General features: G+C 42.6%; 1 protein-coding gene across 1 annotated transcript; it reads left to right on the top strand.

The window, feature by feature from the left end:
- Positions 1-37,981: 37,981 nt before the first annotated feature.
- On the top strand, positions 37,982-59,179 carry OPRK1 (opioid receptor kappa 1). Its single transcript, XM_061122809.1, has 3 exons — positions 37,982-38,238; positions 52,055-52,407; positions 58,647-59,179. The coding sequence occupies exons 1-3, from the start codon at positions 37,982-37,984 to the stop codon at positions 59,177-59,179; spliced, it is 1,143 nt and encodes a 380-aa protein (XP_060978792.1).
- Positions 59,180-72,089: the final 12,910 nt, after the last annotated feature.

Genomic DNA, 72,089 nt, shown 5'->3' with positions numbered 1-72,089 from the left:
TAAGGGATTTGATTTAGGTCATACCTGAATGGTCTAGTGGTTTTCCCTACTTTCTTTAAGTCTTAATTTGGCAATAAGGAGTTCATGATCTGAGCCATAGTCAGCTCCCAGTCTTGTTTTTGCTGACTGTATAGAGCTTTTCTCCATCTTCAACTGCAAAGAATATAATCAATCTGATTTTGGTATTGACCATCTGGTGATGTCCACGTGTAGAGTCTTCTCTTGTGTTGTTGGAAGAGAGTGTTTGCTATGACCGGTGCATTCTCTAGGCAAAATTCTGTGAGTCTTTGCCCTGCTTCATTTTGAACTCCAAGGCCAAATTTACCTGTTACTGTATCTCTTGACTTCCTATTTTTGCATTCCAGTCCCCTATAATGAAAAGGACATCTTTTTGGGGTTGTTAGTTATAGAAGATCCTGTAGGTCTTCATAGAACCATTCAACCTCAGCTTCTTCAGCATTACTGGTAGGGGCATAGACTTGGATTACTGTGATATTGAATGGTTTGCCTTGGAAACAAACAGAGATCATTTTGTTGTTTTTGAGATTGCATCCAAGTACTGCATTTTGGACTCTTGTTGACCGAGCACACACTCAAGTCAAACGAAAACACGGACGTAAGCCAGTATCTAAATCAATGAACAGGAAAGGATCAGTGAGCAGGAAAAACAGGATCTGTGTTCTTTAAATGCTGGCAACATCATGGCGCATGTAACACCCCCGTCTGTTCTTTCTTGTTGTTCCTCAGAGTTCTGTGGCCCCTTCCCTGCCCTCAGGGCCTCCTGTCATGTGTTTTCCAAGGCACCCCCTACTCCTAAGGCACTGTGTTCCCTAATCAGCTGCATCCTCACCCCACCCTCCTGCTTTTCTTCTTCCATCATGAGTTATGGGACTTGGTCCAGCCATACCCTGCCTCTCATTTGCAAAGTGATTCCTGCATCAGAATTCCTCAATGACTTTAAACAAACCACGATTGATAGTGCAGAACTTGTATCAAGGTAGCTGCTTTCTCAGGTAGAATTTCCCCTCTACCATGGAGACAGGGGTCTGGATCAGGGCCCATAGAAGGGGAACTACAAAAGAACACCATTTAGATGAACGTCTTTCCTCCAAAAGAAGACACCATCTGAAAATCTGAGGTGCAAGGGGAAAAAAAAGCACAATTTTGTGGCTGTAAAAACCCATGATACGCAGTTTTGATCTTCGTGTATGTGAGAGGTGTTTACTTCACAGCTGTACACCTGATGATCTAAAATAAGCTCGGGCCTTCACTTTAAGTGGGAAATAACTTATAATTGAAGTCTATCTTCCAAAGGGAAAAACCACTTAAACTGTCATAACTGATAAATATATGTATGCATATATATATATAACCTCCCAACTAATGGATAACATATCAGCTATTTAACTGTCTTTTATGGTGACTGCTTTGCATTTTATAGCCACTTATTTTTTGGCTGTGCTGCGCACCTTGCTGGATCTTAGCTCCCCAACCAGGGATAGAATCTGGACTCCCGCTACCCCTCACCCCACAGTGGAAACTCAGAGTCCTAACCACTGGACTGCCAGGGGAGGCCCGCCATTTTGTTCTGAATGAACTTAATGGGACATCATCCTAAGAAAGCATCACATAATTTAAAAAGCGGAACCTAAAAATGTCCTGTGTTGATAGGGTTTAATGCGAGTTATGATTACTATGGTTTTATGCTTATTAGTCTTGTTTTGATGTCGGAGGGTGACTGAGAGTCTTATTCAGGTTTTGTTTTTTTAACTTTTAGAATATTAGCTTTCAACTATTATTGAATTGTTATTAAAATAATTTATCATAAACACCAAAGTAAGTGAAAAGAGGCTCTAGAAGTCATTGAAAAATAAGCCCATTTCCTGGTCTGCCCCGAGCAATTACCCTGACTGGCCCACTAGGCTATATTCTCACGCCTTTTCACTTCTCACAGCCTGAGCCCACTCTCAGGCGACCTGTTAAACCACACACACGTGTCTCCGAGCTTGCAAAGTGGTGGCTCAGCTGACAGTCCTGGAGACCCCCCACTCCCCGCAGAAGCACTCAGATGTGGCTTCCAGGGGGGTGACCAGAAAGAAAAAAGATGCGATTTCCTACACATCTGCTTACCTTCCATGAAGCCCAGTATTTGTCGTGAAGATTTTTGAGAATTGTTGATGTCGAGTTGCAATGTCCAGATGATCCTGGGTTGGGTTCCTGCTCTGGGCAGTGGCCTCATTACCCCACATCAGGGTGATGCCTTGAACACATTCCTTCATCAGCTTCACAGTTAGCTATAATGCTCTTGACTATTTTCTTCCCAGTCTCACAACCTTGACTATTGAAACCCAGAGGGCGGGCAGGCAAGATACTTGAAGACCAGGGAGAAGCAAGCTTCCTCCCACCACAAGCGAATTGCAGTAAATGATAGAAGATTTGAACAGTGACCCTTTAGCTTACTGTGCCTACTGATACAGATAAATGACTTAATTTCCAGAAGACGAAATAGGAAATGCAGAAATGCATTTGAATACATGGAATAAGTTATGGATTGATTATTTAAATGAAAATCTTTTTGATACCAGCCGTGGTTTTATTGCATGATTCATACATTGAAGTTCTTTATGTTTTGTCAGATTTGGATGTTGTCTAATGAAATAGGAAGTGTTTGTTGTTTAACTTTGCTTCTTAAACTGGCTTCAAAAACTCCAGTTCCCAAGGACAGAAGCATGTGCCAGTTTCTCTTTGGTGTTTTAATTTTCTAGTTATAAGCCAGAGCTGCCAGATGTTTTCCTCCTGTGAATATAAATAATATAGGCTTAACTAGATTTCCATCTTCTTTTATGTAATTGGATGATTGCAGTCTTGACAATCGGGGTGGGGGGGAATGTGAAGTCTTATTTAATGTTAATGTCAGTTTCCTTGCCCATCATCTCCTATTCCTCCTCCCTTTTCTCCTTCTTCTTCTTGATTATGGTCAATGTTCTAGGTGTTCGTACTTTTTATCTTATGATACTGCAGCAGTAGCGTCCCCAATTTCATTTCTGATTTTGGTTATTTGGCATCTTCTCTCTTTTTGCCTTTATCACTCTAGCTAATGGTTTGCCAATTTTGTTGATTTTTTTTTTCAAACACCCAACTTTAGGTTTCACTGATTCTTTGTGTTCTATTCTTTATTTTATTGATCTCTAATCTTATCATTCCCCTTTTCTTCTGTTAGCTTTATGTGTAGTTTGTTCTACTTTTCTTAGTTTCTTGAGGTATAAAGTTAGGTCACAGAGTTGAAATATTTCTTTCTTTTTTAATATATGCATTGCAACTAGAAATTCTCCCCCACATCATTGCCTTGTTGCATCTGATAAATTTTATTGTGTTTTCATTTTCATTAGTCTCTCAAGTATTTTTAATTTTTTTTGGTGATGTCTTCTTTGACCCATTGACTGTTTAATAGTATACATTTAACTTCCACATATTTATGCATATTCCTATTTTCCTTCTGCTATTGACTTATAGATTTATTCCATTTGGTTAGAAAAATGCTTTAAATGCTTTTAATCTTTTAAACGTATTAACACTTGCTTTGTGACCTCACATATCCTGGAGAAGATTCCCTGTGCACTTGAGAAGAATATGTGTTCTGTCGTTGCTGAGTGATGGCGTGGTCTATGTATTTGTTTGGTCTACTTGGTTTAGAGTGTTGCTCAAGTTCTCTATTTTCTTATTGATCTTCTGTTCAGATGGTATATCCATTATGGAAAGTGACATTTTGATATCTCCAAACACAACTGTAGAACTGTTTATTTCTCCCTTCAATTCTATCAACACTTGCTTCATACTGGGACTCTGGTGAGTAAAAGACTCTATATGAATATGGATATGACAGGATGGGAGGGGAAGTACACTCTCCTGGGTAAAATGTGAAGTCTTATAACCTTTGTTTGAAGGGCATAAAAACTTACTAATCGACATGTACCCACTCCATCAAATTCCCTTTTAATGACTATATGCCATCAAATAAAGACATTGGTATATAAGTATTGGTATATCATTGTTGTTTATAGTAGCAAAAATTGGAAAGAAATGATCCCATCAGTAGGAGATAGGTTGCATAAAACCAATATCTTTGATTTATGGTCTCTGAAAATAATAAATTCAAGGTGTGTCATCTGACTTGGACAAGTAGAAGATACAGCTGATGTGAGCAATGCAATCACATAAAAATACGAATAAACAGTCTTTTCATTTTTATGAGAGATAGAACACAGCCTTTATGTATCTGATATGTATGTCTGAATATAATTATATAAACAAAGAGAACATTTAAAAATATATTTTCTGGGCTGCACTACACAGCAGGTGGGATCTTATTAAATAGTCCCCTGACCAGGGATTGAACCCATGCTCCCTGTATTGGAAGTGCAGAGTCTTAACCACTTAGCCAGGGAAGTGAAACAGAACATTTTGAAAGTGTGTGTTCCAGGTTAGTAGGAGTTATACGGGAATGACAGTGATACAGTGGAGAAGGAAAGAAATGGTGGGGGGGGGGGGAGAAAAAACGGGGGACACCAGTCAAAGTGATAAGACCCCGTTTATGCATGCATGTAGATTATTTCTTCCCACACTCCTCACTTTACCCAGCTCCGGGCTTCTCTGCCATTTTTTCAGCACACCAGCTATGCTCTGACCCCAGGCCATTTGCACTTGCCATTCATATTGTTTGGAATGCTCTTCATCTAGAACTCTGCACATCTCATTCTCATGCACTTCACAGCTCTGCTTCACTGCCCTCTCATGGAGGCCTTCCTCTGCTATCCTCCATAAAACGCAGCTGACCCTCACCCGGCACTCAGTCTGCTTGAACTTACCACCACCTGATGGGTGACATGCTTATGCAGTTTAGTCACTGTCTCTTTTCATAAGAACATCAGTTCTGTGGGGTAGGAACTTTATTTTATGATCTCCTATAGTTCTGGGAGTGAAAATAGTGATTGGTCCATTTTAGTTACTTAATATACATTTGCTCAGTTAATGTCTAAACATATGTATGAGTGAGTGACCTACGCATATATGTATCTGCAAGAGAGCCCTCCTGTCAGTGCTTACCTGGAAAGTTGGCTTCTGAATCTCTCAAGGGGGAGGAACTTTCCTCCCATGGCTGGAAGATGTTTTGACACTGATTGCACGTGGGTGTTGGGTTTGGAGTCCCCTTTTCTGCTCTGACTCACCCTGTGACACTGCAGGCGATCCTCTCCATTGTGGCCTTTATCTGCAGTTGATTGATGAACTTCGTTGTAAATCGTTGCCAAAATCATTGGCGAAAGTGCTTTGTCTTAGTGAGGTGACTTTCCTCCAGACTTCGAGCCATCTGGCTCATCAGTGCTGCTCACTGGGTCCTGAAATCTCTGGGTGTAGTTTGGCGTCCGCCACGTGTATTCTGTGAACCAAGCACTGGAAGCTTGTCTGTTAGAAATTAGTGGATCTTTTCTTTGCCTCGAGCCTGTGTTTATATGGTGATCAGTGGAAAAGATCTTCCTTCCCAAGACTCATGGCCTCTGAGCAAGTCCTGGCTTTTTGGTTTGAGCCCTTGTACCTCTGTCTGTGTGGTCCTGTGCACACGTGGGTGTTTCCCACGGTGCTTCTAGATGCTTTTGACCTAGATTTGTCTGCTTCTGTCATTGATATAAACAGCTTGGAAATGAACAGCCACAGTGAGGTCTGTGGTCCCTTAAAACCCAGCTATTTGGATTAAACAGGAAGTGAGACTCTGTAATCAAGCATCTCATGACTCCATCAGATTGGAAATTTGTGTTTAAAACATGCTGTGATCTGTGTCTCCATTCCTGCCCTGCAAATAGGTTCATCAGTACCATTTTTTTTCCAGATTCCATATATGTGTGTTAATATACAATATTTGTTTTTCTCTTTCTGACTTACTTCACTCTGTATAACAGGCTCTAGGTCATCCACCTTACTAGAACTGACTCAAATGAGTTCCTTTTACTGGCTGAGTAATATTCCATTGTGTATATGTACCACATCTTCTTTATCCATTCACCTGCATAACATTGTAAAGCAACTATCCTCCAGATAAAAAAACATGCTATGATGAATAGAACTGTTGGAAGTATTGGGGACACAGAGTGGAGCGTGAAGGAGAAATGTCAGCACCATTATGGGAACACTGCCTTTCACGGAGGTGAAAGACTCCTTCCTACAGGGAGGGACTGCTCAACCCATTTTGAAAAAATTGAAATATAATTGACAAGTAATGGGAAGTTTGAACCTTTTGACTACCTCCATCCAGTTTGCCCACCCCCCCCCCCCCCGCCCGCCCCCACTTCTGGCAGCCACCGCCCTGTTCTCTGTATCTATGAATCTGGTTTTTTCAGGTTCCACATATAAGTGAGATTCTGAAGTATTTGTCTTTCTCTGCCAGACTTAGTTCACTTAGCATGATGCCTATCCCTGTTTTCTTAAAGGTCTATCCCTGTTTTCTTAAACGGCCGGATTTCCTTTTTTTTCTTTACAGCTAAATAATATTCCAGTGTGTATACAGATCACATATATTTATCCATTCATTCACTGTGAGACACAGGTTGTTTCCATGTCTTGGTTATTGTGAATCATACTGCAATGAACATAGATGGAGGTGCAGATATCATTTGAAGGCAGTGATTTGATTTCCTTCAGATAAATGCCTAGAAGGGGAATCATTTGATTTTATGGTCTTTATTTTTAGTTTTTTTGAGGAACCTCCCTACTGTTTTCCATAGTGCCTGACCAATTTACTTTCCCATCAACAGGGTAGGAAGGGTCCCTCTTCTCCACATCCTTGCCAGCACTGGTTATCTCTTTTCTTTTGAGTCCTGGCTGTTCAGACAGGTGTGAGGTGATGTCTCATTGTCAACACATCTTTAAAACCTGAGACACTGCAGCTTTGGTGGTGTCCATGACTGAAGGGCAAAGCCTTCTGGGTCCTCCTCAGAGCAGAGTCATACTTCAAGAGCAACTTTTAGGAATAAAGAGCTACATTTTAAACCTTTATTGAATTTGTTACAATATTGCTTCTATTTTTTGTGTTCTGGTTTTTTGGCCATGAGGCATGTAGGATCTTAACCACCCACCAGGGGTTGAACCCGCACCCTCTGCATTAGAAGGCAAAGTCTTAACCACTGAAACGCCAGGAAAGTCCTGAACATTTTTTAGAAGACTTGAGCTCTCAGAGTCCTAAATTGCAGTTTTAAAGCGTATATTTTAATTTCAAGACACCTCATATCTATTTTATTGTTAAAGCTTCGTACTGAAGAATGCTGGTGATCAGTCCATACGTGTAGATACCAATTCAACTTCAGGATCTTTGCTTAATCAACAATAGAGAGCAAAAAGGATGCATTTCATTAAATCTTTAGAAAGGAAAAGGAGTGATGACCAGGTCAACAGTACTGATTTCTGTTTTAGTTATTTCTGTCAACAGCATTTATTCATAATGGTTGATGCGCTAATTGATGTACCTGTCAGGCCAAGTATTAGTCTGCAAAATCCAGTTCCAAAATTTCCTAGAAATTCTAGGGTGCATCTCAAAAGCTCTATTTCTTTCCAATCAGTAAAGTGATGGGTCATCTGCAGCTGAAATGCTATCTCAATGTCCATTACAGAAAGCTCTTGACATTATTTTCAAGTGTAAAATTGCATCCTGTGTTGACCATGAAATTGAAATGCTCTCCTTCTGAAGGCCAAGCATGATAATTGAAAGGAATGATTGCAGGTACTAACAGGGCTCTTTTCTAAAGGGAAGATGATTAAACTTTTTAAAATGTGTGCAACTGAATTAAATGGAAGATGGAAAGTAAGATAGACCAAGGTTGCCTAGAGTGGCTGTTGCTGCCTGGCCGACTAGCATTGCTCATAGGAAATATGGTGTTCTCAGCTGATGTCAAGGACTTTGACCCCCGGATCAATTAGTTTCAAAATTTTCAGTGGTCACAAGTTGTAATTTGGCCCAGGTTAGCTGTCTGGAAAATGCATGCCGCCTAATTATAAAAAGCTTCATAGAAAGAGTATATTAATATAAATTCTTTTTTGTCCCTGGAACCACAATGCCTGGTGGGACTTATGTTGTGTGTGCACACAGAGGCCAATGTGCACACATACAATGCAGTCATACACACACACACCAAATGCCCACATTAAAGAAGAACAATTAATAGAACATTGAAGCTCTTATTTACTTTCCCATTGCTAATGTTATTTATTTTTTAATAAATGTGAGAACACAATAACATACATTATTTTTTAAAGATTTTTTTTTGATGTGGACCATTTTTAAAAAGTCTTTATTGACTTTATTGCAATGCTGCTTCTACTTTAGACCACGAAGCATGTGGGTTTTAGTTTTCTAACCAGGGATGGAACCCATACCTCCTGCACTGGAAGGTGAATTCTTAACCCTTGGACCACCAGGGAGGTCCCCATACACATCATTTCACAAAAGTGTGGGCTGGCATGAAATTTCTGATGTAAAATATCTTGAATACTGAAGCACATCTGTGGACATTCAAGCACATTCTCATTTATACCCAGTCACTAATGGCTATGAACAAGCAAGTTGCCTCTTTAAAAATTGTTTGAAATGGAGCTTTTACCCACAATTCATTCTATTTTTCCCCATGCTGTGGACATTAACTCCCGTTGATTATTAAGGGGTGGTAGGGGGAGGAACTGTTTCCATACAGGGGACAACAGAAGAGCTAAGTTACATCCATATTCTTTTTGTTTTTCTTTTTTATTTATTTTTATTAGTTGGAGGCTAATTACTTTACAATATTGTAGTGGGTTTTGCCATACATTGACATGAATCAGCCATGGATTTACATGTGTTCCCCATCCCGATCCCCCCTCCCACCTCCCTCCCCATCAGATCCCTCTGGGTCTTCCCAGTGCACCAGCCCTGAGCACTTGTCTCATGCATCCAACCTGGTCTGGTGATCTGTATCACCCTTGATAGTATACTTGTTTCAATGCTATTCTCTCAGAACATCCCACCCTCGCCTTCTCCCACAGAGTTTAAAAGTCTGTTCTGTACATCTGTGTCTCTTTTTCTGTTTTGCATATAGGGTTATCATTACCATCTTTTTAAATTCCATATATATGTGTTAGTATACTGTATTGGTCTTTATCTTTCTGGCTTACTTCACTCTGTATAATGGGCTCCAGTTTCATCCATCTCATTAGAACTGACTCAAATGAATTCTTTTTAAAAGCTGAGTAATAGTCCATAGTGTACATGTACCACAGCTTTCTTATCCATTCGTCTGCTGATGGGCATCTAGGTTGCTTCCATATCCTGGCTATTATAAACAGTGCTGCAATGAACATTGGGGTGCATGTGTCTCTTTCAGATCTGGTTTCCTTGGTGTGTATGCCCAGAAGTGGGATTGCTGGGTCATATGGCAGTTCTAATTCCAGTTTTTTAAGGAATCTCCATACTGTTCTCCATAGCGGCTGTACTAGTTTGCATTCCCACCAACAGTGTAAGAGGGTTCCCTTTTCTCCACACCCTCTCCAGCATTTATTGCTTGTAGGCTTTTGGATAGCAGCCATCCTGACTGGCGTGTAATGGTACCTCATTGTGGTTTTGATTTGCATTTCTCTAATAATGACTGATGTGGAGCATCTTTTCATGTGTTTGTTAGCCATCTGTATGTTTTCTTTGGAGAAATGTCTGTTTAGTTCTTTGGCCCATTTTTTGATTGGGTCATTTATTTTTCTGGGATTGAGCTGCAGGAGTTGCTTGTATATTTTGAGATTAATCCTTTGTCTATTGCTTCATTTGCTATTATTTTCTCCCAATCTGAGGGCTGTCTTTTCACCTTGCTTATAGTTTCCTTTGTTGTGCAAAAGCTTTTAAGTTTCATTAGGTCCCATTTGTTTTTTTTTTGCTTTTATTTCCAATATTCTGGGAGGTGGGTCATAGAGGATCCTGCTGTGATTTATGTCGGAGAGTGTTTTGCCTATGTTCTCCTCTAGGAGAACATAGTTCTGGTCTTACATTTAGATCTTTAATCCATTTTGAGTTTATTTTTGTGTATGGTGTTAGAAAGTGTTCTAGTTTCATTCTTTTACATTTCTGGTCTTACATTTAGATCTTTAATCCATTTTGAGTTTATTTTTGTGTATGGTGTCAGAAAGTGTTCTAGTTTCATTCTTTTACAAGTGGTTGACCAGTTTTCCCAGCACCACTTGCTAAAGAGCTTGTCTTTTTTCCGTTGTATATCCTTGCCTCCTTTGTCGAAGATAAGGTGTCCATAGGTTCGTGGATTTATCTCTGGGCTTTCAACTCTGTTCAATTGATCTATATTTCTGTCTTTGTGCCAGTACCAAACTGTCTTGATGACTGTGGCTTTGAAGTAGAGTATGAAGTCAGGCAGGTTGATTCCTCCAGTTCCATTCTTCTTTCTCGAGATTGTTTTGGCTATTCGAGGATTTTTGCATTTCCATACAAATTGTGAAATTATTTGTTCTAGTTCTGTGAAAAATACCATTGGTAGCTTGATAGGGATTGCATTGAATCTTTAGGTTGCTTTGGCTAGTATAGCCATTTTGACAATATTGATTCTTCCAATCCATGAACATGGTATATTTCTCCATCTGTTTGTGTCCTCTTTGATTTCTTTCATCAGTGTTTTATAGTTTTCTATGTATAGGTCTTTTGTTTCTTTAGGTAGATATACTCCTAAGTATTTTATTCTTTTTGTTGCAATGGTGAATGGTATTGTTTCCTTAATTTCTCTTTCTGTTTTCTCATTGTTAGTGTATAGGAATGCAAGGGATTTCTGTATGTTAATTTTATATCCTACAACATTACTGTACTCATTGATTAGCTGTAGTAATTTTCTGGTAGAGTCTTTAGGGTTTTCTGGGTAGAGGATCATGTCGTCTGCAAACAGTGAGAGTTTTACTTCTTCTTTTCCTATCTGGATTCCTTTTATTTCTTTTTCTGCTCTGATTGCTGTGGCCAAAACTCCCCAAACTATGTTGAATAGTAGTGGTGAGAGTGGACACCCATGTCTTGTTCCTGACTTTAAGGGAAATGCTTTCAATTTTTCACCATTGAGGATGAGGTTTGCTGTGGGTTTTTCATATATAGCTTTTATTATGTTGAGGTATGTTCCTTCTATTCCTGCTTTCTGGAGAGTTTTTATCATAAATGGATGTTGAATTTTGTCAAAGGCTTTTTCTGCATCTATTGAGATAATCATACGGTTTTTATCTTTCAATTTGTTAATGTGGTGTATTACATAGATTGATTTGTGGATATTAAAGAATCCTTGCATTTCTGGGATAAAGCCCACTTGGTCATGATGTATGATCTTTTTAATATGTTGTTGGATTCTGTTTGCCAGAATTTTGTTAAGGATTTTTGCATCTATGTTCATCAGTGATATTGGCCTGTGGTTTTCTCTTTTTTGTGGTATCCTCGTCTGGTTTTGGTATTAGGGTGATGGTGGCCTCATAGAATGAGTTTGGAAGTTTGCCTTCTGCAATTTTCTGGAAAAGTTTGAGTAAGATGGGTGTTAGCTCTTCTCTAAATTTTTGGTAGAATTCAGCTGTGAAGCCATCTGGTCCTGGGCTTTTGTTTGCTGGAAGATTTCTGATTACAGTTTCGATTTCCGTGCTTGTGATGGGTCTGTTAAGATCTTCTATTTCTTCCTGGTTCAGTTTTGAAAAGTTATAATTTTCTAAGAATTTGTCCATTTCTTCCAAGTTGTCCATTTTATTGGCATAGATCTGCTGGTAGTAGTCTCTTATGATACTTCGTATTTCAGAGTCGTCTGTTGTGATCTCTCCATTTTCATTTCTAAATTTGTTGATTTGGTTCTTCTCCCTTTGTTTCTTGATGAGTCTGGCTAACGGTTTGTCAATTTTATTTATCTTTTCAAAAAACCAGCTTTTAGCTTTGTTGATTTTTGCTATGGTCTCTTTTGTTTCTTTTGCATTTATTTCTGCCCTAATTTTTAAGATTTCTTTCCTTCTACTAACCCTGGGATTCTTCATTTCTTCCTTCTCTAATTGCTTTAGGTGTAGAGTTAGGTTATTTATTTGATTTTTTTCTTGTTTCTTGAGGTAAGCCTGTATTGCTATGAACCTTCCCCTTAGCACTGCTTTTACAGTGTCCCATAGGTTTGGGGTTGTTGTGTTTTCATTTTCATTCATTTCTATGCATATTTTTATTTCTTTTTTGATTTCTTCTATGATTTGTTGGTTATTCAGAAGCGTGTTATTTGGCCTCCATATGTTGGAATTTTTAATAGTATTTTTTTTCCTGTAATTGAGATCTTTTGCATTGTGGTCAGAAAAGATGACTGGAATGATTTCAATTTTTTTGAATTTCCCAAGGCTAGATTTATGGCCTAGGATGTGATCTGTTCTGGAGAAGGTTCCGTGTGCACTTGAGAAAAAGGTGAAATTGATTGTTTTGGGGTGAAATGTCCTATAGATATCAATTAGGTCTAGCTGGACCATTGTGTCATTTAAAGTTTGTGTTTCCTTGTTAATTTTCTGTTTAGTTGATCTGTCCATAGGTGAGAGTGGGGTATTAAAGTCTCCCACTATTATTGTGTTATTGTTAATTTCCCCCTTCATTCTTGTTAGCATTTGCCTTACATATTGCGGTGCTCCTATGTTGGGTGCATATATGTTTATAATTGTTATATCTTCTTCTTGGATTGATCCTTTGATCATTATGTAGTGTCCTTCTTTGTCTCTTTTCACAGCCTTTATTTTGAAGTCTATTTTATCTGATATAAGTATTGTGGCTCCTGCTTTCTTTTTGTCTCTGTTTGCGTGAAATATTTTTTTCCAGCCCTTCACTTTCAGTCTGTATGTGTCCTTTGCTTTGAGGGGGGTCTCTTGTAGACAGCATATATAGGGGTCTTGCTTTTATATCCATTCAGCCAGTTTTTGTCTTTTGGTTGGGACATTCAACCCATTTATATTTAAGGTAATTATTGATAAGAATGGTCCCATTGCCATTTGGTTTGTTGTTTTGGGTTCACGTTCATACAACCTTTCTGTGTTTCCTATCTAGAGAAGATCCTTTAGCATTTGTTGAAGAGCTGGTTTGGTGGTGCTGAATTCTCTCAGCTTTTGCTTATCTGTGAAGCTTTTGAATTCTCCTTCATATCTGAATGAGATCCTTGCTGGGTACAGTAATCTGGGTTGTAGGTTATTCACTTTCATTACTTTAAATATGTCCTGCCATTCTCTTCTGGCCTGAAGGGTTTCTATTGAAAGATCAGCTGTTATCCTTATGGGAATCTCATTGTGTGTTATTTGTTGTTTTTCCCTTGCTGCTCTTAATATTTGTTCTTTGTGTTTGATCTTTGTTAATTTGACTAGTATGTGTCTTGGGGTGTTTCACCTTGGGTTTATCCTGTTTGGGACTCTCTGGGTTTCTTGGACTTGGGTGGCTATTTCCTTCCCCATTTTAGGGAAGTTTTCAGCTATTATCTCCTCAAGTATCTTCTCATGGCCTTTCTTTTTGTCTTCTTCTTCTGGGACTCCTATGATTCGAATGTTGGGGCATTTCACATTGTCCCAGAGGTCCCTGAGGTTGTCCTCATTTCTTTCGATTCTTTTTTCTTTTTTCCTCTCAGCTTCACTTATTTCCACCATTTTATCTTCTACCTCACTTATCCTATCTTCTGCCTCCGTTATTCTACTGTTGGTTCCCTCCAGAGTGTTTTTGATCTCATTTATTGCTTTATTCATTTTTTTTTTTTGCTGTATTCATTTTTAATTGACTCTTTTTTACTTCTTCCAGGTCCTTGTTAAACATTTCTTGCATCTTCTTAATCTTTGTCTCCAGGCTATTTATCTGTAACTCCATTTTGTTTTCAAGATTTTGGATCATTTTTATCATCATTATTCTAAATTCTTTTTCAGATAGATTCCCTATCTCCTCCTCTTTTGTTTGGCTTGGGGGCATTTTTCATGTTCCTTTACTTGCTGGGTATTTCTCTGCCTTTTCATCTTATTTAGATTGCTGGGTTTGAGGTGGCCTTTCTGTATTCTGGTAGTCTGTGGTTCCTTTTTATTGTGGAGGTTTCTCCCAGTGGGTGGGGCTGGATGCTTGGCTTGTTGAGGTTTGCTGGATAGAGAAGCTTATGTCAGTGTTCTGGTGGGTGGAGCTGGATATTTTTTCTCTCTGGAGTGCAATGGACTGTCCAGTAGTGAGTTTTGAGATGGGTCTATGGGTTTGGTGTGACTTTGGGCAGCCTGTATATTGACGCTCAGGGCTATGTTCCTTCGTTGCTGGAGAATTTGCATTGTATGTCTTGCTCTGGAACTTATTGGCTCTTGGGTGGTGGTTGGTTTCAGTGTAGGTATGGAGGCTTTTGGATTATCTCTTATTAATTAATGTTCCCTGTAGTCAGGAGTTCTCTGGTGTGCTCAGGTTTTGAGCTTAAGCCTCTTGCCTCTGGATTTCAGTCTTATTCTTTCAGTAGCCTCAAGACTTCTCCCTCTATACAGCACTGATAATAAAACTTCTAGGTTAATGGTGAAAGGATTCTCCACTGTGAGGGACACCCAGAGAGGTTCACAGAGTTACATGAAGAAGAGGAGAGGGAGGAAGGAGATAGAGATGAGCAGGAGGAGAAAAAGGGGGATTCAAGAGAGGAGAGACAAATGTAGGTTGTACTCTGTTCCCTAAGTGTTCTCCACAGCCCAGAACACCCACAGAGATTCACAGAATTGGATTGAGAAGAGAAGGGTGAGGGAGGAAATAGAGGTGATCTGGGGGAGAAAAAGGAGAGTCAAAAGGGGGAGAGAGTGATCAAACCAGTAATCACACTCCTGAGTAAAAATGGGTACTGAAGGTTGGATTCTTAAATGTCCACAATTGATATCAAATACCGAAAAACAAAGATTAAAAATCTAGAGTAGAGGTTAGACTCTTAAAAATACAATATTAAAAAATCACAAAAACACAAAAAATTTAAGGAATATATATGAAGTTCACTTTAAAAATAGGGTCTTTTTTTTTTTTTTGGCCAGGTTATAGTGGGTTATAAAAATGAAAATTAAGGTGTAATAGAGGAGTAATAGAGGACTTTAAAAAAAAAGAAAGAGAAAAAAAATTTTTAATTAAAAATGATAATAATAATAGTAAAAATATATCTAGGAATTTCTCTGGAGCTGTTGCGGGCAGTGTGGGTTCGGTTCAGTTTCAGATAGCTCCTTGTTCAAGCTTACACTTCTCAATATCTATAGGCCCCTTCCAGTGTAGTTGGTGTTAACTACAGGGATTTTAATCTGTTGCACCTGTCACTTCTAAAGCGATTCCCTTTGTTTATTTGGCTTCTGTTTGCAGGTCTCTTCAGTGTCTAATTTCCGCCCTGACACAGGTGGGCAGAGGTGGTCTCTCGTTTAGGTTCGCTTGTTCAGTCGTGCTGTGGGGAGGGAGGGGCGCTGCAGACAAATATCACTGGCATGTGTGGGGAGCACTCGCGGTGTTCCAGCCACACTGGGTTTGCCCCGGCTCGCGGCGTATGTGCTTTCCCCGTCTACACTGTTGAGGCTCCAGGTTGCTCTTCAGGGAGCGGGCCCTGAGTTGCGTGCACTTCCCAGGCCTAAACCGCTCAGATTCAGGTTTTCGAGTATTCCACAAAGGCGCAGACTCGGTTGTGCCTGCGTTTTGTGCCTTCCCCGGCCCGAGCAGCTCAGGCAGCCAGGACCTTGACGGGCACACTCTCCCCGGTGCGGTGCGCCTTCTCCCCTCCGCAGTCCCAGCCTCAGTTTCCGTGCGCGCTGGTCGGGTGCACCTTGTGTCCCTTCTATGAAGCTGGACTCCAGCTGCGACCCTCCCGGGGGATGTCGACCATCCAGAATCTCAGGAAGTCTTTGGTTAGAAACTGGAAGCCTGTTTGCCGATTGGTAGGGGGTGCTGTCTCTGGGGCTGAGTTTGCCCCTTCCCCCTCCCCCCTGACTCCTGCCTCTGGCGGGGGATGGGCCGGTCTGCCACCGGGTAGCTCTTCTCTGGTATTCGCTCAGTCCTTTGTTCTGGGAATGGGTGGGTAGTGCCTAAATTTAGGGCTTTTCCCAAGTTGATTCTCTCTCTCTCTCTTGCTATCCCACAGTTTAAGTTGCTATCTCACGTTAGCTCCCTCCAATTGCCCTCAGGGCACTCAGGCCCAGTCCTTACCCTAAGCAATGCTGCCCGCTCCTCTCCGTTCTGCCCCCACTTGCTGGTGGTGGATGCGAGCGTCTGAGGTACTTTTCTGCTGGGAGTTGTTTTTAGGCATGTATTCTGTGGGTTTTATTTTTTTTTCCCTCCCAGTTAGGTTGCCTTCTGAGATTCGAAAACTTCCCCCAGACCCACCAGTGAGAGGGTTTCCTGGTGTTTAGAAACTTCCTCTATTACGACTCCCTTCCCGGACGGATCTCCGTCCCTAGCTCTATTGTCTCTCTTTTAATCTTTTATATTTTGTCCTACCTCCTTTCGAAGACAATGGGCTGCTTTTCTGGGTGTCTGATGTCCTCTGCTAGTGATCAGATGTTGTTTTGTGGAGTTTGCTCAGCATTCAAGTGCTCTTTCAATGAATTTGTGGGGGAGAAAGTGGTCTCCCCATCCTATTCCTCGGCCATCTTAGTCCCCCCCCCACCCATATTCTTGAAAAAGAGTCTTGTGAGTGACCCGCTGTTCGTCCGGGGCTGTGTCCTTGTGCCCCTGATTTATCTGAAGCACAATCATGCTGGAAATGACATGGTTCTCACTAGTGGTGAGAATGGTCTCATTTATTATTCAATCCTTTGGTAACATTTCCATTATTTTCGATATAGGTATACTTCAGAGGTATAAGGGTATAAAAGTGTCATCATTCTTGTAATCAGAGAATCTATTCTGAGTAACAAACAGCAATTGTTCTAACACGTGAGGTGAAAAATGACCAACATGTTAAGAAAAGAATAGATGGTGCATGGTCATTCAGAAAAGGGCATGATTAATAGTAACAGTTACAACCAAGGTCAGTTCAGTTCAGCCACTCAGTTGTGCCCAGCTCTTTGTGACTCCATGGACTGCACCATGCCTGGCTTCCCTGTCCATCACCAACTCCCAGAGCTTGCTAAAACTAATGTCCATCAAGTCGGTGATGCTATCCAACCATCTCATCCTCTGTTGTCCCCTTCTCCTCCTGCCTTCAATCTTTCCCAGCATCAGGGTCTTTTCCAATGAGTCAGTTCTTTGCATCAGGTGGCCAAAGGATTGGAGTTTCAGCTTCAGCATCAGTCCTTCCAAAGAATATTCAGGACTGATTTCCTTTAGGATGGACTTTGGATCTCCTTGCAGTCCAAGGGACTCTCAAGAGTCTTCTCCAAGACCACAGTTCAAAAGCATCAATTTTTGGCACTTACCTTTCTTTATAGTCCAACTCTCACATCCATACATGACTACTGGAAAAACCATAGTTTTGACTAGATGGATCTTTGTTGGCAAAGTAATGTCTCTGCTTTTTGATATGCTGTCTAGGTTGGTCATAGCTTCTCTTCCAAGAGGAAAGCGTCTTTTAATTTCTTGGCTGCAGTCACCATCTGCAGTGATTTTGGAGCCCCCCAAAATAAAGTCTGTCACTGTTTCCATTGTTTCCCCATCTAAAGTCAGGAGATGGCAGGGTGAAAACAACAAAACCTAGCCTTTCATTCTCCTTTTTCCAACCATTTAGAAGAAATTGGCTTCAGATCAGACATTTTAGAACACAGAGCTTGATGAATTGAAAAAAATCCTGGCTTGCACTTAAGAATTTCTAATATATTTGCCGCTTGGATTCGCTTTTTGACACAAGGTCAGGCGTTTAATTTGTATTGTACCTCATTTTTAACCTGGAAAATGAGCATAATTATGTTTTCTTCCTTTCAGTGATAGAGATGGTCTGAGGTTAAATGAGTAGCAGCATTTTCTTTTTATAACATTGGTGCAGGAGAGGAAGAACATAATTTGCATCCAGTCTGGGGGCTGATTAAGCCGTACCTTATCTCTACTGCTTGCACTTAATATGGAGAGGCCGAGTTTGATCTGCATTAGAAGCCTGTCTTGGTGAGGCTCTTCAGAAGGAAGATAGGTAGGGCCTGTGTGGAAGATGCCCTCTCTTGATTCCTTTCTGTGGGGAGGAAAGCAGAGAAAAATTATGTCACCGACATGCTCCGAACTGAAGTTGGTTTTATTTCCTGTCTTATATTTGGACAGTCTTATAAATTGTAAACTGCTTCTTTTTGTTAATTTTACATGAAAGGCCAAGAGGTTATATAATGACCTAGCAATAAGATGGTCATTATAATTTGTGTGAAAGTCCAATCATGTTTGCTTGTTTTTATTTTACTGATTTACTGATTTTTGGCTGCACTGGGTCTTTGCTGCTGAGTGCAGGCTTTCTCTAGCTGTGGTGAGCAGAGCTCCTCTCTGGTCGCGGTGTGCACAGGCTTCTCACTGCAGTACTTTCTCTTATTGCAGAGCGCAGGCTCTAGGGCACCTGGGCTCAGTGGTTGCAGCATGTGGTCTCTGCAGTTTTGTTGCAAGGGCTCAGGTGTGCTAAGTCCCTTCAGTCGTGTTCGACTCCTTGCAATCTTATAGACTGTAGCCCGCCAGGCTCCTCTGCATGGAATTCTGCAGGCAAGAATAACGAAGTGGATTGCCGTGCCCTCTTCCAGGGTATCTTTCTGATGCACGGATCGAATCCGAGTCTCCTGCACTGGCAGGTGGGTTCTTTACTACTAGCATCACTTGGGGAAGTACAACGGACTCAGCTGCCCTGCGGCATCTAAGTGGGATTCCTGGACCAGGGATCTTTCCAGACCAGGGGTCAAATCTGTGTGCCCTGCATTGGGAGGCAGATTCCTACCCACTGGACCACCAGGGAAGCCTACTCTTTTAGCAAATGCTGCCATCATCTCTTTTTGAGGCGCTTCCTGTACCAATTAAACTTGGTTGTGTTTATGTCTTAAACAGAAGTTCATTCACTAAGTGATGTGACCTCGTCCAAGAGAACTTGGAAAAGGCACTTGTAGTTTTATCTTCTCTGGGGACTTTCTTGAAATACCAATCAATTATGAAACCTTCAAAGTTGTTTAGTAATATGGCCATTGAATGGAAAGCTAGAACAGGAGCTATCAGCAATCCATCTGTGAATAACTAACACAGTGTTGTCAGCTTGGTACACACTTCATCATTGTTACAAAATCCACAGCTATGTGGATGTTCACAGAATTGGTTTAATCCCTTGACCACAGATGGAGGTTTTTGGTTTCAAAATCCTTTCCTGCTTCACCAGGAAGTAAATAAAATCTCCAAGGATATTTTATTTCCTAATGGAGAAGAGAGTTTAATTCTGATAAAATAGAATGTTTAATTTTTTTCCCAGGCACTTTGTTGATCTCAAAAACCATATAAAATGGGTGTAAAAACCATATAATTATGCATTTCAAATGACTATTCTTTGTACTTTTTAAACATTCTTGTCCTGTAATCTCTTTCCTGTTGAAAACATTTCTATCTAGTCACTCGTTATCATATTTGTGTAATTATATCACAGCCTGATATGTCTTCTGGGGATTTTTAATACCATCCTGATTTTTTAAATTTCATGACTCATTTTGATAAGACTTAAGGCATAATTATGTTATCTTTTATTTCCGTAAATGCTGTCTCACACCCCCAAATGCAGAGTCCTAATTGCACCGTGGTTACCTTCAACCATCAACAAGTCCTTTTAGATTTGTCTCGTTTCCTGAGCTCCCATCATGGCTCAGTCACTGTGATAAATAACCCTCACACAAGTTCTGTGATATTACCTCATTTTGACGGTAATATTACCTCCTTTTGATGGGTGGAGAAACAAAGGTGCAAGGAATTTCTGTGTTTTCTGTAATTAGATGAAAGTGTGTTGGTCACTCTTTCGTGTCTGACTGTAGCCTGCCAGGCTCCTCTGTCCATGGGATTCTCCAGGCAAGTATACTGGAGTGGGTTGCCATTCCCTTCTCCTAGGGGTCTTCCCAGCGCAGGGATCAAACTCAGGTCTCTTGCACTGCAGGCAGATTCTTTACTGTCTGAGCCACAGAGTAAGCAAGTAAGACTTAGACAAATTAAAGTGGACTTAAATAACTAGACTTAAATAAAATGTTTACCAATAAAAAAATCAAGCAACTGAGTTAAAAAATGGGAAAAAATGTGAATACTTTTCCAAAGAAGATATACAAATTGCCAATTAGCACATAAAAAGATGTTCAATCTCATTAATTACTAGGGAAATAAGACTTGAAACCACAAGGTATTATTTCACACTCACTTTGATGGTTGGAATCAGCCACTAAGATGATTATAATGAAAACATGTTGGTGAAGATGTAGAGAAATTGAAATTATTACATGTTGTTGGTGGGAATGTCAAAAGGTACAGCTTATTGTGGAAAAGAGCTTGACAATTCCTCAAAAGTTAAATATAGTATTACCATACAATCCATAACCTCCACTTCTAGGTATATACCCAAGAGATTTCAAAACATATGTCCACACTGAAACTTTGTACATGAATGCTGATAGCAGCATTACTCATAACAGCCAAAATGTGGAAACAGTCCAAAATCAACTGATGGATGGACAAGCAAAATGTGTATGTATAAGCAATGGAATATTGCTCTTATTATAACATTGAATAACATTATTCCACAATAAAAAGAAATAAAGTACTAATGTAACCTACAACATGGATAGACTTTGATAACTAAGTGAAAGAAGTAAGTCACTAAAGACCAACCTTTGTATAATTTCACTTACATGAAATCTCCAGGGAAAAATTCACAGAGATAGGACGTTAGTGGTTACAGGGGACGGAGGTGTTAGAGAGGAAATAAGGAAAGACTTTTGAGGGTGATAAAAATGTTCTAAAATTGATTGTGGTGATGGCTGTGCAGTTCTGTGAATAAACTAAAAGCCACTGAATTGTACACTTTAAAAGGATGAGTTAGCTGGTACACGAATCATATTTTAATGGAAACATTTAAAGATGATTAAGAGTCCTTAAACCATGTCATCTGAGAAACAATTGAAGCATTTGGAGCACATTTAGTTTAGGATTGTTGTTGTTTATCTTGAAGAGGAAAAGTTAAAATTTTACATAACCTCCTGCTCCTTCTGCCTCTGTAACTCAGCTTGCTCCTTGCAAAGTCTGGATTACGTAGGTCATATGTCTCAAAAAGTGGGGACTCACAATACTAGGAACTGGAGCTTATCTCACTCACCCTTGTCTTGCTCTTTGCAATTGCCAAGGCCCCGCAAACCTGCTTAATCATGCCTGTCCATGTATAAGAACTCTGTAACCCCTTTGTTCAGGGCTCAGAGCTTGGAGTGTTAACTCCTCTGGGCCTGCTGGTGTAATAAACCTGAGTACTCCAACTCTCTGAGTGTGATGCTTGGTTTCTCAAGTACTGGTTTCTACAACAATCGTTAAGTCATGTCTGACTCTTTGTGACCCCGTGGACTGCAGCCCCCCCAGGCTCCTCTCTCCATGGAATTCTCCAGGCAAGGATACTGGAGTGGGTTGCCATTTCCTTCTCCAGGAGATCTCCTGACTGAGGGATCGAACCTGTATCTCCTGCAATGGCAGGTGGCTTCTTTATCACTGAGCCACCAGGGAAGCCCATTAGCTTAGGATGGCAAAGATTAAATATCCCCATTATTTGAGGGCTGTGTTGTTACTCAGTTTCACCCCATAAGTTTCACAATATTGCAGCTCTTTTGCAGTTGTTGCGTGACCAGATAATAGCTTTTCCAAAGAAGCTGAATTCCAAGTAGAAGAAGTTGTCGCTTTTAGGAACTCTGGGGTACCAGGTGGTCCTAGGTTGCTGGCTGTTGTTCTGCCTGCTGAAATGTTACCTGGAACTACCCAGTATAAAAGTAGCAGTGGGATTAGTTGATCCTTGAAGACTTGGTTGGTATTCTCCGAAACTGTCTGAATCACATGCTTTCTTTGTATTATTGCTGTTTTGCAGATTTTTAATCTCTCAGTTGGGTTCTCTCAATTATCACTTGCATGAGTCAATTCTGCCTCTTCTTGTAAAAACAATGTTTCCCATAGTCCAGAAAATGCTACAGAAAACACAAGAATCATTCTGTTCAGTTCGGTTCAGTTCAGTCGCTCTGTCGTGTCCAACTCTTTGCGACCCCATGAATCGCAGCACACCAGGCCTCCCTGTCCATCACCAAATCCAGGAGTTTACTCAAACTCATGTCCATTGAGTCGGTGATGCCATCCAGCCATCTCATCCTCTGTCATCCCATTTTCCTCCTGCCCCCAATCTTTCCCAGCATCAGGGTCTTTTCCAATGAGTCAACTCTTCACATGAGGTGGCCGAAGTATTGGAGTTTCAGCTTCAGGATCAGTCCTTCCAATGAACAGCCAGGACTGATCACCTTTAGGATGGACTGGTTGGATCTCCTTGCAGTCCAAGGGACTCTCAAGAGTCTTCTCCAACACCACAGTTTAAAAGCGTCAATTTTTTGGCGTTCAGCTTTCTTCACAATCCAACTCTCACATCCATACATGACCACTGAAAAAACCATAGCCTTGACTAGTTGGCAAAAGTTATTACTGGTTCACTATCAAGAATAATCTGATCCAGTAGCCACCTTCCTGAATGTTTTTTCCTGTTGTTCTCTAGTCCTTTGACTAAATTCCTTTTCTGGACCCCAAGTACACAGTAAAAGACATTCTAGTAAAAGGAGTTCCAACCCCTTGCTCCTATTTTTCAAGGTTGCTTACTTCCTTCTTGCCAGCCCTCCAATTGACATAAAACTCTTACATGCATGTTAATTTATGACTGATTTCTAAGTGCTTGCATTGCATTGTTCTTTAATCTCTGTGGCTCTACTGTGTGCTGCTGGGGTCTTCACCTCACCCCTGACCTCCCTTTGTCTGGACAAGGGTTTTGTGTCCTAGAATCAGGTGTCTTCCCTAACTGATCTGATTTCAGGTCTGAAATTGGGATTTGTACTCACATTCCCATGTTTGCCTCTCTAGAATCACTCATTTTAGCTTCGTATCCAGTTCTAGACTCTGATCGGCACTGCACATTTGTGTCATCCTGCATTTCCTAAGACTGGCATACTCATGCTAGTATAACATGTTGAAATATCAACTAAGAATCTATCTTATTTTGGAATCTATAGTCACAGACTTTAAACCTCTGTCCATTAATTACAGTCTTTTGTGTAAACCTTCTGGTTTCCAACCAGTTAAGGGTCTCCATGCTTGTAGACAGCACACGATTAGCTTCTCCCACACAGTGAGGTTTTGGTACCTGCAAAACAGCTCAAAGACATTGTTCTATGCCTCCCTCAAGGGGAACCCAGGACCTGCCCCAGGGCTGCACTACTGTTTCTCGGCAGCTCCATCCTTGTCTCTACATCCCCTCCCTGCATCTGCTGGAACCTGCCCTGTGGAACTCAGAGAAGGTTCAGGGGGGCTGAGGAACCCTCAAGTAACCCTGAGAGAACTGCTCCAAGGAGGCCAGAGGGGATCCAGGATATGTAGCAGTTTTTTTAAAAAAGGGCAGGTAGTCCGAAGTCAAAAGATTGTTGTTGTTCAGTTGCTCAGTCGAGTCCGACTCTTTGGGACCCCATAGACTTCAGCATGCCAGGCTTCCCTGTCTTTCCCTTCCCTTCCTTTCCCTACTACCTCCTGGAGTTTGCTCAAACTCATGTCTGTTGAGTCGGTGATGCCATCCGACCATCTCATCCTCTGTTGTCCCATTCTCTTCCTGCCTTCAATCTTTCCGAGCATCAGGGTCTTTTCCAATGGGTCCATTCTTCACATCACATGGCCAAAGTATTGGAGCTTCAGCTTCAGCACCGGTCCTTCCAGTGAAAATTCAGGATTGATTTTCTTTAGGATTGACTGGTTTGATCTCTTTGCAGTCCAAGGGACTCTTCAAGAGTCTCCAACACCACAGTTCAAAAACATCAATTCTTTGGTTCTCAGCCTTCTTTATTTTTTTTCTATATGATATGATTTATTGGAGACCAAAGCCTTCCCTCTTCCCAGGACCTAAGCTGTTTCTCTGACAATATTATCATGCTACCTCATTGCACGTATTGTACCTTCCAGTTCAAGTGTTACATCCAGGGGGTTCTTTTTTATATGCAAATTGTCACTTGGTATGTGTGAGGGGTTGTGGAAAAATTCTTTTTTTTTTCCCATTTATTTTTATTAGTTGGGGGCTAATTACTTTACAATATTTTAGTGGTTTTTGTCATACATTGACATGAATCAGCCATGGATTTACATGTATTCCCCATCCCGATCCCCCCTCCCACCTCCCTCTCTACCCGATTCCTCTGGGTCTTCCCAGTGCACCAGGCCCAGGTGCTCAGCCTTCTTTATGGTCCAACTCTCACATCCATTACTTTGTCAACAAAGGTCTGTCTAGTCAAAGCTATGGTTTTTCCAGTAGTCTTGCGTGGATGTGGGAGTTGGACTATAAAGAAAACTGAAGCCTGAAAAATTGATGCTTTTGAACTGTGGTCTTGGAGAAGACTCTTGAGAGTCCCTTGGACTGCAAGGAGATCCAATCAGTCTGTCCTTAAGGAAATCAGTCCTGAATATTTATTGGAAAGACTGATGTTGAAGCTGAAACTCCAATACTTTGGCCACCTGATGAAAAGAGCTGACTCATTGGAAAAGACCCTGATGCTGGGAAAGATTGAAGGTGAGAGGAGAAGGGGACGACAGAGGATGAGATGGTTGGATGGCATCATCAAGTCAATGGACATGAGTAAGCTCTGGGAGTTGGTGATGGACAGCGAAGCCTGGCGTGCTGCAGTTCATGGGGTTACAAGGAGTCGGACACGACTGAGTGACTGAACTGAACTCACATCCATACGTGTCTACTCAAAAGATTATTGTTAATTAAATAAAACCAGATATCTCAAGTTAAGGAATTTAGTGCGTTTATATGTATGGGAAGATGCAATAGTCTACGTTCATTGAAATGATTCCTCTCCTAAGCACCTCAGCTATCTGGGGGTCAGTATCCTGTGTTTTTCACCTCCTTGGGGCTCACCCTGGGGTGTGGCTGCAGTCTGATGGCTGCTAGAGGGCAAATAATCCTTCCTTCCTGAATTGCCTCAGGGCTCAGGGGCTCACCTTCCAAGGTGGCTGCAATAGCCCAAGGTGGCTGCAATCTCTGATGACATGATGGTGACATCTTTTGTTTACTGACATGCCAGGAAATATTCCATTTCTCACCCTTAAACATAAATATGTCCATGCTTACGGCAGCCACAAATGTATAGGATGGGTTATTTAGTTTTAAGTAATCAATTGTTACTTAAAAGCTATCTGTTCCATTCACTGAACTGGTCTGTAAGAATACAAAGGTATAGTGTCTAATTTTTGCCTTTAAACAGAACAGTGAGGAAGATGGATCCATAAACCCTCCACATCCAATGAAAATGGTAGAGGAAAGATACAGAAGTTGTGTGCAAGAGATTTGATGGAAGAAGTATAGTTTGTAGGCAGCGAGAGGTGACCGGAGGGTGTGAAGCAGTGGCTTGTTCTGTTCAGGTTCTCATTCTGGAGAACACACTGGTTTTGTGGAAGGTGGATGTGAGTGGCCAGAGGGTCAGGTTCACAGGGAGAATATATGGGAGAATCCCCGAGAAAACGCCCGAGGTCTGGTCCTCTGGTCCTGGGAGCAGACAGGGAAGCCTTGGTTTCTGACCAAGATGTCAGCGCAGGCGTCACCCCAGAACCCACCCCTCGGGGGCTCAGTGTTACTTGCTGACCTTTTCCTAATAAACACCGCTCTTGTTTGAATGGGTTCTACATCATCTAAAACAAAACCCAAACCAAACAAACAGCTTAGTGAGGAAGAATGCCCAGAAGACACACCTTGGGGAGCACTACACATCCAGAGAGAGCTAACCTTTATTGAGCCATGCAGCTCAAACAGTGCCCCAGTCCTGGTGCTCACGGGGGCTCCGATGACCTCGTTTAGGAGGGATAAGCTGCAGGGCCTTAGTGGTGCTGTGAGGACCTGGATCCCATGCAGCCTGTGCTCACAGCCATCCTCCCGCCTCTTCTTAGCACCTGCCCCTCTGCCCTCTTCACACAGTGAGACCCTGCCCTCCAGCTTCACTCATTCCCAGACCCTGCCCTGTGCTTGGCTTCCCTGAGCTCTTTCCCCTGAATCTCCACTGGGCAGAGCTCCCCTCGCCCTTCCAGATGCAGCCTGACTACCAGCACCTCTCCCCTGAACCCGCTCCTAACACAACAGGCCTGAGGAGCCTGGGACACGCCTGCATTTGGAGTCACTGCCTTAATCACTTAATGTGGTTATTTCCCCATGAAGGCACTGCCCTCCCCTCTTCGTCAGTTAACATGGTTATTTCCCCATGGTTATTTCCCCTGATCTTTTGCCAGGAGGCAGCATTGCATCTAGCACATGGTAGGTGAATGCCTGGGATGAACGACCTTGTGAATAAATAATGACTCATGGCAACCCACTCCAGTCCTCTTGCCTGGAGAATCCCACAGACGGTGGAGCCTGGTGGGCTGCAGTCCACGGGGTCACTAAGAGTTGGACATGACTGAGTAACTACACTTTCACTTTTCACTTGCATGCACTGGAGAAGGAAATGGCAAGCCACACCAGTGTTCTTGCCTGGAGAAACCCAGGGATGGGGGAGCCTGGTGGGCTGCCATCTATAGGGTCGCACAGGGTCGGACACAACTGAAGTGACTTAGCTGCTGCTGCTGCATGTGAATCAACAGTGTTGGCAACTATCAGAAGTATCTGCCTTGAGCCATGAGCTCCAGGAGAAGGATGGAGGGTTTTCAGGTGCTGGGTGGACCCTCAAGTCTCAGGAAGGAAGGAACTGTAGAAATACAAGCAACGACTATTTGAAGACATCTCTCTTATGCCATGTTCCCTACTTTCCAAGACACATTTATTCTGCTATGGCCGATGGGCAATAATGAGCTATTCATGGTTTTCCACCAACCAGAGACGCCTCTCAGTTGCCCTGACGTGCACATGGAGTCAGTATCTGCCTGCTGCCCCATCTGGTCTCTTGGCAGACTGTGTGCACCTGGAACCTCGTGCTCCTCTTCTGGGGCACTATGGCTGTCATGCCCAGGTTGCCCATGTCACTGGGCAGCAGCTGCCTGTGTGACATCTGCCTTGGGTCTATTAACTGGTGGAACACTGAGTGGGTAGCACGTGGAGAGGGTTGGAGGGGATGGATGGGAAGATGGAGACAGACTCACAGTCTTGCATGTGCTGTTAGAGGTCTTACATGTACGTGGAAACATACAAAGTACCTTGTGCCTTAAACATATTTTATATTACAACATGAACTATGGATTTGTACTTGTCAGCTGTTGGAATCAGCTGGCATGGGAATGTTGTGGGGCCATCTGTATGTGTCACGTGAGAAACGGCAGTATTGCTGGAAAGATGGTCTCCCCGCCTTAGAAGGCAGGAGGGGGGTGGCTTTCTATTGTGTTAGTTTTGTTTAATTGGGAGACTCATAGAAGTCATGAGCAGGTTCATAAGACAAAGAAATTCCCTGTCTCTTTCACAGGAACACTGCCCCTTCAGTGAAGAATAACCCTTTTCCTAAGGTGTCCTAGACAATCAGACCTCACTATCTCAAAGGAAGGTCAAAGCCTTAGTTATTGTTAACTCAACCAAGGGAGGTCTGGTTGCTTTCAAGTGTCAAAGCTTTGTAGTTGCTGTATTATAAATGTTTGTAAGCACTTAAAACACACTGCACAGAGACCTGGATAAAGTACTTATTTCTCACATATGCTCAAATGGGAAAAGGTTTATTTAAGAGTCCTGTCCATTCACTAGAGAGCATGTCCATGTATGAAAACTTGTGTTTAGGTGGAGAGCAAGGATCTAAGCCGGGGATCTCAGAGACAGGACAAATCTACTGAGCAGAGTTTTGTGGAAGACAAATGGCTTTTTTGAAAGTGATTTTGAAGCTTCCCTGGTGGCTCAGATGGTTAAAAATCCATCTGTAATGCAGGAGACGAGGGTGCAATCCCTGGGTCAGGAAGACCCCCTGGAGAAGGGTATAGCTACCCACTCCAGTATTCTTGCCTTGAGAATTCCATGGACAGAGGAATCAGGTGGGCTACCATTCATGGGCTCACAAAGGGTTGGACTTGACTAAGCAACTAGCACTTTCACTTTTTCACACATCAACTGTCATTTGTTATGAGATCGATTTGCTGGTCATCTAAGAACCTCAAGAACGAAGTCCCATAGTGCACTGTGAAGCTGATCAAGCCTGACTTAGGCGCCTGTGCCTTCATGTGCCCGGTCTCCAATTCCACTTGGTGTCTAGGGTACCTGCCGGGGTCACACGCTCATGTACACATTAGGGGCTTGAGGTACCCAGTGGGTGGCTGCAGTGCATCTCTTCTCTGCTCAGGTATCTCTCCAGTTCACCCTTCCATAGCCTTGCTCAGATCTGATCATGCTTAAAGTGCTGGTGATGATGTTAGCTGTTGTCACCATCTCAGAAGTCTGTGGATTTTCACAGGGGATCCCTCAGGTCTAAAACACCTACACAAACTAACAAGAATTGAGTCCAAACAATAAAGTGCTCTTTACTATGACAAGTCAAGATTTGAAGCAGGTGCCAAATTCCCTGGCGATCTAGTGGTGAGGACTCCATGCTTTCACTGCGGGGGCCCCGGGTTCAATCCCTGGTTGTGGAACTAAGATCCTGCAAGCCACGTGGTGTGGCCAAAATAAATACATAAAGGAAAGCAGGTGCCCACCGAATGAAATCCTATAAGTTTGGAGATCCATCTTACTTTTGAGATGAGTCTTGACTGAGTGCTTGGAGAGCAAGATGGGTGGATTGAGGCAGAGAGTAGGGAAAGTGGGTAGAAGGAAGAGATGACACCAAATTTAGGACACCCTGAACCTCTTGGGGCAGGGGGACAGCAAGAAGCAGGTGTCTGTGCAGCTGTGATCACGAAGAGAGGAGCACGCAGGAAAAGGAATTCACAGTTCACATTGGAATTTTAACTAGATCTGACCTTGTTCCCTTGTGTTCTCATTTAATGAAATGGATTATCTCGGCATATTAGAGTACTACAGTAGCAAACACGGTATTTGCTTGTCAACAAGCTCCCTTCATGTTTGCATTCTCCAAAAACCCAAGTAGTTTACGCTGTTGCTTCAATCCAGAAACCACATTCACATGACACGATACTCATCACTATAAAATGTGTCAGTGATGCTCTACATGAAATACGAAAGGCCGAGGAAAAGCAAAAGCTAAAGCATTTTCTAACTTTTCTTTGACACCAACCAGATTAATGAAAGCAAAATAAAATGGCTATTGGAAGTCATACATTATATAATCTGTTTATTTCCATCAAAGAAAAAAGAAATGTCTCAGAAACCCAAGAGCTTGAGACTGATTGCATATTAATAAAAAGCATCACATTTTTGCTTCATTACATTAATCCTTCACTTCATCACACTTGGTTGAAAAAAGCCATGTAGTCACAAAAAGCCACACATTCAGGCCCATTTTTCTTCTCTTTGTAATTTATTATTTTTCTGCAATCACTCGATTTATATCACCATTAAAAGAAAACATTCATAGTCGAGGAAAGGACAATACTTAATTTCCTGCATAGGCAGGTGGTGTTAAATGCCAAAGATGAACGGCTCTGCAGGAATCAGCAGTAGACTTGAATTTAACATCCCTGTCAATTTATTGGTTACCTTGAAAAAATGGTGTATTACCTGCTAATTTTGAAACTGCAGTTACAAACAACAGTCAACTGGCAGTGAAACAGAGTTGACAGCAGCTAAAATGCAAAAGTGCCAAGAATTTCCAGGCAAATCCAGAAAGAAAAATGTTTATACAGCACATGTGCATAGGTGCTAAGTTGCTTCAGTTGTGTCTGACTCTTTGCGACCCCATGGACTGTAACCTGCCAAGCTCCTCTGTCCATGGAATTCTCTAGGCAAGAATACTGCAGTGGGTAGTCATTCCCTTCTCCAGGAGATCTTCCCAGTCCAGGGGTAGAACCTGGGTATCCTGCATTGTGGGTGTATTCTGATTGCGGGCTGACTGAGCCACCAGGGAAGCCCTATGATGTAGTAGAAGCTTGCAAAAGAGAAGAAAGTAATTCTTGAAATTAAATGCTCAGTGGATCATTCAAAGAGCAAATTGGAGGGATCTTAGAGGAAATTAGTAAATGAGAAAAGTGACTTGAAAATACCTATAATATAGCACGAAGAGATGAGGAAAATGTGTTGGAGAGGTTAAGAGACCTGGAGAATGGGGGGTCTAAGAGACACTCTATGTTTGAGAAGGAATGAACACAGACAGGGAAGATGGACTATTTCAGGAAAGAATGGCTGAGAAGTTAAAAAATTGCTGAAAGACATATAGACTCGTAGTCAAGAGGAACACAATATTCTCAGCAAGATTTGGGGGGAAAGCAGCCTGCTGAGTAATTATAGCTGTTATATCAATTGTGCCATTGATAACTGTAGTTAAAGAACTGAAAGAGCAAAGGCAAAGATCTTAGAAAGCAGGCAGAAAGCAAAGACAGAGGTCTGCAAAGCAGTGATGCTCGGACCAACAGCTGATGTGATTTATAGACACTGGAGCCCAGAAAGCAGTAGTGATATGACAACATCCATAAAGGGCTCAGAGAAAAGAGCAGTGACTCTGAAGTGATGTAGTCAGCCTTTCAGTATAAATAAGTACAGGGACTGGCCGGGCAATCCAGTGGTTAAGACGCCTCACTTCCACTGCAGGGTTGCGGGTTCAATCCCTGGCTGGGGAGCTGGAACTAAGATCCCACACGCCATGTGGCCAACAAAAACAACAGCAACAACAAAATTCACGAACAATTAGGTACAAAACAAAGACACTGTCAAACTATTTCCAAATACCAAAAGGTATTTTAAAAATTCACGATTTCTATGTGTAGCACATTTTCTGAATGAAATTATAAAAGGAACAATGCTCTAATATTATTTGAAAAATGGTAGTATTGTTGGTATAAGCATAATTTTATATGTATCAATATACTCTTTCTTCCTTCCTCCTTCCCTCTTTATTTCCCTCTTTCTTCCCTCTTTCCTTATTTCTTAGATTAACGACATCACTTTAAGCTCATAGCAACTCACTTTTGTCTCATAAATCCAAAAATATGACTAGATACTTGCATAGGTATGATAATTTTAAAAGTTGATTTGTCAACAATTCTAGACACAGAAATGAAGAGAGATAGGAGGTTTCAGTCTCACCCTATAATCTATGTATTAATACCATTGCACTTTCATATTGCACCCTGGAAGTCAATTTCATGCTTTTGCTTCATTATAAAAGCTACATATATGGAATTAATTCTGCATAGGACCTTCTATCTTCTCACCTGAGAAATTTTACATATTTAAAAGAAAAAATGAATGTTATCCCATAACTAAATTTATATTACTATCTCTGCCAGAAAGGAAAAGGCAGGATCATCCGCAAGTGTGCCTAAAACAAGTGTCAGTCATTTGACTCTCAGAACATGAGCTGAGGGTGATTCATAACAGCACTAGTGCCTGCGTCTCTGAGGAGCCTCCTTTGAAACTTGGGTACAATAAACTTCTCAAAGGCCAAAGTCCCACCGAATAACTGTTAGAGAAATGTTAATTAATTGATTTAACTTTGAACTTTTTATTTTGCATTGCAGTATAGCTGATTAACGATGTTGTGATAGTTTTAGGTGGACAGCAAAGGGACTCAGCCATACATATACACGTATCCATTCTCCCCCAACTCCCCTACCATCCACACTGCCACTTGACATTGAGCAGAGGTCTCTGTGCTGTATAGTAGGTCCTTGTTGGTTATCCATTTTAAATATAGCCGTGTGTACTTGTCATCCCAAACTAGAAACATTAATTCATATGCAATTTTCTGAAATTAAACTGGAATGAGTAATGTACTTTTCTTCACAAAAGAAACTAGCCATCAGATCAAAAATTGATACATAATTGTTTGCAATGTCTATAAAAATGTAAAACAATTGTTGACTTGGAGAGATTGTGACAACGGGAGATTAAAACAATCCAAATTTCTGTTTGAGAAGGACTGGTTACACAAACTGATAGGTCCATGAAATGAAACGCTCTGAAAAAGTTAAATTATTTTAAAGAGAATGAGAAAACTATGTATTGACATAGAACTATCTGTGGTATATACTGTTACATGAAAACCACATGGTGCAGAACAATGAATTTTTTTGTGTGTAAAAATGTAGAGAAAGCAATTTAATTGCGTGTGCATAAAGGCACATCCTCAAAATACAAAGGAAACAAAAAAAAATAATTTACTTATATGAAATGGGGGTTGGATGTGGAAAACAGAGATAAGACTACTTACAATATCTCTGTAAATAGTTCTGATTTTTGGTCCATGTAAATGTATGGGAAAGATTGAAGGCAGGAGGAGGAGACAACAGAGGATGAGAGGGTTGGATGGCATCACCGACTCGATGGACATGAGTTTGAGCAAGCTCCGGGAGTTGGTGATGGACAGGGAAGCCTAGTGTGCTGCAGTCCACGGGGTCGCTAAGAGTGGGACACAACTGAGTGACTGAACTGAACTGAATGTATAAGCAAGTCACAACCATTTTAAATGAGTAAAATCATTGTCCATTTTAACTATAAATGATATTTTCTTAATGTTTACCAACTAAATGATAAACCACACTATTAATTTCTATAATTGTAAATAATTGTATTTCTTTCATGTGTGCTATGTAATCCTGTTCATATCAATTATTTTTCCCAGAATTAACATATTGCGTGCAGTCTTCACTTATTCAGTATCTTTCTTTGAATCGACCGTGGAATTGATCAGTCTACCCTCCTTCTGCTTTAGTTGTCTGAATATACCCCCTATAAATGGGAGTTTAACATACTAACATTGGTGTAATTTTTCAACATAATTTCCATTGTATTTATCTCCATTTCATAAAATAGATTAACCACCTCTTGCACAGCGGACAACGAAGCCACAACTCATGCTTCAATGTCAGAGCAAACACTTGACATTCTGCTCACATTTTAATTTTACTTGTGTGACTCATCTCTGCTTTCATTCAAACTACAGTATCTGTGCAAACTGGGACAGTGAAAAGATCACAGGGTGGGATTTAAAGGAAGAATCCTGTTCCTAGTACCTCCTCTTATTAAATGATCATGGTTATGCAACTTAACCCCTCAAAGCCTGCTTTTAATTATAAAATACAGACAGGGTGATTCTGCATGAAGCACAAGGAAGATATCAGGACCAAGTGAGATGTTATCATGGGAAGTACTCTGACAAAATCAAAGGCTTGTACAAATTTTTATACTGTTATTGCTGTTTTTTAGCTGTTAAGTCATGTTTAACTCTTTGTGACTCAGTGGACTATAGCCCGCCAGGATCCTCTGTCCATGGGATTCTCCAGCAAGAATACTGGAATGGGTTGCCATTTCCTCCTGTAGGGCATCTTCCCCACCCAGAGATGGAACCCTTGTCTCTTGCTATGGCAGGTGCGTTCTTCACCACTGGGCCACCTGGGAAGTCTATGATCTTTTAATATGCTGCATAGATTTTGAAATCAGAAAGAAAAACTGTACTTTTCTAATAAAGCTGGGTTCAAACTTGGCTGTTTTATTGAAAATATGTATATGTTGGTTATAATTTTATTTACTTGCATCTCTTTACCTACTTCCTCTGCTGTTCAACTATCCTGTTAAACTGGGGAATAGGGGGAGGTCAGAAATGAAGTCAAAGAGGATTCACCTTTGTGTCACCCAAAATATTCTTGTAATTATCTCTTTCTAAGGGTAGATTATTCAAACATTGTATTTTTTTTTTTTTTTGGTACCTTGTAGACCTAGGCTTTGATAGTCCTTTAAACATCACTCTTTGGGTGCAGTCTAAAAGTTTTTAACTTTAATGGCACATGCTTTAAAAATGCTAGAAATTGGAGGAGGTCTTATAAGACAAAGGAGCCAGCAGAGATGGTATTATTAGATTCAGGAGCCATTATGGCTTCTCCACTCAGGGGATTTTTGTTTCCTGACTCTGAGTGCTAACCGAATCATCATGAAATTGATTGCAAAATGAGAAACATTTCTAGCAAGCACTGCCTCCAAATACAAAGCTTGATCTGAATCTGAACTCTTTGGAGTCATGAACTAAGTTTTATTAAGTTCAGTGAATTCATTGATGTTAAAAGTGCACTATGCTTCATTGGATACAAAGGAATCCACCAACCCATTTTCTCTAGATTTGTTATCCTTTGACTCCGCCACTTTGCTTATAATTTTGCTTGAAGACTTATGTAAGAAAAATCGGAAGAAAATGCTAATCAAATATAATTACTGTCTCGAGTTAACACTACCTTTCAAATTCAGGCTAACCTTCCATTAGCATCTTTTCTGGTTCCAAGCCCACACATCTGCATTTGCTTTTTTACTGTGAAGTATGCCATATTCTTTAAGAAATTAATTAATTAATTTTAAAATGTTTTATTTTGTATTGGGGAATAGCCAATAAACAATGCTGTGATACCTTCAGGAGAATAGCAAGGGGACTCAGTCATACATATACATGTATCCATGGTGGTGCTAGTGGTAAAGAATCCACCTGCCAATGCAGGAGATGCAAGAGATGTGGGTTCAACTCTTGGGTTGGGAAGATCCCCTGGAGAAGGGATGGCAACCTACTCCAGTACTCTTGACTGAAAAATCCCATGGACAGAGGAGCCTGGTGGGCTACAGTCCATGGGGTCGCAGAGTCAGACACGGCTGAGCACACACACACACACACACACACACACACACACACATTCTTCCCCAAACTCCCCTCCCATCCAGGCTGCCACATAGCATTGAGCAGAGTTCCTTGTACTGTATGTGAAATATGACATATTCTTAATTCATTCAGTTAATATGTGTTTTGTAGATGCCAGACAGTGTATGGGGAACATCAGCAGTAATATCATTAGGAATATTTATTAAGTCAAAATATTTTTTCACTGTTTGCAAATAGAACGGTGGATTTGGTGAGGCTGAGTGAGGCAGGGGGTGGCAGGGTTTTGTATCTGTGAGAGGCCCTAGCCATACTCTGGGGGTCCTGCCTGACTCCCCTACTCTGGCCACTCAAGGGCAAGACAGAAAGCCAGGAGTCCCTCAGACCTGGGAAACCAGTTTCCCTTTAAACCCGGAATCAGTCAGTTCCTCAAAGAAGGACAGAGCCTTTGCCAGCTGGCCCCCAGTGTCCTTACTGCTAAGCTGTATGGCAGCAGCCAGGATTGTTCTGACATTCTTGTCCTCCCTTGAAACTCTCGCTGCATCACCTGGTGCCTGACGTGGGATTGGCACTGGAGTTTCAACTCCGTGAATTCAGTTTGATCCAGAGTTTCAGAGTGAGACGTTTCAGGTTTAAGCCCCTGCTCCATGACCATGGGAAAGGCAGGTGTATGACACACAGGTATGGGGCTCACTAAGATGCCTTTGTGTTATAACAGTGCATGACGCTGATCCGCAGTGGTGAAGAATCCACCTGCCAGTGCAGGAGATGCAAGAGACACAGGTTCGATCCTTGGGCTGGGAAGATGCCCTGGCGCAGGAAATGGCAACCCACTCCTGTATTCTTGCCTGGAGAATTCCACGGACAGAGGACCCTGGCGGGCTACAGTCCATGGGGTCAGAGTTGGACACGACTGAGTGACTGAACAAGATGAGATAAAACATTTTCAAACCTCTGAGGGCACCAGGGTTGAAGGGATACAGTCGGGCTCACATCACACTTCTCAGAAGAGCTGCACATTTCCAGGCTGGGATACAACTCTGGGGGGTGTATCTCTTTTGGGGGGTCATTGTGTCACAGAAGAGGTGGGAGCTCTCTTCTGCTGCCCGTTGATGGGTGGGATGACTGTCTGAGCGTTGAGTGTTCGGGTGTGGGCGCAGACGCGAGCCAGAGGGCTCTGTTTGTCTCCAGAGGTCAGTCAGTCTTAGACAGGAGTCCACTCAGGACACTCTGGTACCGTGGTCTCCTGGCACCTGCCTTCCAACAGCAGCTGGGAGAGGGGGACTTCCCCAGTCTCCCTCAGGGTCTCATCACGGTGACTGAGTCCTGCGTCCTTACCCTCTGGTCACTGTGGTGAGGGCCTTTCTCACCAGCAGAGTCTGCTGCCCGCACTGGCAGAGTCATGCGGAGGAACAAGGATGGGATTTCCCTCTCTGGGGCTCAGGCTCTTGGAGGTGTCAGAGAAAAGCTGCCCTCGGGAGGGAATGTGATGGCTTTGGGAGAAGGGACCCTGTCACCGACCTGCACCCTCACTGTGGCCCGGCCTGAGGAGGGGCGTGCCGTCTCTTCGGCAGGTGACAGCAGGACACAGGGTGGCACCGCAGGGTGCATCCCGTGCATCCAGGAGGGTGAAAGGGACACGATATTCTATTCATGTATTTGTTGCCACTCAGACGCTCAGCGGTGTCCGACTTTTTGCCACTCCACGAACTGCAGCCCGCCAGGTTTTCTTGTCCTTCACTATCTCCTGGAATTTGCTCAAACTCAAGTCCGTGAGTCAGTGATACCATCCAACCATCTCATCCTCTGTCATTTTCTTCTCTCCTGCCCTCAATCTTTCCCAGCATCAGGGTCTTTTCCAGTGAGTCTGCTCTTCGCATTGGGTGGCCAAAATCAACCATTAAAACCGTGTGGTCTGGTTTTATTCTTTTTTTTTTTTTTTTCCATTTATTTTTATTAGTTGGAGGCTAATTACTTTACAATACTGTAGTGGTTTTTGTCATACATTGACATGAATCAGCCATGGATTTACAAGTATTCCCATCCCGATCCCCTCTCCCACCTCCCTCTCCACCCGATCCCTCTGGGTCTTCCTAATTGGATCATTTTGCTATTGTATTTGGAGGGGTCACTCACATAAAATTACCATTTTCCTCCTCACCCGAAAGCAGATGTGTTCTGAGCACTAGGCCGGCAGCAGAAGTAGACACACTGTGAGGAACACTGGTGTCCACTCTCACTGGACAGGCGCACCCTTCTTGACCCTAAGTCTGAATCGCCCAGCGGTTCACAGTCAGGCACCGGGGAGGCCGGGGGCCACGGACGGAGGCTGTGCTCAGGGTGAGCCGGGGGGCGCGGGGCGGGGGGCGCGCAGCCGGGTAGGCGGGGCGGCAGGGGCGGGGTCGGGAGGGGAGGGATGTCTGGGGCCCGCGCGCACTCGCGGCGTCCAGCAGTGTTCAGCCGCCGCCGGTCGTGGGAGCCGCGCGCGGAGTGGCGGGGACGCGCTCGGGGGTTGGGGGGCGGCGTCGGCGGCCAGAGCGCGGGGTCCGGGTCTGAGAGCTAGCGGCGCGGGGCTGCGGATGCGCTGCGACCCGCGGGCTGAGTGGGATTCGGGAACGCTGGGTTTCGCGAGGTCCAGCATCGCTGTTCCGCTGCGCGCATCTCCCGAGCAAGAGGTGAGCCTTGGGATTTCGCAGCGCGGTCCTTGGCAGCGAGGGCTCTGCGCTGCAGGGGTCTCTTGTCCCTGGGGTCTCCGGGCCGCAGGCTGGGGACAGTTCCTCCCGGGAGCCGTGCCTAGGAAACGGTGGGGGTTTTCAGGCACCGGGGCACAGGACAGCGCGCTCTCCGCCCCTCCTGGTACCCGCGGCGCGTCTGCTGACCGGGGTGGCACCCAGAGAGAGGTCCGTGCCCCTGTGCCGCCCCGGGGTCTTCCGGCCGGGGTGGGCGTCGGCGGGTCTGGGGCCCCCGGCACCGCCGCGCTCGCGCGCTGGCTCGCACGCGGCCAAAGTTGGCTTCCCGGGTCCAGTCGGTTCTCTTGCCCCCGCAGGTGCCGCCTGTCTTCGCACCCCTGCCGCAGCCGCCGGACATGGAGCCCCCAGTCCAGATCTTCCGCGGCGAGCCGGGCCCCACCTGCTCCCCGAGCACCTGCCTGCCCCCCAACGGCAGCGGCTGGTTCCCCGGCTGGGCCGAGCCGGACGGTAACGGCAGCGCGGGCTCGGAGGACGTGCTGCTGGAGCCGGCTCACATCTCCCCGGTCATCCTGGTCATCATCACGGCCGTCTACTCCGTGGTGTTCGTCGTGGGCTTGGTGGGCAACTCGCTGGTCATGTTCGTGATCATCCGGTGAGCGCGGGGTCCCGGCGCGCTACACTGGCCGCAGCCGGAGGGAGGGTCGGGCTGGTCAGCAGGACGCGCGGAGGGACGCCAGCAGGGTAGTGGGGACCCCATTCCTTCCGGGCTCCGGAGAAGCTCAGAGGGCGGCTTCTTCGAAGTAAGATTTCCTAGGAGACGTTTTGCTATGGGACTGCGAGGTTCGCACAGGACGAATCGAAGCGACCACAGGTGACTTGAAGGTTTAAGAGTGACCCTCCCCTGCGCCCCAAATCCCTGCAGAAGGCCCTTGGGATGGAGATAATGGGGTGTTCCTGCAAGGGACAAAGTCAGTGTCTCCTGAGAAGGAAACTAGCCTGGCCTTCTGCCTGTTTGCCTGCACCCGTTTGGAGAACTTTGTTTTGCCCTTGGCAAATATTTCTTTAGATAAAATTCACACCCACTCAATGCCCTGAAGAGAGTTCAGGATTTCCTGTGACTCATCAGAATGGTGTTGTGGTTTATGAAGCAAATCCAGTGTACTATTTAGGTATCCACATGTGAGCCTTTTAGTACTGACATGCCATCTTATTTGTTTAGAATGCCAGTCACTTTGGGACCTAAACCATCTAGTATTTGTCTCCTAAAGTGTGGGTGCTGAAGGTTTCCAAAAATTGTTTTGCTTTTTATCTCCCACTGTGGGAACTGGAGCTTTCTTTTTATTGTTCTTTTATAGGCACATTGAAGTCAGTTTGCAATAATAAATACCTAAATATCCGCATATATGCTAATTTTCTGGAAAGCGAAGTGATTTCTATTTTGGCCTCTCATAACAAAGGAAACAAGAAAAAAAAAAAACACAGAAATCCTACCATTGTCTGGATGCCCTCTGAGAAGTTTCCCTTCCAGGGAGACTTCATGCTTTTCAGCTGCACATTTGAGAGTGAATACAAAGATGAGACGTTCCTGTGAATAAAGGAAGGATGCAAGTCACTCTGCTTAGAGGCATAGAAAGGATGAAGAACTAATTTTTTTTTTTTTAATCTTGACTTTAGGTTTGAAACACACTCTTTATTTATTATGAACTTTAAAGACAGTATCTGCGGTAGTTTCAAATACCTGTTTCCTTTCTCTCTCTCTCTCTGACTTGGGAATGTCACCTCTTTTATCCTCATCTGTGTTACAGAACTGAAAACCATCTTTTAAGCCTCCAAATACATATTACAAAGCTCTTTTCACCTACATTTAGTGTCTATAGCTTGGTGACCTTGCTTTCCACAATTGCTTATTGCCTTCCACTGGACTTCTATCAGTGATGAGTACAGGCTACAGAAGAAGTAATATTTTACAAGCAAATTGTTCTTCCAAATCATTAGTAATTTCAGGGCTGCTTTCCATTAGAGAGAAGATTATAGTAACCAAGAGAAAAGAAAAGACAGGTGTACTCTAAACTATAATTAAAATTTCTAGGAGATCTTTGCTACAGAGGCCGTTGTTTTATAATAAAACATTGTTACAGAGAAAGGGGATGCCAGGAGCAAACCCACTCTATTCCTGCTTCATCATACTTAAGTGCTTGAGTGAAACAAATACATCTTACTGTCACTTGAAAGAGAACTTGAAGTTTTTGAGTTTGAGAGGGCTTTTTAGTTGTTCTGTAACTCTTTGTTTAGCCCTGCAGTCTAGGATTAAAAAGAATAAAGAATCCTAAAATATGTGAAAAGAGAACTCCACAGGGAGCATTAGACATGTCAGAAAGAAAGAAGAATCATTGTAGATTGACTAGAATTTTTAAGATAAATACAAAGACATATAAGTATAAGCTAAATATGTCTATATCAAAGACATCCAAGACTAAAATTTGTGAAAAGGGGATACATTTAGGTAAAAATATAAAAAGAGTTATAGAGTTCATGTAATAATATTATCCATGTGCCCACTCCATTTGATAGTAATTGAGGAGTGAAGAGTTCTATTATCATCTTGGAAAGCCAAATATCGAAACAGTAGTTGGCTTAAATCTATAGCAAAGAGCATTAGGAAGCATTTAGAATTTGTTCAGACTGATACAGGGCCAGAGAATTGAAAAATAAAACCTCAGAAGAAAACCTGATGCACTTGGGTTTATTTTGCTAAGGCGAAGAAAGGACTGAAGGTTGGAGCCAGGCATCAGATGCTATGTGCTCATCAGAACTCAGAGCAGAACCAGAGGGTGGAGTTCAAGTGCGGTTTTTGTGATTGACCTTGGCTGAACAGTGTCACTTGAAAAGATGGAGGGTCACTTTTGAAAAGGATGTTATTTTAAAATATTGAACATGCAAAAGGGTCCTCGTTGAGTCATCTAGGAAATCACCCTAGAGATGGAATTTAGATGCTCGGATGGCGGGGCAGGTGCAGGTCTGGGATGGCCATCTCAGACCTGGGAGGACGTGAGGGTTGTAGAAGAAGCATTGACTGTTTGTAGACCTGCCTTACAAATAGCTTTTCTCCCTTGAGCACCTGGAATGTCATCCAGTATCTTCTGAAGATCATCTAATGTTTCAAGGATTTTCCTCCTTTAATTGTAGCAACTGCTATAGTTGCCCAGTGTTAGGGTTCTGTAACCTTTCACTGTGAACGCCTTAAAATTTAAGCACTGCAGCCTCCCTCTCTCCAGGTATAGGGGTTTGTGGTCCTGGCGCAGGAAGGTCTTACCTCAGCCCTTGATTCATGTCCTTGGGTCCCACCAACACCCTGGGGGTGCCCATGGTGACCTCAGGGTCCTAACCCCATGTTCTCTTCACCTCTCCTGTGCAGGTCACCTGCAGTGAATGCTGTGATGCCCACCCAGCCCACGCCTGGGACATTGCCAGGCAGCCCCACCTCTGATACCTTATATTCCTTTCCCCACCCTACCCACAACTTCCAACACATATGGCTGTCTCCTCCCTTGGTGAAAGTGATTAACATTTAATGAACACCTTATATATGCCAGACTGGTAAAGCTGCTTGGTGGTTGGTGGTTTAATTGCTAAGTTGTGTCCGACTCTTGCGACCCCATGGACTGTAGCCAGACAGACTCCTCTGTCCGTGGGATTCTCCAGGCAAGAATACTGAAGTGGGTTGCTATTTCCTTCTCCAAGGGATCTTCCTGGTCCAGGGATCAAACCTGCATCCCTTGTGTCTCCTGCTTTGGCAGGCAGATTCTTTGCCACTGGAGCCATCTGCAAAGCCCATGGATATGTTTCCCCATACCCATTTAACAGATTATGTTCCCTTAGCTAACGTCCTCTCTTCCTCCTGTCTGTCTTGGGTAAACCTTTTGGAGGAATAACCCCTGCCATCGCTTTGGTGTCATCCACTTGAGTTTCCTTCCTGATGCTCCTCTCTCAGACGTGTAGGTCTCACATCCCAGGTGATGTCTCAGGCTGTCCCTCAAAGTCCATGGGGATTCAGCATGCTGGAGCAATTTCACCTTCTCCTTGACTTCCTTCCACACACACTGGGTTTCTCATCAGTCTCCATCACAGGCTTCTCTTCCCTGATGTGTCCTAAATAATTGTCTTTTCCTGAGCCTTCTTAGCTTTCTTTGCCCTCTCTTCATGTTAGTTAGGATTCAACCAGAAAAGCAGAACCAGTAGCAGATGTGTGTGTGTGTAGGGGTTTACTACAAAGACTTGGCTTAGGTGATTGTGGGGCTGGCAAGTCAGGTCTGTAGCCCTGAGGATAGGTGTCAGGAGAGGCAGAGTGCACTTCCAAGGTGGAATCTCTTCTTTCTCAGGGAAACTGTATGCCCTGCGGGTAAGACCCTTCAACTGATTAGACCAGGCCCACCCAAGTAATTGAGGATCATCTCCTTTGTTTAAGATCAACTGATTACGGACTTTAACCACATCTACAAAACATCTGCAGAGTAGCATCTTGGTGAGTGTTTGAGTATTTGAAGACTGTAGCCTGGCCGAGATGGCTCATCAAACTGACCATCACTCTTGATGGTATCATCCATTCTTATGGCTATAACTGTCAGGGAAATTCTGAACAGTCCTAAACCTGTGTAACTCTCTTTCAACTTATTTGTCCCTACTTCAGACTCATCTGCCCTCCTTCCTTCTGGATGGTTCTATGGGATTGTCTTGTAGGTTTCTCAGATTTCTAGTGAATCTGCCTTGTAAGGCGGCCATAACAAGGACCACAGACTGGGTGGCTTAAACAACAAAATTGTGTTCTCTTGCAGTTCTAGAGGCTGGAAGTCCAAGATCAAGGTGCTGGCAGGTTAGGTTCCTCCTGAGGTCTCTGCTTGCAGGTGACTGCCTTTTCACCATGTCCTCATGTGGTCATCCTTCTGTGTGGACACTCCTACTCTCTGTATACTGATCTCTTCTTATGAGGACACTTGTCAAGTTGGATCAGAGCCCACCCTAATGACCCCATTTTACCTTAATTTTAGCTCATTTCATCTCTTTGTGCTCAGTCGCTTTAGTCACATGCGACTCTTTGACTGTATGAACAGGCTCCTGACAGGCTCCTGTGTCTATGGGATTCTCCAGGCAAGGATACTGAAGTGGACATTTTGTTTGTTTAAAGAAAAGCTTTACTCTTACAAAGGTATGTTTCTTTTTAAATTAAATGTAAGGATAGTGTTAGTGGCTCAGTCATGTCTGACTCTTTGCGACCCCATGGCCTGCTAGGCTCCTCTGTTCATGGAATTCTCCAGGCAAGAATACTGGAGTGGATTGCCATTCCTTTCTCCAGAAAATGTAAGGATAAGCAAGGAAAAATTATTAGAAAAAGTTACAGGAATCATAACAATATTTGGTCCTTGATCTTATAAGTTTTGCCTTTTCTTATTAGTTTTCATTAATTCTTTGCTACCACAATAAAGACACAATAAAGGGATCAGTCTTCTGCTGACCTTGTCTTGCTCGTAGAAGACTTTGGCTTCCCTGTAATTCAGCCTGGGCAGTGTTGGAATTTCCCCAAAGGGGTAACTTTGTAAGGGGTATTTTCCAGATTCTCTCAAATGTTAAGGGAGCTGACTCAGATCATGTCACCTGACGACACGCAGGGAGACAGGAGAGGAGAGGCAGAGGTGTGTAGGCATCATTAACTACTCCCTGCTTCCTGTTCAACTGCAGGCTTACCTTAGGCTTCGATTAGAAAAAAATAAGTATGTAGTAATTTATCCTGATCCTCTCTTGGAATCAGTGCTCAACATTTCCTTTAAAGCAAGCATAGGAAAAATGATTTCAGAAGTTATTTTCAGAAGAGCCTATCTTGAATGTCCTGAAGTAATTTTACTGTTTGACAAGCTCTTAAAAGAGAAAATTGGCTTCACTGCCACTGTTTATATGAATTAGCTAAATGGGACTATTTCCTTCCGTGTGGGACATCTGGTCACGGAAGCCCAAATCTTCATGGAGCTGTTTCAGAGATCAGAGGCTGCATGGCTGCTTAAAAAGGAAGGAAGGAGGAAAGGAGTAAGGAGGGGAGAGAGGGAGAAAGAAAGAAAGAGAAAGGGGAAAAAAACAGGAAAAAATAAAAAGAAAGAGAAAAACAAGCAACGTGGTTTTCAGGTACAGAGCTCCTAAGATTTAACAGACTCAGGCAAAGTTGTAGTCTTCAAAATCACTTTCGGATGGTGTTGCTGATACCGTTTTCTTGGCACCTGTCCTAGAGTTATTTTTAGGAGGGACTGACTTCTCACTGGGAAATGGCAGCCTCTATCCGTTTTCTTTCCAGCTATGTCTTTGGGCAGCAGGCAGCATCTTCATGAGAACTGGGCAGTTGGCATCTCCTTCTCCCTAGATTAACCTGTGGAGACACTCAATTGCTGCTGTCCTGCTCCATGGGAGACGTACCTCTGTGCTCAGCGAAAAACTGAAAATCGTATGTCTGAAGGATGGTTTCCTTTCTAAGATTTGGCTTCTGTGTTTCAGAGGTAGAAGGATTTACAGGCTTTATAAAACACCGGGTTAACAAAATATGGTTTCAGAATAACACTCATGCATTCCTCAACAGAAAGTCAGCCAGTGTATTTTGTTTGTTTCTCTCTTTGGCGGGGATGCTGGCTTATATCTTAGATAAAGAAGACTTACATGAGAAGAATGGATTTTAGGAGTAGGGATAATGTTGTAAAATGCTTATGCCTTTTTATTTAACTCACTCCACTGACCAAGCAAGTCAGCATTTAAATGAAAAATGAGAAAAACATAAAACATGTGGATGAATTGAGATACCCCAAAGGAACTGGTCTGAAGTTGAGCAGGGAAGCCTTCAGACTAAGCATGGCTGGAGTTATGTGCCTTTAGAGATAGGTTGTAACAAACAGCAAATTTCTGAGATTCTGTTGAGTATTAACTCTTCTAACTTCACAACACAACTCTAACCTCTGCTTTGCTGTTTTCCACCTAATGCAGGGGCTCTTCCTTCCCACAGAAGACAGAGCAGGAGAGTGACTTGGTCGCCTCTGGGTGGCATCCTGTGGTTCACCTTAGCTAGGTCAGTTGTCGGTATAAAAACAGGAAAATAATTCCAGAATTCTACATACATCTAGGTATCCAGAGAGTTGTACACTAGGAAACACTGCATCAGTCATTTGAGATTCGTATTAATAGTTTTCTACCTGTTGGTGTTGTTTGGTCACTAAGTCGAGTCCGACTCTTTGAGATCCCGTGGGCTGGAGTCCACCAGGCTCCTCGGTCCATGGGCTTTTGCAGGCAAGAACACTGGAGTGTGTTGCCATGTCCTTCGTGATCAATACTCACCCTGCGTGCACTGCTGGACGCACTGGACCGTTCAGGATGCACTGGACTGTGACTTCAGGGAGGGGAGCAGTTCCTGGGGCCCCGGCTAAGGCAGTGAAAGCACTACTTCAGCAGCGCCTCCTCCCCTACCCCTCAGCACCCTGAAGGACAGCCCAGCAGGACCTGAGGAGGTGTCTGTCTGCCTTCTGACTGCACCTCACTGCCAGCCGGGTACCTGCAGTCCCAGGAGTTGGGGCTGGGCTTTTGCTCAGCTTGTGGTACAGTTTCAGGGGCCTGATACCTACATGAATACGATGCCTTTAGAATACTATTGATTGAGGCTATTTCAAAGTCAGATAATTGGAGAAACAGCAGCTTAATTTCCTTTTTTTTTTTTAAATCACAAGCTACTGCCCTTTAGTAAAGAACCATAATTTCAGTAGTAAACAATCTAAAAGGATGTTTAGCTCATGAACTGGAAATCTGGAGAATTTAATGAACCGGAACCATCTCAATGAACTGGAAATATCTGGAGAATTTAATGAAGCAAACTTATTATATTTTTTAAAAAGTTCCCCTGAGAATTTGCATTGATACAGCTGTCATGTCTGGCTATTTTATTTTACTTTTTCAAACTTTATTTATTTAGCCAGGTCACATGGCATGTGGGATCTTGGTTCCCTGTCCAGGGATTGAACCCACGCCCCCTGTGTTGGAAACACAGAGTCTTAACCACTGGCTCACCAGAGAAGTCCCCAGTGTCTGGTTATTTGAAACATAAAATCTAGAATGCTGTGTATCTGGAACACATCCCAGGAGGATGAATACGTCATACAGAGAAAAGATGCTGAAGCCTGCTCTCACTGTGCTGTTCCCCCGCTGCTGGTTAAAGAGGGGTGCCTCCTCCCTGGGCCTGCAGGGCCTCCCCTTCCTGAGTTTGGAGTTCAGGCCTTGCATCTCCTGGTCCAGCCCCGGCTTGTGGGGTAGCGGCCAGCTGCCCGTGGGGCAGGTCACACTTATCTTTTCACCAGATCAGCGTTTGTTCAGGTGCTTTCTGTTGGCCATTAGGTATTTGCTGTATTAAAGGAATCTCCCCAGATAAATGGCCAGTAGGGTGTTTGCTTCTTCGTGATGTTGAAGCCGTGATTCTGTGTCTACTCAGAAGGCTCATATTTTACTTTTCCCAAGGTCTCTCGAATTTGAGATCACTCACTTCCTCGTCACTGAGTTCCCTCTCCTGAAAACCACGGGCATTGCTCATAGAAAAGCTGGAACACCATAACCTGTATGATGGCCTTTGTCTACCAAGGGGTCAGATGCTGTGTTTTATGTTGGTGTTCCCTTCTGGCTCAGGCCCTGCCTCCTCATGTCAGGTGCTTCCTCCCTCACGAGGTGCAGTTAACCACACTTACTGGAATGTCTTTCAATCTTTAGCTGCTGGAAGGAGCGTAATTCAGAGTATCCTGTCATTTCTCTGGTACAACTTCTGACTCCTTAAGAAACTTTGGAATATGGCCCTGAATTCCTTTACTCATTAGAGATTAGATTCTCCTCCTGCCCTCAATCTTTCCCAGCATCCGCATCTTTTCCAATGAGTCAGTTCTTCCCATCAGGCAGTCTGTTCTTCTAGTTCGTGTTACAATCTTGACTCAATTAGTTTAGAAGATCCTGGGGGCAGGATCTGTGTAAACTTGTTTTTCAGTCGCCTCAGTGTCCAGGATACTGCTGTGTATGGAGGAGGTGCTGAGACTTGGTGTTGAAATGATGAGAAGATGCGGCTGGGGAGGGAGCATGAGCCAGCTGAAGAGGCAGAAAGGATGTCAGCTTGGTGGACGAGGGCAGGGAAGAGAACCACAAAAAACTGAAATCCACAAAACTGAAAAGATGTCTGTGTTTAAAGATATATGGTGATTAGCCATCAAGATTTTATTATGCTACACCAAAGCTAAAAAGCAGCTCCTGATTTTAAAAAGCCTCATTTAAATTTAAGGAAAAATACTGGGGCAGCACACCTCAATAGTAAGGGATAGTAATGCCCCAAGAATGAAGTCTCTACTTGGACTGTCTGCACCGGGCAGGTGCAGGGCAGGACAGGAAGCTGTGAGCCTGCAATGTCACAGAGTCAGTTCCTCCTGTGAGAGCCATGCTCTCCTAGAATCTCTGCCTGGTGATATTGGTTCCTGAGAGCTCCACAGATTCCTTTGTTCCCCTTGATATCACACCAGCGTGTATGGCTGCCAGTTTAGAAGCCACTCAACAATCCTGTCTGACGAGGAGCATGCTAGGCAGGCCTTGAGTTCATGTGTGATGGGGAGATTCTAAGCTCCCGGGGACACCATCCATGACCTTGCCCTGAGCTGACTTCCTCATGGATGGCACCCTGGGCTCGCTCCTGATCCTCTTTCTGGCGTGCTTCCCTCATCCCACCGTTGTTTCCAGGTTTGTGACACTGGCAAGTTTAGTGGGTACAGCCCACACACTTTGCTCTCTTAATGCCACACGCTCCTGTAGCGTGTATGCCGAAAAGTGCAGCCGCCCGCTGCCAGCCCACCCCCAGCTGCTCCACACAAGCCAAGAATTCCCACTCACACAGTGCCATTTTACTTGACAGACTTGTGAGTCTTTGTCAGGCAGCATGGATGAAATGGAAAATGATTTCCTATCTGATTGTGGTGAGAAAGCTTACTCGTTTATTTCCACTGGCAGACAGATAATAATTGAAATAACACATGCTGTTCTGTTCTGGTTCAATGCAAACAATACCCATACCCAGGGGCTCAATCAGCTTGTCTTTGAGGTTGGGGGTAGTCCTTAAAATCCTGTGTTCACTGGATGCAGTCCAGTGGAGCACATGAAAGACTTAATATATATTCCTTGTTCTCATAGTCTATTTGTTGTGAATACTTGTACCTGTTGAGTTCTCCTTTACAGGGTTGTAGGCTTGTAAGCACATGTCTTCCAGAACCCTGGAGTGGACGCTGAGCCCTGCTGCCCCCTCCATGTCCTGCCACAGGGCCCCTCCCTCTCTGACACTAGAAAAATCAATTTACTCTCCTGAGTCTACTTTCTTCAGCCATATTAGGGAAAAGACATCCCCTGGGCAACTCGAAGAGCAGTTGTTGTGAAAATCAAATAGGATACGTGAAGTCAAGTTATGAAGTTATGAAGTGCTGCAGAGATGCAAGAATGTGGGCATGAGCTCAAATCCCTGGGTCTGAGTTCCTGCAGTGCCTCTTCTAACCATGCGACTCTGGAGACATTTACAACCTCCTGCGGTTCTCAGCGTCTCCTTTCTAGAGTGGGGATGCTGGTACCCACCATGCAGAGTCGCTGTGAGGACTGAGTGGGGTACGGCGTGTGGCGCGCACAACAGAGTGTGACTCAAGGAGTGTTCGGAGATAAACGGTTATTACGATTACTGTCACGAGCATGATCCACCCCATGCTCAGACATTGGATGTCGGCAGATGCAGGGGTCTCCACGGCAGGGGCTGCCAGCATCTCCCTCTGTCCCTGGCAGACGCCTCTGGCCCTCAGGCTGTAACAGAGAGCCCCCACAGGAGGTGTATGGGCAGAGCTTGTTTCTTGGGGCGCACCAGCTTCTGCTGCAATTAGTTAAATTGCGATCAGTGTCATTTATAGACGTCTTTGTTGCAGGTAGTCATCTGTCTCATTCTGAGATCTGATGACAGGGTTTGAACTCTTTGAAAGTTCAAGCCTTAAGCAGTTTCACACATCTAATAAAAATATTTTTGAAAAGCTCAGGGCAAGTTATCATCCAGCATTTTTTGACTACCTAAAAGACACATATGCTGTTTTATTGTAACTCATGTGTCTTTCCATTCATGATGTGCTAGCACATAAGGTTGCAGCCTTCATTTTTACTTTTATCTTTCCTATTCAAGCTGAACTGGGTAAATACTATCAGAGGTGTTAACTACAAACTGTGTTCCCTTCTGCTTCCTCTGGTAATTGGTAGCTTCCACCCATATTAGAGCAGGGAGAGGAGCTGGATGCATGAGATAAATTCCAGACAAAATCCAGATCAGATGCCTTCCCTTGGTTATCTCGGGACCGCTCTGAGATAAGTGTTAAGTTTCCCATTCCAGGGTGGGGAAACTGAAACTCAGGGTTCTTAGTGACCTCTCCAAAGTCTGTCAGTTGGAGGGAAAACTAAGGACTAGAACCCAGGCCCACCTAAATGTGAAAGGCAGAGAACATCAGTCTAACTTTGCAAAGATAGAGGAGAGTATCACATTGCAAAACTTGAGGGCGGAAGTCACAGGTGTTTCTGGTTCAAGTCTTTGCTAGTATTAGTGAATGCAAGAGTAAGAGGCTGGGTTGTAAGATGCATTTTTCAAACATAAAACTGTATTTTTAAGAAGACGGCATTTATTTATTTATTTATTTTTAATTAAAAAATTTTTTTTCATTTATTTATATTAGTTGGAGGCTAATTACTTTACAATATTGTAGTGGTTTTTGTCATACATTGACATGAATCAGCCATGGATTTACATGTATTCCCCATCCCGATCTCCCTCCCACCTCCCTCTCTACCCGATCCCTCTGGGTCTTCCCAAGTGCACCAGGCCCGAGCACTTGTCTCATGCATCCAATCTGGGCTGGTGATCTGTTTCAGCATAGATAATATACATGTTTCGATACTGTTCTCTCAAAACATCCCACCCTCGCCGTCTCCCACAGAGTCCAAAAGTCTGCTCTGTACATCTGTGTCTCTTTTTCTGTTTTGCATATAGGGTTATCATTACCATCTTTCTAAATTCCATATATATATGTGTTAGTATACTGTAATGGTCTTTATCTTTCTGGCTTACTTCACTCTGTATAATGGGCTCCAGTTTCATCCATCTCATTAGAACTGATTCAAATGAATTCTTTTTAATGGCTGAGTAATATTCCATGGTGTATATGTACCACAGCTTCCTTATCCATTCGAAAAGACGGCATTTAAACAGATAACGTTCCCTACTGGCTCAGATGGTAAAGAATCTGCCTGCCATGCAGGAGACCTGGGTTCAGTCCCTGGGTTGGGAAGATCCGTGGAGAAGGGAATGGCATCCTACTCCAGTGTTCTGCCTGGAGAATCCCATGAACAGAGGAGCCTGGCGGGCTGCAGTCCATGGGGTTGCAAAGAGTCAGACACGACTGACTGACAAACACACCCTCCTACACCATTCATAGGACTGTAAATGGGTGTAGCCACTGTGAATAATGGTATAGAGTTTCCTTAAAAAATTAGAGCTACCATATGATCCTGCAGTCTCACTCCTGGGCAGATATCTGGAGAAAACTCTTATTTGAAGAGATACATGTACCTCAGTGTTCATAATAGCACTATTTATAATAGCCAAGGCATAGAATCAACCTAAATGTCCACTGACAGATGAATGGATAAAGAAGATTTGGTTTATATACACAATGGAATATTACTCAGGCATTAAAAAAAAGACAGCACAGACACAATGATCAACAGATACCATTGATAATACTTTATAGTCCAAGCAGAAGTCATTTTCCGTAATCAGCTCCTTATAAATAACCTTCCATTAAACTCAGGGCCCTAATATGGAAAAAAGTCTGGCTCCCTGAAGATACATGGGACATGGTTGAATTAATTGTGATTAGGTCCACAGCCCTGAGGTGTGTAGAAAATCATTTACCTGTGGATTTCCTCACCATATCTTAGCATCTGGCCTCAGAAAACCTGCTGAGGTAGTCTGGAACATTTCCTGCCCTATTGATCCCTGAGGAAGCATTCTCTAAGTAAAACAATCTTATTAATTCAGTTTTAGTAGAAGAGGCAATTTGTTTTAAACATCATGTGAAAATGGAAAGAAGTAATTTGGGCTTAAAGGCAATCTTTCTGACTTATTTTGAAATCTTCTGTTCCCTCAGTTGGAAGATGAAACACATTGTATGGTTTATAAACCTCTCAAGGGGAAAGTGAAAGGAGCAGGTTTATTTCTCACATACCATACCCGATTATGTTTCATACTACACTGTGTATAAGAGAACTAAACCTGTTTTTTTTTTAACATAACACATTTAAAATTAACAGGTGTAGGTCACTGGTTAAAAAAATCTACACTTAGTTGTGTTGTAGTCATTGAAATGGAATTATTAAAAAAATAAAAAACCATTTAGATTTTCAAAAGACATAATTACAATGACTAATTTCTCAAAGTAATCTTGAGGAAAAGTTGGGTATGTTTTACCTTTGTTTTACACAGTGGAAAAAAAAAAGTATTAAAAAATAATGATTCCTCTGGGAGGGGGGATCGGGATGGGGAACACATGTAAATCCATGGCTGATTCATGTCAATGTATGACAAAAACCACTAGAATATTGTAAAGTAATTAGCCTCCAACTAATAAAAATAAATGGAAAAAAAAATAATGAAAGCCAAGCAATCCTGTGTAGAATTAAAATGTTAGTCACAAAATAAAGACCTATATGACACACAAGTTTGTTGACAAGATCTATATGTATATTCATCCACTTGTCTATCTATTCTCGTTTCTTTTGTTGTCGTTGTTTTTAGTTGCTAAGTCATTTCCAACTCTTTGTGATCCCAAGGACTGTAGCCCGCCAGGCTCTTGTGTCCCTGGGATTTCACAGGCAAGAGTACTGGAGTGCGTTGCCATCTCCTCCCCAGGGGTTCTTCCTGACCCAGGGATTGAACTTGCATCTGCTGCATTGGCAGGCAGATTCTTCACCACTGAGCCACCAGGGAAGCCTGCTTGTTTCTTGTGCTGTGTTCAGTCCCTAAGCCATGTCAATTCTTAGCGACCCCACGGACTGCAGTATACCAAGCTTCCCTGTCCTTCACTATCTCCTGGAGTTTGCTCAAGCGTGTCAATTGAGTCAGTGATTATCCAACTCATTTCTTTCCCCTTTTACAATTAAATAGATTTTGGAACAAAGCACTAGAATAAAAGCTAAATAAAGTTGGAAATATTTGCCCATTTTTCTACTACCCCTGATGTCTGGATGATAAATACATAAAGAATAAGTGGATGAAACGTTCAGTAATCCAGAGAAACATTTACCTCATGAGTATGGCATGAAGATGGAAAGAAATGATCTTGTTTCTTATCTCTTAGATACACAAAGATGAAGACAGCAACCAACATCTATATCTTCAACCTGGCTTTGGCAGATGCTCTGGTGACCACGACTATGCCATTCCAGAGCACGGTCTATTTGATGAACTCCTGGCCCTTTGGGGACGTGCTGTGCAAGGTGGTCATCTCCATCGACTACTACAACATGTTCACCAGCATCTTCACCTTGACCATGATGAGTGTGGACCGTTACATCGCCGTGTGCCACCCCGTCAAGGCTCTTGACTTCCGCACACCCCTGAAGGCCAAGATCATCAACATCTGTATTTGGATCCTGTCTTCATCTGTTGGCATCTCTGCCATAGTCCTTGGAGGAACCAAAGTTAGGGAAGGTAAGGGTTGCTGTTTCCATTAAAAAAAACAAAACAACTCTGTGGTTTATTTTGTCATTGTCCATAAAATAAAAAAAATCATTGGCGTATAGCTGATTTTTTGAAAAATTACTGAAGTGTGGTGTAGTTTCAGGTGTACAGAAAAGTGATTCAGCTACATTATTTCATTTTTAGAATGTAGCTTCTAGTTATACAGACTCTTAATTTGGGAATGAGTAGGACTCATGTATAGGAGAAAAGCCAAAAGCCAAAAGAAATATAATGCCTAAATTCATGGAAAATGAGAAAGAAAACAATTTGCATTCCTTCCTTCGCCTAACACAAGATGGGATGATGGCGTGGCCAGGACACAGACACCATCCTATCCCCTACTTAGAAAGTGCTTGTGGAACCTGGAGGGGTGAGGACAAGTAAGGAACCACAGGCATGTGGATTTTTAAAATACAATTTTGTCGCATCCTGACAATTCTAAGATACACTTCGCACCTCTTTTTCCTCCCTAAAAATGGTCCTAAGTCATTAATGTCACAGGCTGCCTCTTCACCCTTTTTCCTAAGGGGTTAATTTCCATGGCAGCTTTACTTGGTGGTTGTTGTTCAGTCACTAAGTTGTGTTTGGCTCTTTTGTGACCCCGTGGACTGCAGCATGTCAGGCTCCTCTGTCCATGGAATTCTCCAGGCAAGAATACTGGAGTGGGTTGCTGTTTCTTTCTGCAGGGGATCTTCCCAACCCAGGAATCAAACCCATGTCTCTTGCATTGGCAGGCGGGTTCTTTACCACTGAGCCCTCAGAGAAGCCTTCTTCTGAAGGTAGGTCATTCAAAATCAGGTTCACAGTGGATGATAGTACAGATGAGCAAAGCCATCAAACTTTGGACTCATTGCTTTTCACCCCATGCAAACAGGACTTGATGTTTTCTCTGTATTTCCAGGGCAGTGCTTCTAACTCTGGGATACGTGTTAGAATCACCTGGAAGTTTACCTTTAGAAAAACCCTGCTGCCTGGGTCCCTCTCTGGAGGGTTCAGTTTAATTGATCAGAGGCACAGTCTGGGTGTCAGGAGTTTTAGGATTTCCCCAGATGACTGACCTACAGCCAAGGCAAGAACTTCTGCTCTAGAAATTTAGCTTTACTTGTGAAAGATAAAGCAATGAAAATATCTTTGTTTTAATATAAATTCACTGAGATGAGAGGAACTATTTATTGCTTTAGTAGGTGTCTAAATGCTTCAGGTTGAGAGAGGTTCTTGATACCTGTGAGTACAGATAAGTAGAGACTTTCCAGGTCGTAGTGAAAAGGCAGGTGCTAAAACCATAGCTTCTCCTGCATGGTACACATTTTTAAATGAAGCATAATCTTTTTCCTTTTAAAATGAATTTACAATGTAAATACTGCAGATGCTAAGCTATAATACTTGATACTTGATTTTAAGAAATGCCAAGCTTTACTAGAGAAGAACTTTAAAATATGATTAATTCCACTAATTACATCACAATATTTTTAATTTAATTACTATTTACTGTTCATTACATTAATATGATTAATGGATATGAATTTAAACAAACTCCGGGAGACAATGGAGGACAGAGGCGTGCTGCAGTCCACGTGGTTGCAGAGAGTCGAGCATGACTTAGCAGCTGAACAGCAGCAACAATTACACACAGGATTTTGCTTCTTCATGCACACAACACATGAAATAAAACTGCAGGAAACTCTTCTGAGCCTTAGGGGTTGGTGTGTAATAACTTAGGTTCAAAAGGAGATGCTCCATGAATGTGAGAAGACTGGGGTTACTAATAAAAGAAGAGAGATGGTTTTTCCCAGGGCAAATAAAGAATTGATTTTTACATTTCACGTTATACCTGTTGACTTAACCACTACTCCTGTAACTGTTGTCAGAAAATGACATTCTCGAGGAATTGGGTTTCAATTAGGTTTTTTGAAAGGAAATAAAGATAGATGCAGGTTTTCCTGGAAGGAGTTGCTGTAGATGAACGTGTGCAGATGTGATGGAAGAAAAGAGGCACCAGTGTCAGCAGAAGATTAGTTTCTGCAGCAAATACAGGAGGAAGTGAGAAAACTAGTCTTGTAGGAGGGCTCCATCCTTTCCATGTGTCTTTTATTTTGTAAAGCACACTTGTATTATGTGATGAGAGATTGTCTCCAGACCCGCTAGCCTGCTCATTGTGGTGTGCTGCAGACCGAGAAGAGTCCTTTAAGTCATCTCCATGCTCTTGAGTCAGAGCTGACTGGCATTGGTGGTTCACAGAGTCACGTTTGTGGAGAAAACTCGCTGAAAGGAGCCAGGCGTCAGTGCATTAGAACACAGCCACCTGGACAGGAAGTCTCAGCCAATGCATCTTAAATGCTTGGGTGCATCCATCTGGCACTTGACTTTTCTCGCAAGGAGGCTTTTCTTTAGCCCCAATCTCTGTATCTGTCATCGGTCTATTCAGACCAATGTCTGTGTTTTCAGATTCAGTCTGGTAGGTTGTATGTTTCTAGAAGTGTACCTGTTTCTTCTGAGTTGTTCAATTTGTTGGCATATAATTGTTTAGTGTCGCCTTTTATGATCCTTTGTATTTCTGTGTTATCAGTTGTGATGTCACCTCTTTCACTGATATTAATAATTTTTCTTGTTTGAGTCTTCTCTCCTTTTTTCTTAATGTAGCTGAGGTTTTGTTATTTTTATTTTAAAAAAAAACAGCTCTTTTTCTATTGTTTTCCTAGTCTCTATTTATTATTTCTGATTCATTCTTTCTCATTTCTTTCCTTCTACTAACTTTGGGCTTAGTTTGTTCTTTTTCTAGTTCCTTAATGTGTACAGTTAGGTTTTTTATTTGAGATCTTATTTTTTTCTTCATGTAGCTATTTATCATTATAAACTTCTCTCTGAGAACTGCTTTTGCTGTATCCCATCAGTTTTGGTATATTGTATTTCTTTTTCATTCATCTCAAGCAATTTTTTATTTCCCTTTTGAGTTCTGTTTCCACTCCTAGGTTTTTAAGACTATGTTGTTCAATTTCCACATATTTGTGAATTTTCCATTTTTTCCCTGTCATTGGTATCTATTTTCATGTAGTCAGAAAAAATACTTGATATGATTTTGATCTTCTTAATTTGTTAATTGCTCCATGTCCTAACATATGATGTATGTGTGTGTGTGTATATATATATATACATTTATATATATATATATATACTGTAGAATATTTCATGCACACTTAAGAAGAATTTGTCTTCTGCTGCTCTTGAGTGAAATGTTTTGTGTATGTCTGTTAAGTTCATTTTATTTTTAATTTTTTCAAATCTGCCATTTCTTTATTGTTTTTCTATCTGTATTATTTGCCCATTGTTGAAAGTGTGGTATTGTATTCCCCTATGATTACTATATTTCTATCTATGTCTCCCTTTAGTTCTGTGTATATATACTTTGTATATTTGGGTATTCCAATGTTGAGTTCATCGTTCAGTCACTAAATCACTACTTAAATGATTTAAATCATTAAACATTTTTGAGTTCCTACTACATGCAAGAGAAAGCTGATCCTCAGAGTTAAAAGATGTCCCCAAATTAAACATCAGCCCTTATGTTGCCTTGATTATCTTATTAGGTTACTCTTCCATAATAACTACTGCACTGAGTCCATATTTTCAAGGATTTCCATGTGGTATTCATTTGTTTATTTAACAATTTATTTTCCACAAACACCATATGTTCCTGCCTCCTTGTGTGGCAGTAATTGGATATTATTCAAGGCAAATTGGGTCCCTACCTTAAGATAGTTTACATTCTGGATAGAGAGAAAAACATTGGGAAAGGCAACATATTATTACGAAGAGCTACTGTCTGGTTTCTCTCTAGCTTCTGTCTTTGAATAATGATAAAAAATACAATGAGTATAGTATGCTGCTGCTGCTGCTAAGTCACTTCAGTCGTGTCCGACTCTGTGCGACCCCATAGACGGCAGCCCAACCAGGCTCCTCTGTCCCTGGGATTCTCCCGGCAAGAATACTGGAGTGGGTTGCCAATTCCTTCTCCAGAGTATTAGTATAGAGGGAGAATATAAATTTCAGAGAAGAGGACTATTCAAATGGATCCACCTGTGTAGAAATGTCTTTTTTTATAATTTTATTTACTTATTTTTGGCTGTGCTGGGTCTTCATTGTTGCATGGGCTTTTGTCTAGCTGTGGCAAGCAGGGGCTATTTTCTAGATGCTGTGCACAGGCTTCTCTTTGCAGCGGTTTCTCTTCTTGCTGAGCACAGGCTCTGGGGCAGGCAGTCTTCAGCTATTGCAGCTCTCGGGCTCTAGAGCACAGGCTCAATAGTTGTGGTGCATGGGCTTAGTTGCTCTGCAGCATGTGGGATCTTCCTGGATCGGGGATTGAACCCGTCTCTCCTGTATTGGCAGGTGGATTCTTTATTACCCAGCCACCATGGAAACTCTGTATAAATGTCTTTAAAGTGACATTCAAGCTGAAGTCAACCACAAGAAAGACACTGCTGGAATACACAGAATTTAAGCAGGAAAGAAAAAAACCTTCAAAGAAGCCAGATTGCAATGTGCCATCCTAAAAGTTGTTTAATAAATAAATACATTTTGAACCATGATAATAGTGGTGAATTTTCTAAAAGGTGATTTTAACTGTTCTTATTCCCATAAATACTAAAGCAAAAACTAAGAGAGGTGCTTGTTTGTTTCTTTTAGCTTTCCTAGTAATAGTACTTAGGACAAGGGCTTTTTAGGGAATCAAAAATTATAAGTTAATCTGGGAGTTTTCATTTACTATTGGAAGGTTTGATCTGACATTTTGTTGATAAAAATGACTCTGAAATAGTCATCTTCATTAGTTGGCTGAAATGATTATATTCTTTGTGTTTTAAAGCATGCCTAATTGAAATTCTAAGATAGATTTTGTTTTACAAAGGGATATATGATTAGGAGCACATTAAGATGTTTTAGAAAACATGATTAATAGAGCTGTTTCACTGTTTGAAAAATATCCTTGTGCTATTTTTGAAGCAGATTTTCCAATGTCAGAAGACAAGTTTTCATTATAAAAAACTACAGCTTAGTATCATTCACTGTTTCTTTATCTGTAAGGAAGAATCAGGGCAAAAAGAATTTAGCCTTCTCTGGGCTCAGTGGCTAGAGCTTGGGGCGGGTGGGTAGCCTCTGGGAAAATACTCTAAAAGGTACTTGTTCAGAGTCTCTGCTGTTTCTAATATTATGGTCACTCCAAAGAGACTGCTGTCCAGCAAAGAACAGCAGAGCAAAATAAAGTCATTTTCTAAGTAATCACATATTTATTTTCCCTGTTACAGAGTCAACGTTGGCAAAAGTAAAAGATGTGTCTGATTCATGAATTTCCTTGAAGATGATAATGCTGACTCTCTTCTTCCTCCTCCCCTTTCTTCTGTTTTCTTTCTCCCCCTTCCCTCCTCCTCCTTCTCTTTCTTCTTCAAAAGTTTCCTCATGTTTCAGCAGTGCTTTTAATCACAATAACCACCACTGGTTCTATTAAATCACAGTAACTGGGTGATATTTAGACAAATTTTGTTTACATGCTCATGGACCTACATAGTGATTTCCTGTAAACCACTGAAGGTTTTTCTGACAAGTTGGCTTTTGTCAAGTCGAATGGCTGGTTTTGCAATATTTTATCATTTATTGCAGATAGGAGAAGGAAACGGCAACCCACACCAGTATTCTTTCTTGGAGAATCCCATGGGCAGAGGAGTCTCGTGGGCTATAGTCCATGGGCTCGCAAGAGTTCAACACGACTTAGTGACTAAACCACCACTAGCTTTTATTGCCAGAGCCTTAGATGTGGGAGAATTGTTAATACATGGGCATGCAAGTAAGTACTCCTGCTGTAAATTAACAGTGTAGCTCCTGAAAATAATCAGCATCAAACCAGCCTCCACAACTAGATAATTCTTACTGCTGGATAATTCGTACTGCTAGATAATTTGTACTGCTGGCTAATCTCATTTACTCTGTAGCAGTGTGTGTGTTACAGTGAATGGTAACCTTTCTGACTTCATTGTTCTATGTGTGAAAAAAAGGATGGTAATACACATCACCCGCATTCCTAGCTTGGTGATCAGCTTCAGGTAATATCACCTCGCCATAATCGGACCTTTGTAATGGAAGGTATTGAAATCCACATTTGAAACACTTGGCGGCCGCAGTGATAACGGATTTCCCCTTTGTGGCTTTGTCCCCTCCCGCAGACATGGAAGTCATCGAATGCTCCCTACAGTTCCCGGACGACGACTACTCCTGGTGGGACCTGTTCATGAAGGTCTGTGTCTTCGTCTTCGCCTTCGTCATCCCCGTCCTCATTATCATTGTCTGCTACACCCTCATGATCCTGCGCTTAAAGAGCGTCCGCCTCCTCTCTGGCTCCCGGGAGAAAGACCGCAACCTGCGGCGGATCACCAGGCTCGTGCTGGTGGTGGTGGCGGTCTTCATCATCTGCTGGACCCCCATCCACATTTTCATCCTCGTGGAGGCCCTGGGGAGCACCGCCCACAGCACGGCCGCTCTTTCCAGCTACTACTTCTGCATCGCCCTGGGCTACACCAACAGCAGTCTGAACCCCATTCTCTACGCCTTCCTTGACGAAAACTTCAAGCGGTGTTTCCGGGACTTCTGCTTTCCCATTAAGATGAGGATGGAGCGCCAGAGCACAAGCAGGGTCAGGAATACCGTTCAGGATCCTGCCTACGTGAGGGAGGTTGATGGGGTAAATAAACCAGTATGACTAGTCGTGGAGATGTCCTCTTATAGTCCTCCGGGTGGAGAAGAGTTCAACGATCTAGGATTAACTCAGATTACTACCGCAGTCTGAGATGGAAAGGGAGAAATTTTAACAAACTTTTAGAAATCTTGTGGCTCTGAGATAGCAAGATGCAGGCTGTGTTAGCGACTCAGGTCGGTGGAAACATCAGGGCTCTGGGGATGGAGCATAGGAGATCTGAGCGAGCAGACGCAGCTCCTTCTAGGGCTGAGAACGGTGCTGACTCCCCGTTCCTTTGATGAACCAAGAAATGAGCCTTTTTCTTCTGGCTCCCTACCTTTAGTTCAGGACCCATTCTGCTGAGACTTTCCTAAGCAATGTGGTATCAAAAGCTCTATTTAGGAAAAAGAAAAATGCAGTGATTTCAGAGCTTCCTGGCTCTCCAGTCCAGACACAGCTTCAGACAGCAATGACCCCGGTAAGAAGAAGACCCATATCCAGGGCCCTGCCCAGCTCACTTTATGCTGAGTGGACATGCATTTCCTGCAGCTGCATGATGAGGATTTCAGCCTAAGACCCCACCCCTGGGGTGTCTGCTGTTCACGTGTGGCAGAAAATTATCCTGATGTTTATGAAGTTATTTTAATATACAAAAGGTATTTTCCAACATCGTTTAATTTCTTGAAAACTATGGTTGGTTTGTTTCTAGCATGCTCTTCAGACAGATAACCTCATGATAAAGCATGTCCTGTTGTTAAGAGACACAAAGTGGTTTCAATACCACCAAAAATATGTACAGTTTCATCTGTAAATAATAGTATATGTGCAAATAAGGAATGGGCTTGTCTTCCCACCAAGTGGCTTCCCTGGGGCATGCTGATGAAATCCCGAGTCATTTAGGGCTGATGCAGAGATGTTTCGCTGATGCATAAGCTTTTGTCTGGGATCAGTCATGTGTCACATCCTCTGAGTCCCTGAGCACCGTCAGCCCTTTAACAGGGCTCAGAACTCATATGTTAATGAATCAGGAAATATTTTACTTGCTCCCAGGTGGTAGCCTTGGCAGAATCTAGTTATAAGCAGTATCTCTTTATGAACATGTCACTATTACCAGATTCTCTCTCTTCACGGAAGGAGGGCATCTTGCTCATGTGAATCTTGAGATACTATTTGTGGCTTTTAGCCGGAAGTGAAATTGATCCTAATTGTGGGAGGATGAGGACATTATGTCACTCTTGGTGCTGGGACATAGCTGGCACCGTGTTCCGTGAGGAGCACACCTGCTGAGGATAATACCAGCAGGGAGCACATTTAGGGTAATTTTGCTAGAACTTCCAGATAACGTATAACTTCTTCCTTCTTTCCCCTGAAATTTATGGTTTCGAGGTAATGGCTTTTTCTGCAGCTTGCCTGGGCAGAAGAAAGGGCTAATTTAGAAATAACACCCATCTCTTCTTTAAGCCTGTATGTTAGGGCAACACCCTCTGGAATTTATAGCAATGTGAAACGTTAACTACAGATATCACTACATCTACAGGATCTGTTCACTGTGGACTTTCTCTCTACTGTGTGTACACTCTCCTTTTGGAAATGTACCTTGCATGGGAGGCTTTTATGTGGCTCCAGAATTTCACTGTGACATGTGTGCTAAGTCACTCAGTCAAGTCAGACTCGTTGCAACTCTATGGACTGTAGTCTGCCAGGCTCTTCTGTTCATGGGATTTCCTAGGCAGGAATACTGGAGTGGGTTGCCATTTCCTTCTCCAGGGTTACTGTGATGATGCTTGTGTTCCAGATTTTCACAGCACCTAACATGGATGGGTGAAGACAGCAGTGCAAGGTTTTCCCTAATGAAAATGAAGTGTTCTTTTGAGCATTTCTTACATTTCATTGATTTTCTTAGGTGTCCTTGTATTCTTATAACTGAAAGCACATAGGAATGGCTTGAATATTGGTTGACTTTCACCCCATGGCTGAAAGTTCTTACCATCCTGTGGTAGGGATATGTATATGGAGAGTAGTTCCAGGAAGAAATCCTGCTGATGTGGGAAATAGGAAAATCTCCTTAAATTCACACTCCTCATGTCCTCACAGCATCTTGCCATGACTGGAGTCTAAATGTTAGACTGAACATTGTGTAGCTCTGAGCATCTCGTAGCTCTTCATGTGTGAGTTTGCACCCTAGGAGAGAGAGATGCAGCCCTCAATGGTCATGAGGTCATGGGGTTCTAAGCATCTCCTTTGTCATAAGCACCTTTGTTCCCAGACCAGAAGAGGAGAGGACAGCTGTGTCATTTTAGGGCAGGACTTTAAAGAATGATCAACTGAATCACATTTGTTAGGAAAAGTACCACTTACACAGATATATTTCTTTGTCAAAAGTGTGTGTGTGAGTTGAGTGTGTGTGTGTGTGTGCATGTACCATGTGTGACTGTGTGTGTGTCTGGGTCCCATCTCTTGATGTTCCTGTCTTACATCACAGCAAGGAGTGCAATGTCTGCTGGGTCTATTTAGGACCAGAAATGTGTGTTTCTAGCCTTGAATTCAATGTCCTCCATGAATTCTTTCCTCCCTGGTAAAATCTTTTTGGAGACAGGACCTAGTGAAGGGTCAGGAAAAATGCATAAAAAGGAAACACCTTACAGGAGGCAGCCATGAGGATAAAAAAAAAAAAACCCTGCAATTCTGACCTGAAGGAGAATAAGAACCACCATTGGTGTCTTGGAATACTCTTATGAATCTGGATGCATCCCCTATGCAAAATTTGAGTCAAAACTCTAGGCTTAATATTAAAAAGGAAGCATAGTTTGGAAAGATAGTTTTCAAAAATCAAGGAAAATTAACAAAAATCTTAAGAAAATGGTTTCATTTGATGATGCATTGCTGAGAAATGAAGTCGTTAAATCTGCATAACTGTTATCCAGGCAATTTACAGATGCTTCCTCTAGTATTGGGACATAAGATAAATAACTGGAATAAAAGTAATACATCAGCTGGCTTTAAATTAGAGCTTTTTAAGGAGAAAACTATGACTGGGTTGTATGTCCATTCAGTGGGGTTTATTTTCCAAGCAAGAGCTGTTTGGAAGATTCAGCATAAATAGGAAAATCTTGTCCCCAAAGGCCATGAACCTGCTCGCCCTAAGGCAGTTTTCTTCTCTGAAACAGGCATATTTATATATTCTTTAATGTATATGATTTATAGCTTGTACTTTGTGATGATTATGCATTGTCTATATGATTGTGTGCCTTGCAAGAAAATAAAAACTGTACCTGCTAAAGTCAGCCTTTCCATTACTGTGCTCAGTCATCTGCTCTTTAATGATGCTGCACTTCAGCAAGAACGATGCTCACTGAGTCTCCAAAACATAAAGTGTTGCTTTAATTTTCCACCCACAACAATGTTGTGGACGATTAACGGAAAAGAACAGAACAGGTGGGAGTCTAAACTGTGTGTGATCTTAAATTCTGAAACCTACTTAGGGCTTCCCTGATAGTTCAGTTGGTAAAGACTCTGCCTGTAATGCAGGAGACCCCGGTTTGGTTTAGGGTTGGGAAGATCCTCTGGAGAAGGGATAGGCTACCCACTCCAGTATTCTTGGGCTTTGGTTGTGGTTCAGCTGGTAAAGAATCTACCTGCAATGTGGGAGAACTGGGTTTGATCCCTGGGTTGGGAAGATCCCCTGGAGAAGGGAAAGGCTGCCCACTCCAGTCTTCTGGCCTGGAGAATTCCATGGACTGTATAGCCTAGGGGGTTGCAGAGTCGGACTGAGCAACTTTCACTTTCACTTTATCAATCACTTACGAAAATGCATGATTCCAGAATAGATGCATACTGCCTTCACTATGAAAAGCCACTATTTCACTATGAAAAGTATGTGCAATTCAAACTCAAGGTGTTCCACCAATAAAAACATGAAAATATCAAATATTCCTGGAAATGCATGCAGCTTCTGTCCTGTTTCTAATGAAATACAACCGCATCACTGTCGTGAATGGTCTCCAAACCTCATGGTGTTTGAACACACAAAGATCAATGTAAAATCAGCATCTTGACAAAAGAAAGATTTAAAAAAAAAAATAAAAACTTAGGGAAGGGAAATGAAAAAGGGACTCCTTGGTAATTAAGGAGAACATTCTAGCAACTCGTATTCTCACTTAGAAGAGCATATTTCTTATTACTATTTAATTTTTAACTCAATTTTTCATTAGCGGTTGGAGTTCGAGTGTGTTATAAGATCCCCTTTTTGGTATATCCTCCAGCTTGCTAATAAAAGAGGGACCAAATAGAATTGGAAAAAGTCTAAGGAAGCAAATAGTTTTTCATTTAAAACAAGGTCCTTTCCTTGAGCAGGATGCTATGTATTCAGTTGTAAAAATTCTGGAATATGCTGAACATGATTAGAAATTTATTTTTCAAGGAAATTGTTAATTTACTTGACTAGAGGGAAAACTCAACGTGTAGTAAATTTTAGGCACTTTGTTCGCCTCCTAACTCAGGGATGCGGCGCGTCTCAGGTGAGAGACACAGCTGGACTCAACGCTCAAGTGATGACTTCAGGGCTTTGTTTCACTCCTGGTATCTTTGTTCTGTGTCGCCTTCATTTTCAGGCAGTCTCTCTCTAAGGGTGGTACTGGCGGCCCCAGGCTCACATGGTCCTTACAGCTCACGATACCCAAGGCACAGAAGGGCTGTCTATTTTCCCATACATCCAAGGAAGGGATTCCAGCCTCCCCATCTCCTTGTCAATCCCTATTATGGTGGGACCAGGGATGCAGTACTCCATTGGCCAAAGCTCGTTTATGTGTCCTCCCCCAGGGGTGTACCAGCATGGAGGAGTCGGGGAGGACGGGTTTGCCTTGAACCTCATAGAGTGGATTTCCACTGGAAGGGGAGATCCACCCAAAAAGGACTCTGGAAAGAGAAATACAGCAGCTATCCACCAGTGTGTCCATCTAGTCAAACTTTCACTCTTTCCTTGATGGCTCTACAGGAAGAAAGGGGAGGAAACTGGTGGGAAGAGAAACATGGGGACCACAGCTTTGAAAGGAAAGTACCTGTAGGAGGTGTTTGCAGGTGGGAGGAGGGTGAGTGGAGGTGTGGGAGAGTGCAGGAGGGCAGCAGTAGGTCGCGTGAGGACCACAGGATCCAGGGACACGGCGCTCTGACAACCTACATCACATTTCTCCTTCTGCTCTGGGAACAGGGCTCCAGATTTATGCACCGCCAAGAAGAAAACCCACACTCCAAATATTTATATTCCCAAGTATTAATAGCAGTTAGCATTCAAATTTACAAATTTTGGATGAATAAAGGAGAATAGGTACTCTTAAAATTAGCAAGTAAAATTTAACACATGAACCACAAAACAATGAATGCTTTAGAAGAGTTCTAACATCAACATTATTTTATAAATAACACAAGGTGACATTTGTTAGGAAAAAAATTAATATTTGCAGATGTTGGAATAACACTGAAAGTGGCACTGCTAATACAGAATATGGTGTACTGTTATCACTGCCAACTAAATTAATGCTTTCCTACACCTGCCATACCTTCCATGTCCTACCACTTTTTATATCTTCCATAAAGATGAAACTCTGTCATATGGTGGCTATTTATACCTCCATTTATCCTGCAGCTATCAGGTCTGAATTAGACATCATTTCAAGGAGGGTAGATCCAGGCATTTCATTGCCATGGAGAAGAGATGGTGACACAGCGATGGTGAAAGGAAAACTCGTAGAATGATGTGTTTCCATCTGTCTACAGAAAAGAGGGTTCTGTCATTTGTCCTATAGCACCACACAAGGCCATGACATGTGCCAGTTGGAACATGTTTCCATTTGAGTGAAAATTAAGAGTGTTTGTTTCTGAGATAATTGGAGGAATAGTGCCTCAGTAAACACTGAATAGATTTTTTTTTTTAGTGCTGACTTTTCTTTTTGTAAACTAAAATATTTTTTTCCATAATCTGCTTTCATTTTTGAGTTCTGCTTAGATGCACAGTGATAAGATGACCCTCTCAAGGTCTTTTGCCAGTTTTTCTTTTTCTTCCTTCCTACCTTCCTCTTTCTTTCTTTTTCTATGATATATCTCTTCCCAACTTTATTTTCAGATTTAAAAATAGATCTCAGTGTTCCTTTAAGTTATATTTTGAAATTGCTCCTCTGTATATAAGCATTAGTTTTGAAGGACTCGTTGTTTAAGGACTGCAGGGTATTTCCATTTAGATCAATATTCAGGCAAATTTATTTGGTTTATGGAGATTTTCTTGATTATGTCACTCAGATATTAGTTCAAATATAATTGAGGACTTAATTACCCCACGGTACACACACAAATCTAAAATATTTTGTCAGGGAATAAAGAAAATTGAGCCAACATTGTCTTTATTATGGTTTGATTTGGCCAAGGTTTTCAAGCACCACTAGACGTTCATGTTGTGAGATTCAGCTGCAAGTTGAACTGGGTTTTCCTGCTATGTGCACTTGAGTAGGCTTTGTAGTGTCTTCCTAAACATACCCATAGAGCAGATCCTAATTGGCAATCCATGGGTAAAGTATTAGAGCTTCCACATCCTAGGACCACAGAAGGAACAAAGATCCAGCCACAGACAGTGGATATATTAACACAATCAATTTCCAATGGTCTCTAAGGAGAGACTCATGGGATGAATGGTTTAACTGCAGATAGTCCCAGATCATTTATTCTTTTCATATTTGTACCATTGGGAAATCACATAGCTTATTACATTATAAAAGTATATTTTTAAGATTTGACTCATTGTACCATTGGGAAATCACACAGCTTATAACATTATGAAAGTATATTTTTAAGATTTGACTCATGATGGCAGATGGTATTTTCCAAAATGGCAAACAGTATTTTTCTTCCAAGTGACCTTCATACAACATGGTTGATCTTGGCGTTCTTCCCGTCATATGTCCTGCCCCTGAACTTGGATAAAGCGGGGTTGCTATCTCAATCCCCAGAATGTGGCAGAAAGGAAGCTCTGTGATTTCTGAGATTAAATAGTGAATCGTGTAATTCTACCTTTATCTCTTGAGATGCTTGCTCTTGGAACCAGCTGCCATCTTGTGAGGAAGCCCAAACAAGCCCTCAGAGAGGCCAGGTGGAGAAGTCATGGGTGTGAGAGCCGTGGGGACATGTAAGAGTCCAGCTGAGGCCCCAGAAACCCCATGGCATCCCTGCCAGACCACAGTTCCAGCCCCCAGCTGTGAAGTCACTGCCCAGGGAGAACCCAGACATTGTTAATGACAGCAAGCCATCTTGCTGTTTCCTAATTCCTCACCCACAGTCTCTGAGCATAACAAAGTGGTTGCTTCCTCCCATTCTGTCATGTAGCAGCTATAACTGGGACACACGGACAGAAGCATTCAGATGTAAGCGCCTCCCCACATCAGTACCTCCCTACTCACCTGTCCACAGTGCAGATGGAGAAGTGATGAGAAGGAACATCCTGGAAGCAGACTTAGCCTGGCTTCCAAACCTTGTACACCCACCACTCGGCATCCTTTCTAAAGAATTTGTTGCTGTTTAGTCACTAAGTCATGTCCAACTCTTTGAGAACCCATGGAATGTAGCCCACCAGGCTCCTCTGTCCATGGGATTCTCCAGGCAAAAGTACTGAGTGGGTTGCCACTTCCTCCTTCAGGGGATTTTCCTGACTCAGGGATCAAACCCACATCTCTTGCATTGCAGGCAGACTCTACCACTGAGCCTCTTGGGAAGAACTCCTAAGGAATAGAATACACAGATACTAAAGCTTCTAAGAAACTCATCTTAGACCCCCTTCTCTCCAGCCACCACTGGACCAGAAGCAGCAGACAATGAATATATGAAAGACCTCTCAGTATCAGGAGATAAAACATCAGTGCTTTCATTAGCAGTGAAAACTGTGATTGCAGGCATCTTGTAAGAACACAGAGACTAAGTTTCATGTAGAGAAGTCTCCCTATCACAGTCATTTGCAGAAAGTAAATTTCATGTATATTATCTCAGATTTCCAAATATTATTGTATCAAATTATAGAAATGTCATCACTGACGACTTTGTAGGAAAGCTGAAAGATGGTGGGTTTGTGAGCGAGAGCAATTTGAATTTGAAATCACCTGCATTAGCTGACTTGATGACCTTGAACATGTTATTAAATAGTTCCCAGTCCTGGCTTCTTTATGCACTAAAAAAAAAAAACAAAAAAACAAACAAATGAACATGTCCACTTTGATGATATATTATCAAGTTAGATTGCTTGAATTTGGATTCAGAAGTCAGAAACACAATGAGATATGTACTTTTCGGTACAATGGTGAATATATATCCCAAGACAAATTATATAATGTTTAATATGCTGAACAACACAACAAACAGCCCATAATTATTTGTCCTCAGACTGGTGACATTTATTTGATCTGAGTCAGTGGCAGTTGGGGCACTAGGCTACAGGACTAGACACGAGAGCAGGTTATTAAAGTTTTTTTTTTTTTTTTTTATTAGTTGGAGGCCAATCACTTCACAACATTTCAGTGGGTTTTGTCATACATTGATATGAATCAGCCATGGATTTACACGTCTTCCCCATCCCAATCCCCGCTCCCACCTCCCTCTCCACCCGATTCCTCTGGGTCTATAGAATAAGGAGACCAGGAGGGTTCATGGTCTACTTCCTAAAATTCAAAATATTTTGAGTCTAGTGTACATGACTCTTCTTTAAGACTGATAATAGGTTTTTCAGGGAAAAATAGAGGGTGGGGTTGGGGTGGGTGGAAGAAGTTATACTTCCACTGTTCTCCGTGAAAGAGAAGCAGTAACTCACTTAAATGGCTGGAAGCATTTACTTCATGACCTGACATGCATATCTGTTTATCTCTGTACACACACACTCACACACTCCAACTGTGCCCTCAGCATGACGCACAAACTGCAAATCCTCCCACTCTCACTGTTGAGCAAAGAGCTCCCAAGGCTGGCGTGCACCCCCTATCCACAGGCTGTGAGGTTCTGACAGGGTGGCTGCCCCCGGGCTCCCACACCTTTGGGGAGATGTCGTGAGCAGGGGCCTGGGCCTAAGGGAGACCCTGGGATCCAGGAGTAGACCCTCATTCCTGGCCATTCCTCCACTGCAACAAAACTGTGCACGGGAAATCCAATGACGAAAGAGCAATGCAATGGCTTCATGGGAAAGAAATCCTAAAACTTCGTGAATGGTTTGAAAACAATTAAAATGACTTGAACTTGCCATGGGGTCGCCAAGAGTCGGACGCAACTGAGCAACTAAACCCACACACACATCCTAGTCTTACCTTTGAAGGCCCTTAATTTTCACTGATGAAAGTGTAAGAGGAGAGTGAAAAAGTTGGCTTAAAACTCAATATTCAGAAAACGAAGATCATGGCCTCTGTTTCCATCACTTCATGGCACATAGATGGAGAAACAGTGGAAACAGTGACAGACTTTATTTTTGGGGGTTCCAAAATCACTGCAGATGGTGACTGCAGCCATGAAATTAAAAGACGCTCCTTGAAAGAAAAGTTATGACTAACCTAGACAGCATATTAAAAAGCAGAGACATTACTTTGCCAACAAAGGTCCATCTAATCAAAGCTATGGTTTTTCCAGTAGTCATGTATGGATGTGAGAGTTGGACTATAAACAAAGCTGAGCACTGAAGAATTGATGCTTTTGAACTGTGGTGTTGGAGAAGACTCTCGAGAGTCCCTTGGACAGCAAGAAGATCCAACTAGTCCATCCTAAAGGAAATAAGTCCTAAATATTCACTGGAAGGACGGATGTTGAAGTTGAAACTCCAATACTTTGGCCACCTGATGCAAAGAACTGACTCATTAGATAAGACCCTGATGCTGGGAAAGATTGAAGGCAGTAGGATAAGGGGACGACAGAGGATGAGATGGTTGGAAGGCATCACCGACTCAATGGACATGAGTTTGAGTAAACTCTGGGAATTGGTGATGGACAAGGAGGCCTGGCATGCAGCAGTCCATGGGGTTGCAAAGAGTCGGACACAACTGAGCAACTGAATTGAACTGAATTTTCACTGCAAACAAGAAGGTGTGAGCAATAGTCACAAATATTTTATACTGGAGTAAGCCTAATCCTTGTCTGCTTCTTTATTCCTCTCAGATTTCCTGTGACCAACTTGGAGGGGAATGGGGCAGTTGGAGACCAGCAGGAAGAAGGGTCAGCTTTTTCCTGGAGGCATTAGTCCTCAAAACAGGTATTTTTGTCACTCCAGAGCTGGGCTGAAAATGGTGCAGCTGGAAATGCCCTTGATTGGGAGAACAGGCCATGGTCCTGCTGGGCACTTCTGAGTGGTTTCTTTAAAAAAAAAAATCATTTCCTGAGAGTTACTTTCCTCATAAAGCTTTTCTCCTACATTCCTATGTATCTAGTCCACACTGAATTTGTGATAAATGTTAATTTGAAAATTCAGAGTAAAATAGTAAAGCAGATGAAAGTGTTAGTTGCTCAGTTGTGTCCGACTCTTTGTGATGCTGTGGACTGTAACTGCCAAGCTCCTCTGTCCATGGACTTTCCAAGCAAGAATACTGGAGTGGGTTTCCATTATCTTCTCCAGGGGCTCTTCCCAATGCAGGAATCGAACCCAGGTGTCCTGCATTGTAAGCGGGTTCTTTATCGTATAGCCACAAGGGAAGCGTATTAAAGCACATATTAGGGGCTAAACTGTGCCCCCACCCACACAAAAGTTCATGTGGTAAAGTCCTAGGCCCCAGAACTTCAGAAAATGACTGTATTTGGAGATAAGGCCTTTGAAGAGGTACTTGAGTTAAAATGAAGTCATTAGGGTGACTCTTAATCCAGTGCAGCTGGTGTCCTTATAAAGAGAGGAGATGAGGATCTCTTGCAGGGAGATCAAGAACACAGGGAAAAGACAACCGTCTGCAGCCAAGGGGACAGCCGACCCTGGTGACGCCCTGATCTCAGACATCTAGCCTGCAAAACTATGAGAAAACATATTTCTGTTGTTTAAGCCATTCAGTCTGTAGTACTTGTTATGGCCACCCTAGCAAACCAATACAGAACATAATAGATCTCAAAATATTTAACTTATAAACAGCCCCCTTTAATTTGAATTTAAGTGGAAATAAGATTAAACAATCAAACCGTGGGACTTTAGAAAATTCCAAATTTTATCAGGTTTCTTTTCCAACGAAATATTTACATTTTCCCCTCAACATTATGCAGATGTAATTGACATATAGAGTTTCCCTGGTGGCTCAGTGGTAAAGAATCCACCTGCCAATCCAGGAGGTGCTGGTTCAATCCCTGTGTCAGGAAGATCCCCTGGAGAAGGAAATGGCAACCCACTCCAGTATGCTTGCCTGGAGAATTCCATGAACAGAGGAGCCTGGCGGGCTACAGTTCATAGAATCACACAGAGTTGGACACGACTGAAGAGACTGAGCAAGCATGCCAAGGTCGTCATTGTAATCACCATAGTGAGGATTGCCATGGTATTTGCAGCTGTCATAGACAATGACAATAGCTGCCATTATTAAGTGCTTTTGGGTGCCAGCCACTGTCTAAGCAGTTTCTATGCATTAGCTTATTTAACTCCATGTAAGCCAACGACGTAGATAATACCACTGGTCTCATTTCTTAGATGAAGGATTTAAGGTTTCAGAAAGTTAGGCAACCTGTACAAGCTTATGCTCTGGGGCCCAGTGTCAACGTTTTTTTGCAGAGAGCTGCCTCTATCCCTTTTTTTTTTTTTGGCTGCACTGGGTTTTTGTTTTCATACGGGCTTTATTCTAATTGTAGCACGAGAGCTTAGTTGCTCCACAGTGTGTGGGATCTTAGTTCCCTGACCAGGGATCTTCCCCTGCATTGGAGGGTGAATTCTTAACCACTGGACCACCAGGGAAGTCCCGAGCAGCCTCTCTTCTCTGAGACTTTAATCAATGAGGGTGACCCAGATTCAGAGTCTCACAGGTCCAGTCTGGGAGGACTCCACTGGTCCTGGGGAGAAGAGCCCTGAGGCCCTCATTGCACTGTAGGGCTGCCCTTTACGGTGGAAAAGTGTTCATCCCTGAGGATGAGGAAGGGCCTGCGTGTTCTAGCTGTTGCTGGAGCCCCCGCCTGGGAGGAAATACTTGCTTCTTTCTCGCTCTTGTACAATGACTTGAGAGCAAGAAGAAAACCCATCACTCATTGGTTTCAAATATGTAGAAATCAACCTTTGAAAACAGTATCTTCCCCAGATGCTCCCTGATTTGATTCTGGGACTGCCAGGCAAAGTACCGCAAAACGGGGAGCAGGAAACAACAGGAAATTTGGACTCGGTTGGGAGACTAGAAGGGTGAAGTTGGGATGTTGGCAGGACCAGGCTCCCTCTGAAATTCGGGGAGGCTCCCTCCTTGTCTCTTAGTTTCTGGAGGTGGCTGGCCATTCTAGGTATTCCTTCATATGAAGACTCTAGTCTCTGCCCTAGGTCACACGGTCTTCTCCCTCTGTGTCTTTTCTGCCTTCTTGCTCTCCTTGTAAGGACACCAGCACACCAGTAGGTCCACTCTAAAGCACCATCACCCCATCTCAACTGGATCTTAACATCTGCAAAGACCCTATTTCCAAATTAGGTCATATCTGGGGTTTGGAGTGGATATGAATTTTAGGGAGACACTATTTGGAAGATGAGTAGTTAAATAAATATTTGTCCCAGGATTCTGTGATGGGGCACAGCCAAAGGTCTGGGGTCAATTCTTTCCTATCACAGCAAACAAAGGGCAGCCCTTGGGGGTCACATGTCAGTTCTCTGCCTACCCAGCTGACAGACGCTTGCAAAGCAAGCCCTGACATCTGACATGGATGGAGGGAGCAGAGAGCAGCAGTGTCAGACCCTGGTGTACTCAGGCTCGGGTTGTCAATGTTTTCA

The sequence above is a fragment of the Dama dama genome, chromosome 21 (genome assembly GCF_033118175.1).
Source record: "Dama dama isolate Ldn47 chromosome 21, ASM3311817v1, whole genome shotgun sequence".
Lineage (NCBI taxonomy): Eukaryota > Metazoa > Chordata > Mammalia > Artiodactyla > Cervidae > Dama > Dama dama.
This window is presented reverse-complemented; position numbering and strand designations above follow the sequence as displayed.

Excerpts from the sequence above, each read along its gene's own strand:
- OPRK1 (XM_061122809.1), top strand. The coding sequence starts at position 37,982 with ATGGAGCCCCCAGTCCAGATCTTCCGCGGCGAGCCGGGCCCCACCTGC. Across the intron at positions 38,239-52,054 it reads GTCATGTTCGTGATCATCCG|ATACACAAAGATGAAGACAG; the intron begins GTGAGCGCGGGG and ends CTTATCTCTTAG. Across the intron at positions 52,408-58,646 it reads AGGAACCAAAGTTAGGGAAG|ACATGGAAGTCATCGAATGC; the intron begins GTAAGGGTTGCT and ends CCCCTCCCGCAG.